This window comes from Molothrus ater, chromosome 25 (genome assembly GCF_012460135.2).
Source record: "Molothrus ater isolate BHLD 08-10-18 breed brown headed cowbird chromosome 25, BPBGC_Mater_1.1, whole genome shotgun sequence".
In the NCBI taxonomy this organism is placed as follows: Eukaryota; Metazoa; Chordata; class Aves; order Passeriformes; family Icteridae; genus Molothrus; species Molothrus ater.
Genome location: NC_050502.2, coordinates 1,154,401 through 1,208,164, shown reverse-complemented (window position 1 = coordinate 1,208,164; position 53,764 = coordinate 1,154,401). Strand labels below are relative to the sequence as shown.

The window sequence follows — 53,764 nt, the reverse complement described above, 5'->3', positions numbered from 1 at the left end:
GCTGATGGTGACAGGGAGGGTCTGTGGGTGGGATCAGAACTGTGCAGGAATTTGGTCCCACAGGGATTTGGTTAGGTTTTTTTTTTAAATTTATTTCCTTCTGAGATAAAAATTTTAAAATTTTTAATTTTTGACTGTTAAAAGAATCTTCAGCCTGGCTCAAGTGATCTGTCTGAATGTGCTGGGGTAAGGGAGAGCCTTGAGCCTCTGTATAGGAGTTGTGTCTATGCTTCCATGGTATAACTGGTCCTTTTTATTTAAATACCAAAAGGATGAGAAATTGGAGTTTTTTTCCTCTTTTTGCTTGGAAGAATCTTTGTGCAATGCTGGGGAAAAACACTGCTCTCTAATAACTTCCTTTCAGAGGGGACAGACAGACAAACTGGAGCTGGAAATGGAGCTGGCACAGAGTCTGATGCAGCTGAATCATTACAGATGTTTCTCTGTGTCCCCTTTATTTTTTTCCATTGAAGAAATGGCTGTTTATCAAAAAGTGCCAGAGGAAATGAGATGCAGTTAAGTTCAGCATGGTGATTCCATACTGGACCAGCCATTGTCAGTTTGGAGACTCAGGAGGTCAGAGGAGACTTCTGGAGTCCCAACAGCAGCATTTCTTATCAGGATTATTGACTGAGTAGAATTGGAGTGCAACTTTTTGGAAATGACCACGTTGTTGCTTGAATTTTTTCAAGGAATGGAGCCCCCAGTCTTTGGGTGGCTGTGCCTGCAGCCCAGGACTGCTGCAGGATTGGTGTCTCATTTCCTGCTGGAGCTGTGGCCCCTGGACAGGGGGGAGGCTGGAAGAGGTGACAGTGCCTGCCATGCCACAGACCCTGCCCTTGAGTTTCATCCCCATGTGGATGCTCAGGCTTGGTGAAACTGGGGTTTGAGTTCTGTTAAACAAAACAAGAGAGATTTGTTCACTTTGGGATGGGCTCTGCTGTGTGCCCTTTGCACATTCCACATCCTCAGGGAGGGTGATGAGGGCAGAACATGCTCAGAGTCTGGGAGGATGAGCTGCCCCTTTCACCCCTCCTTTTGTGCACCCCAGATTTCCAAGGGCAAAGCCAGAACAGGAAACAGGTCTCTCTCACCTCATTCTGCTATTTTTCTTTATTTTATTTATTTTTCTAATGTAGCAACCAAATACATCAAACCTCCCTGGATTGCTCAGATCCTAATTGTTTATTTAATAAGAATAGTTTATGGCTTCTACATTCGTTTAATCATAAAACAGGACAAAAATGAAATTTAGTAACCCTACCTGTGGATTTCAGGCTGAAAACTCAGGTTTAAATCCTGCCTGTACCGTGTGCCCAGACCCTGAGATTGTACCTGTTGTGCCACCTTTAGTCCATGGGATGTTCCTGTGTTGTGTTCCAGGAGCATCAGAACAGCCCAGGGTGCTCACACAGCACCTGTGACTCACCCAAGGAAGGCTCAGGGCTTTGATTCCACCTATTCAGGTGCTGCAGAGATGCTCCAAGGGGCCAGGCTGGGAGGGCTGGGGGTGTTCCCCTGGAGAAGAGAAGGCTCTGGGGAGATCTTGGAGCCCCTTCCAGTGCCCAAAGGGCTCCAGGAGAGCTGGAGAGGGACTCTGGACAAGGGCCTGGAGGGACAGGACAAGGGGGAATGTCCCACTGGCAGAGGGCAGGGTTAGATGGGATGTTGGGAAGGAATTGTTCCCTGTGAGGGTGGGCAGGCCCTGGCACAGGTGCCCAGAGCAGCTGTGGTTGCTCCTGGATCCCTGGAAGAGTCCAAGTCCAGGCTGGATGGGGCTTGGAACAACCTGGGCTAGTGGAAGGTGTCCCTGCCATGGCAGAGGGTGGAACAGGATGGGCTTTAAGGTCCTCTCTAACTCAAACCAGTCTGGGATTCTGTGATTCTATGAGCTTATCCTTACAGAACACAGAATTCACTCGAAGACTCTCCATCACCCAGGCTTTATGGAAGATAAAACCAACATTGGGGGGCATTTGCTGAGTGCTTGGGCTGCTCCAGGGTCAGTGCAGCTCAGGGAATCGGGGCTTCCACCAGGGGTTCAGCTGCCAGGACCCTGCCAGGGCACACAAAACATCAACAAACGGGAATGTTGGATGTTTTGGCTGCAGGAGATGGTCTGTAGGACACAACTGCACGTGTCACACAGGGTTCAGGAAGGGATCATCTCTAGAATGCACACACAGCAACATAAGGAGCTGAGACAGCTCTTCTGTGAATCCAGAAATGAGTGTGCTGCTCTGAGAGAGTGGCTGAAGTACAGCCCTGACAAATGGCAATACATTTCATTTAGAAGGGAACAAGTCTCATACTGAGAGCTCTCCTTGAAGATGTGAGCACCTCAGCCTGTGAGGAAACAGCTCCTCACCAAGAGCATCAATGGAGATAAAGTCTGTCTGCAGAAGGAGATAAAGCAGCCACAGGAGAAGAATGGAACTGCAGGTTCAACACTCAGCTGCTCGTAGAGCCAGACAAGACTGGGATCAGGGGGTTCCTGCAAAAAGGCCTTGGGTAGAAGGAACAAATATTTTCTACCCAAAGGCCTTGAGTAGAAGGAACAAATTTTTGTCTTTTATGACAAAAAGAAAAGCCTGTGTGATCATGTGATAGACTGCCAGGTCCAAAATTCCACTTGCTTAGAGGAAGGTTTGCTGCAAGGTGGTTGAAAAGAAATAGTGACATACCCTAAATTCAGAGGTGCAGCTTCACAAAGGCTCCTTGTGCACCTCAGTTTTTCTAGTTCTGAAAAACTGCTTACAGTGGTGTTTTAAAGGAATTTAGCTGTTTGTTTAGTCATAATACTGGGCCAGATTTATATATATATATATATATATATATATATATATATATATATATAATATATATATTAAATTATGTGTGTGTGCTTGTTTGTTGAAATCTGTGAGAGCTGAGCTTCTAAACATGTAAAGTAAAAGCAGCAGCCCCCTGTCTAAAGCACATGGAATTCACTTGAAGTGTCTCTCCATCATCCAGGCTTTATTGAAGATAAAACCAATATTGGAGAGTGTGGGTCAAGTGTTTGGGCTGCTTTGGTGTCTGTTGGGATTTTGGCTTTTCATGTTTTTGTTACTGTCTGGAGTTAGATTTTAACCAAGCAGGGGACAGGCTGGGCTGGCACCTTCTAACCCAGGCTGATCCTTTCCCTGCTCCATGTGCTGCCCTGATAATTTCTTGGGGTTTTTTTGCTGGTTCCAGTAGTCCCATGCCACCTTCCTGTGGGGCCTTCTGGGGATGGGTCTGTGGGGGGAGCTCAGAGCTGTGCTTTGAGCTGAAACAGCAAAGGCAGAAACAGAGAGTTCACCATAAAACACCTTTGCATACCAAGAATGTCTTTTTGTGGTGAGGGAATTGTCCTCCCAAAGAAGGGATGACAGCACTGGGATTAAACTTGGAGACAGAAGTATTTGATCAGCAAGCTCTGAGTGCTGGCTTTGATGAGGGATCCCTGCAGAAACCTGTGAAGAGCCTGTGCAGTGCCCAAACAGGTGGGAATTCAAACTGGAAAAGCCTGGAAGATTCAAATAAATGGAGTTTCTACAAGTACAGAAGGATGAGTTGGCACATTCAGGGTGGTTATGCATCACTTCAGCTAAAAGGAGCTGGGCTAGGCTGGCATTGCTCTGGGATACCCCTCCTCTCACTAAACCTCATCCTCTTTTTTTGCAATGTGTTTGTAAGGCATTGTAATCATTTTTGTGTCTTCCTAACAGATACTTGCAGAGATGTGTCAGATGTGGTGCTGGCACTGAGAGCCTGCTGTGATGGGATCAGAGAACCACAGACTCAACAGGGCTGGAAAATCCCTCCAAGAGCATCGAGTCCAACCATTCCCCCAGCTCTGCCATGTTCACCACTAAACCCTGTCCCCAGGTGCCACATCCACACATATTTTGAACACTCTCAGGGATGGTGACTCCACCCCTGCTCTGGGCAGCTGTGCCAGGGCCTGACCACCCTTTTGGGAAGAAATTTTCCCTCATATCCAACCTGAACCTCCTCTGGAGGAATTTGAGGCTGATGCTTCTTGTCCTATCCCTTATTTCCTGGGAGAAGAGATCTGGAGCTCCTGCCTCGCTGATTTTGGTGCAGCAGCAGCTCACTTATGTTTTCCATTAGGCTGAAATCCTGGGACAGTGCAGAGATGAGTGATGACCCTGAGCTTGCAGAAGTCACACATAAAAATATGTATTTATTCCTCCAGCAGAAGCAGCATTTTGGATTGGGAAGAACAAGAGAGAAAAATCAAACATTCCCCTTGCAGAGACCTCTCTGGGACCAGCAATGACAGAGGAATGGCAGGAGCTCCCTGGTTGCTCAGGGCAGGGCCCAGTCTGGGTGGAGCAGTGTGGCTGAAATGTGCCCTTCTCTTGCTACAGAAGTCCCAGCCTGTGTGGTTGTGGCTGTGCCTCTGGTTGGGAGTGGCCTCTCTGTGCAGTCTGTGTTGTGCCAGGGAGAGCAGGGCTTGGCTGGGGTATGGCCCCTGCTCCTGTTTATCTGGGGGCAAGATGGGGCCCAGCAGCCCAACTTCTGCGGAAGGAAATCTGCCTTCATTCTTGGGAAGTTGGTGTGAGGTGGGAATTGATTGCTCTCACCACAGCTGCCCAGGCTGTGTCTCAGGTGAACACAGAGGAGCTTCCAGAGGCACTTGGTGTCTCCTCTGCTCTCTTGGCTGATGTGAAGCTGCCCTTGCAGGAGCTGCCCAGGCCTGGAGACCGGGCAGGGAGGGTGAGGAGGGGACTCCAGGGGGGCTGGGGGCTGGTGTGGGCAGGTGGGTTCTGCCCTTGGGTTCTGGTGCTGGTGTGTGCTGGCAGGGGGCTGCAGGATGAGGGGCAGCAGGACACTGAGCCTGCAGGGAGCTGAACCCAGGCTTGGGGTTGTGTAGCATCTCAAGCTGCTCCTTCTGCTTTTACAGAAAATCTTCAATCCAGGTTGCAAAAGTTTGGAATTGCAGAATTGCAGAATCCCAGACTGGCTGGGGTCGGAAGGGACCTTAAAGCCCATCCTGTTCCACCCTGGGCTGTTGGAAGGGACACCTCCACTAGACCAGATTGTTCCAAGTCCCATCCTGGCCTTGAACATTTGTTATTTGCACAAGAACAAGAGTGAACCCCAAATTCTGCAGGTGGCAGCACATGAGTGACCAGGTGCTCACTTGATAAACCCCAGAGCTTTCAAACAGGAGGTGCTGTGGGCAAGGAGAGCATCCCTCACCATGGACTGGGATGCTGATGGGCTCTCAGTGGAAAGAGGTGTTCCCCCAGGATGGGGTGGTCTGAGTGCAAAGTGCATCTGCAGCAGGACAGGGCTTCTTGGACAGAGGCTGATGGAACATTGCAAGGGGCTTTGTTGGAGTCCCTGTGCCTGGAGGTGTCCAAGGGATGACTGAACACAGCACTCAGTGCTCTGGGCTGGTGACAAGGATGATCCTGGGGGGCTTTTCCAATCTGAGTGATTCTGTGATTCTCTGAATGTGGCTGCCAGGCTCATCCCTGGCACTGAACTGTGGCTGTAGACAAATTGCTGTCACACTCCTGGGGACTTAGTGACCAAACCATTACTGGATACAGAAAACCTCACAGTGTTTTTCCCAGTGTGTGGGAGCTGCTACCCCATCCCAAAACACAAATTCCATCACCATCCCCAGGTAAGAAACCCACTTTGTATGAGGCAATACTGCTTTTTAATACTTGCAATGCTTTGTGAAATTGCTTATACTTCCTAAATAAACAGCTGCAGAGAACACAGGTGGGCTCCTCAAGGCTCACACTGGCTGTTTACCACATCTATGTGTTGGGAAAGAGGTTGTGAGGTGTTTCCTCCCTGTGCCTGGTCCCTGCACCCCGGGGCAGTCCCTGCTCTGGGGGTCACTGGACTCCCTGGGGGCTCCACAGGACCCTGGGCACTGCCTCAGTCCCTGCTCCCCCTGTGGCATCCCACCCTTACAGGGGAGGGGGCACCCACGGGCCCTGGATGCTCCTGCTGGAAAAGGACAAAAATCAGTCGACAAAAAATCAAAGCTTTATTAGTAAATCACACACCTGTAATAGAAATTGCTCTGTTAATGCCTGATCTACTCTATAAACCCATGGCAGTGGGGATTGGATTGGGGGCTAGGAGGAAAGAGAAGAGAAAAAGGAGGAGATTAATTAAAGAGAGAGGGAGAAATCAATCAATCAATCAATCAATCAGTCAATCAATCAGCAGTCCTGGCTCCAGCACATTGATCCTGCTGTCCGCTCCATGGGTTGTGCAGGCTCCTTACATTTTCTGGGCAGGTTTCCGCAGGTCCCTCGTTCCGTGCAAGGAGAGCTCCTCTGCAATGAGAGCTCCTCTGCAATGAGAGCTCCTCTGCAATGAGAGTTCTCCTGCAATGAGAGTTCTCCTGCAATGAGAGTTCTCCTGCAATGAGAGTTCTCCTGCAATGAGAGTTCTCCTGCCAGCCCCTTCGTTCGGGCTCTCCTGAGCTGCCTCGGGGGCCGTGAGGGCTCTGACCGTGCACAGCCCCGCCCGGCCTCGGCCCAGCCGGGAGCTTTGTGCCAGGGGAGCGCTGCCCTGGCCCCGCACGGTCCCTTGTGGAGCCCGTCCTGCCCCTCCTGCCGGGTCAGCCATTCCCGGCCCCTCCTGCCCGGGCTGTCGACATCCCCAGCCCCTCCTGCCCGGGTCAGCCATTCCCGGCCCCTCCTGCCGGGTCAGCCATTCCCGGCCCCTCCTGCCCGAGCTCTCGGCATTCCCGGCCCCTCCTGCCGGGTCAGCCATTCCCGGCCCCTCCTGCCCGGGCTCTCGACATCCCCAGCCCCTCCTGCCCGGGTCAGCCATTCCCGGCCCCTCCTGCCCGGGCTCTCCCCATTCCCGGCCCCTCCTGCCCGGGTCAGCCATTCCCGGCCCCTCCTGCCCGAGCTCTCGGCATTCCCGGCCCCTCCTGCCCGGGTCAGCCATTCCCGGCCCCTCCTGCCCGAGCTCTCGACATTCCCGGTCCCTCCTGCCTGGGTCAGGCGTTCCCAGCACCTCCTGCCCGGGTCGGCCATTCCCGGCCCCTCCTGCCGGGCTCTCGGCATTCCCGGCCCCTCCTGCCCGGGTCGGCCATTCCCGGCCCCTCCTGCCGGGCTCTCGGCATTCCCGGCCCCTCCCGGGCTCGCCGCCGTTCCCTGCCCCGCCATGCCCCCGGTCCGCCGCTCCGCCAGGGGGCGCTGTGCGCGGGCCCGGCCCGGCCCCTCCCACCGGCGCGCGGTGCGTTTGGCGCGCGCGGCCCGCGGAGGGGGCGGCGATGGCGGGAGGCGGCGGCGGGCCCGGAGCCGGGCCGGTGGCGCAGGGGCTGAAGGAGGCGCTGGTGGAGACGCTGACGGGGATCCTGTGCCCGGTGCAGGCGGTGCGAGCCGCTGCTGAGGAGCAGGTGAAGGTGCTGGAGGTGACGGAGGGTGAGTGAGGGCCGCGCTGAGGGGATGGGGGGACCCCAGGCCGCCGCCACAGCCATTCCCGGTACCGGCGCCTCATGGCTGCGCCTCGGCCTCGGCCAACACTTCCAGCCCCGTCGCTGGAGCCGGCCGGAGCAGGCGGCTGCGGCTGGTTTCCTGCCGGCTGTCGGTGTGTGCCCGATGTCTCTGCCGGAATCACAGAACAGTTGGGGCTGAAAGGGACCTTTGGAGATGATTCAGGCCAAGCCCCTGCCCAGGCAGGGTCACCTGGAGCAGGTGACACAGGGACACGTCCCGGTGGGTTTGGAATGTCTGCACAGAGCGACCTCCCTGGGGAGCTGTTCCAGCGCTCTGCCTCCCTCAGTGTAAAGTTCTTCCTCATGTTGAGGTAGAACTTCTCGTGGTTTACTTTATAGCCATTGCTCCTTGTCCTGTCGGTGGGCACTGCTGAGAAGAGTCTGGCACCAACCTCTTGGCACCCGCCGTGGAGGTTCTTGTATGGATTGCCGAGATTTCCCTCTCAGTCTGCTCTACACTAAAGCCCAGCTCCAGAGGCTCTGCTCACCAGAGGGATGCTCCAGACCCCTCATCATCTCTGTGGCCTCACTGGACCCGCTCCCGCAGCTCCGCGTCTCTCTCCGGAGCAGCCCCTGCCCTGGGTGATCTGGGGTGCTGTGGGACATCTGGGCACCAAGGAGTGCTCTGAGCTCACCAGGGTGGGCCCTGCAGGGCCGGGGTGGTGAAGCAGCTGGGCTGTTCTGGGTACCTTGGTCCACCTCAGCTGGAGCCCCCAGGATTGGTCACATGAGGGTCATGGAGAGCCCTTCCATCTGTAGACCCTGCCCTGCTCCCACAGGGATGTCCTTCACCCCTGGATGTGTGTCCTGGTGTGTGCCCATGTCCTGCAGGCTGTCATCTCTCCATGGGGGGTTGAGGTTGAGAGTGGCCAGGATGTAGCTGTGCCCTCATCCAGTGTGAAACTCCAGTGACAGAGCTCTACTGTTTGTCTGGAAAGCTGAGGACAAGCAGGACAGTGGAGCTGGATAGCAACTGACCTATGGTTTTGGAAAGAGAGATTCTAAATGAGCAGACACCCAAAGTTCAAGCAGTCTCTTATAATTCCATTCGTCTTTTGGCCTTTTTATGGTGGCACTAGCTTAGTTTATGCACTGGCTGCTTTTTCTGTGTGGAAGATACATTTAAAAACCTATTAATGCTAACATTTTATTTTGCTTCAGCCCAAATCACTGGAGTTTGTAGAAACCACAGGAAGATTTGCAGATGATCTGCTGTGCCAGGAGCTGGAGAGTGCAGCACTGCTACCCCAGGCCTGAAGTTTTGCCTGTGGCCTGGCAGCTTGATGGGCTGGTTGTTTGTGGACCCTCTTGGAAATTTTGCCTTCCCTTTAGTCTGATTGCACTGTTCTGAAAGTGTTTTCTGAAGTGTTTTGTGAACCCTTTCTGCCCCTGAACTTCAGCTCAGAAGTGTTACCAGAGGCAGTTTGTGGTGCAAGGAGGGAAGGTGTAAGGGTGAGACAGGGTCAAGAGTGGTGTTGTGATTTTGCTGCTCTGGGAGTGAAGGCAGGCAGATTGTTTGATTAAATGTTTGTTGTTGTACATTCCCTTAAAGTGCTTCTACCACACTCAGCTTAGCTCTTCCTGGCATTACCAGGAATTCTGTGTGTTGCCCCCACAGCTCTGAGTTTCATGGAGTGGTTTGATGACATTGCAGCAGCACAAGTCTGGAAGTGCTGGGAGCTTCACTGACCATGGAACCTTGGCCTTCACAGCTACTACTTCAGTGGCAGCTTCTCCCCAAAGTGTGTGAACCTTTCCACAGTCTGTTTGGGTGACAGATTCCCAGAATGTTTTCTGAGGGTTCTAGGCAATGGATGTCCCTGAGGTGCCTTTGAGAGGTCAGGATTGCAGAATTGTATTTAGTGGATGTTATGGTAAGAGGAATGGAGTCATCTACCCTTCTATTTTGTCATGCTTTTACAAATCTCCTGAAGTCCCTGATAATTCTCTGTGGTTGTAGGGCCAGGACTCTGAGTCTGGTGCAGGATCTGTCCCTGTGACCTGGAGGAGGCTGCAGGACACCTGCACAAGCAGCTTGCAGGTGACACCAAACTGGAGGGGAGGCAGTTGAGGTCCTGAGGGCAGGGCTGCATCCAGAGAGCCCTGCAGGAGCAGAGCCAGAGGAGTTCAGCAAGGACAGACAGACAGCACGTTCTGCTCCTGGGACAGGAGAAGCCACTGCTGGGATGTGGGTCAGGCACTGCCTGGCCAGGGAGCAGCCAGGGACAAAGGGCCAGGAAGCAGCAGTGCCTGCTGAGCTGGACAGGGCCAGCAGTGTGCCCTGAGGCCACCTGCACCCGGGCTGTGTGAGCAGGGTCAGGGCAGGGATCAGCCCTCTGCAGTCAGTGCTCATTACACCACACCTGGGGTTCCTGGGCACTTTTGCTCCCAGCCCCAGGATGAGACACAGCAGCAGAGGGGACTGAGTTCAGCAAAGGGCCGTGGGTTGGGTGGGGGAATTGCAGCACTCACTGCATGAGGTGATGCTGGGGTTGAGGGGTTTTCCACTGGGGAAGCAAGAGGGTTTTGGGGATGGGTCTGACAGCAGCTTCTGGTAACTATGAGATTGTCAGGAACTGAGAGGTGGGAGAGGATGAGGGATAAATGAGCACAAACCCAAAACAAGAGGTTCCAACTGGATATAAGGAATTTTTAAGCAGGTTGTCTGTAAAAGCTGTGTTGTTTCCATCTTTGAGTATCTCCAAGACCTGCCTAGAAAATCTGAGCACCCTGATCTAATGCTGCAGACTCTGCTTGGATCATGGGGGTTTGTCTGGAAACCTCCCAAGGTGTCTTTCAGGGAATTATTTTGCACATCTTTGATTGCTCCTCTCTTGTACTAGTCCAGCAGCATGGGAAGAATAAGCTACATTCCCCTTTCTGTGCTGTCTTTGGTATGGAGAGGCTTGCAAAAACCAAGAGGAGGAGCTGCAGGAATCTGGTGTGTGCCAGCACCATGTTATTGAGGTAGAGAAATGTAGATCATGTGTGTCACAAGTACTTTAAAAGACCAAAAAATGTATCATTAGGCAGCATGAAAACGCTGAAGTAGAAGTGAAGGAATAGGAAAGAGTACAAGGGTTGGCACTTTTAATGCAAAACAAAGGAAAGTAGGGCAAAAAGAGATTGAGGAAGAACTAGTTAAAGTCAGAAAAACTTAAATGCTTTCAAATGTTGCAGAAGCAGAAAAGGTTTCAGAAGTGTTCAAAGCCAGCGACTGACTTGGGAAGGTGCATTCAGTACAAAAGGACTGCAGAGGAGCCAAATTCCTTGTGCTGATGTTGACTTGCACCATTGAGGAGCCTCTACAGGAGACAGGTCAGGGAATCCACGTCAGAGCCTGAGTAGGAGCAGTGCCACTTACCAGTGCTCAAGAATGGATCTCCCAGAGTTTAGAGGGACTCAAACATTCAATTACTGCTGGGCTGTAAAACTTGCCACTTAGGGACCAGCTTAATACTCAGCTGGTAAACATGGGACAGCCTTAAGTGAGGGCTCCAAGGTGAAGAGCAGCAGGGGCTGGTACAGGGGAGTGGTGTGGGTTTTGCACTGTCTGTTATGGTTAAAATTCAGCAGCTGGAATGAGAAGAGACAGGCACATTAAGTTGTTGTGGCAGAAGAATTGTTTGAAGGAGTCCTGGGACTCCCACAAAGCTCTTAGAAAGTTCACTTGCTGAGAAGTTTTTTTGCAGAAACTGAGCTCCTGACCAAAGCTCCTGAGTGGCAGGGTCAGGAGTCCCAGGTGAAGCTGAGCTGTTCAGCACATCTGGAAATGGTGTGGAACAGAGTGAGTAGTGGTGGGACAAAGTTGCTGATAGTGCTGCTCAATCTGGCCAGAGTGAGAATCGGTGGCACAAATTACAAGATGATTTCACAAGGTGTGGTGAGTGCAGACACATAAGCTGTAGCTGGTCAGTGTTGGGCAGCAGAGTAGTGTTGGGGGAAGGGGACCCAGTCCAGATAATGCCCTAAAAAGTTATGGGCGGTCCTAACTATTGTCCTTGGGAAAAGAAATCCCATTGTCTGTGTGGAGAGTTCCCTGAAAATACCCAATCACTGCTCTGTCATGCTCCAGTGAGCCAAATGGACCGTTAAGGAGGGAACAGAGAACAAAGCCATCATAAATTCCTCGTGCTTCCACAGCCAGTGCTGCATGCATTACTGCCTGCTGCTCCTGCAGGGATCAAGCAGGGCAGCAGAAAGGCAGCACAGACACTCACAGAGGTGTGGAAAAGCTTCTGTTTTCAAAGACATAATCCATCAGCTTTTCTGCCTGGAAAAGGGTTAGCAGAGATGGAGGCCCTGAAATCATAAGCTATAGAGAAGGTGAATGAGGAGGGATTGTTTGTGACTTTTCATAAAGCTGAGATCACAGAATCATGGGATATCCTGGGCTGTCAGGGAAAATGAATCTGAAACAGGCAGAATTAGGCTGTTGCCCCAGTGTGCAAACTGGAATTCATTGCTGCTGGATGTTAAAAGTAGAAGTGGTTTTAAAATGATTTGACATTTGTGGAGGCAAAAACTCCTCGGGTTGGATGTAACATCCACTGCAGGAGGGTCCTAATGCCAGCATTTCCTGCAGGGTGTTGGGGCAGCATTGCTCCACCCCCACCCCTTTTCCTAAGCTGCTCCTGGGTTGGGTTGGATGTTGTGGTTAGGCCAATGCAGCTGTTGGCTCTCCTGTGTGCTGTGTGCTGCTCTCTCTTCCAGCAGGTTTTAGCCAGGTGAGGATGGTTCAGGTGTCTGGAGGATGCAGTTGAGCTCCCTGCTGCAGGCTGGCAGTGGATCTGGCTGCTGCCTGTACAAGGACAGAGTAGCAGTGCACAGTCAAAGCCTCTGGAACAGGCTGAACTGTTCGAGGGGAGTGTCCTGTCTGACTCCATCCATCTGCTCTGGAGGAATATGGGATGTCTCTGGATTAAGGACATGGTAGCAGTTTCTTCCCACCATGTCAGTCACCCTTTGGCAACTGCCAGATGTCCTCAGCAACTCAGTCTCTCACCTGCTTCTGCATCTTCTGGCTGCTGAGGAACCAGGCCCCACATGGCAGCTTGGGGATGGGAGATGCATTACTGTTGGTCTCTGGAAAGAGGAGAGTTCACCTGGTGACCTTTGATGTCTCTAGATTTTAGTGGAACATAAATAAAAGCAGTGCTGAGGCTGCAGGGGGAAGGCAGAGAAATGAGAGCAGCAGCTGTGGAGTGGTGCTGCTGTGAGTGTGTCTGACTTGGCTCCACTGTGCAATCAGTGTGTTGCTGGTCAAGTGGGGCTTCTGTTCCCGTTATCTGGTCCATCCAGGTGCATCACACACCACCCTGGTGGTGTGCACTGCTGCCAGTGTCATATCACCTGAGGATGATTGCTTCGTGTGGAAAAATGGTCTCTTCTGCTGTAGTGAAGAACCCCAGGTCATCTCCAGGAATGCCAGAGCAGGGCAGTGGCACTCTGAGGAGTTCATGTCCAGCAGGAAGGCTCAGACTGCTGGGAATCACAGACTTCTGAGTTGGAATGGACCCACAAGGATCATCCAGTCCAACTTTGTTGAATGGCTTACACCCCCTCTAAATTATGTGGATGAGGAGGTTTAATGGCAGCTTCTCAGACAGCTGGAAAACACTGTTCCCTGCTTGCCAGGTTAGATTCCAAGTTTGATGCTTTATGGTGACAGTATTTAGTTTCTGAGCTGTCAGCTCCTATGCTCTGGAAACGTGGTGGTGAGAGATGAATGGCTCCAGGCTGGAGAATTGCCTTTCTTTTGCCTGTTTGATATGTTTCTGTGTGTCCTTTTTGCAGGTAGAAGGGCATCATAAGGCCATCTTCAGCATGGCTTATGTTGTGACACCCGTGTGTGTGTGAAAAGGTGCCTTCAGCTCAGTCCTTTACAAGGTTGTTTGTTGCCAGAAGCTGAGATGTGTAGGTGGCTGTGAAGATGGTGCTGACCTGGCAGATTGACTCCTGTGTCAGTCAGGGCATGCTGACCCTCTTGTCCATCTTGTTTGAGACTAGTCCTGTCTAGGAGACAACCAGTGCTTTGATTTGAATGTGATTTCAGAATGGAAGATTGGCTTTATGTGTCTTGTAAATGTTCTTTCACCATCTCCTCTTCCAGAGCAGGTGGCTCAGCACGTTCAGTTTGATGCTTTAAAACTCTTTGATTCTCTGATGGTGTTTTCCTGATACAGTTGGTGTCAGTTTGTACCAGAGCACCTACAGGTACCATAATGGCACAAAACACATGGCATCACTTGTGCTTCCCTGGTTCAGCTCCTTCCCAACAGAACTGCTTTAATATGGCTTCAGGAGGGAATTCAGTGTTGCTGCCTCAGGTACTCTCTGAGTCCATGATTTTGTGCCATAAACCCAAGCATTGTTTGGAAGGAGAGATTCTGGAGAATATAAAGACATTGACCACAACTTGTGGTTTTGTGGTGCTCCTGTGGCTGTAACTTGAATTAGAGTTGTAGAGTGAGTGATGGGCAGAAATGAGTTGTAGTCCTGTGGGTGGCTTGAGCTGAATTCTTAACAGGGGTAAACTTTACCATGGAACTGATTTGTAAAAGGGAAGTTGAAACAAGAAATGGCCACATTGCACATATGATACTGCCTGGCAGGGAGAAAGGTAATTCCCAGCAGCAAACGCTGCTGGTGTTTGCTCTGTGAAATGCTGCAGATATGTTGAGTGTACAGAGAAGTTGTGAAGAAGGGTTTCAAAGGAGATACTTAAAACCAGCATTTCTCCAGCTTCTGGAGAAGAGTGACCTCAATCTTTCTATCTTTTGCTGAGAGATGAGGAAAATATGAATGCAGTTTTAGAGGTGGCTAACAAAAGGAGTGCTTTTGGAGCAGTTCTTGAGCATCATGATGGAGGATGAAGAAGTTCCTCAAGGCAGCACATGTGTAGAGTGTCAGAACTCTGGCTAAGCATTAGATTCTTGCTTGGTTTTTCCTCCTAGTCTGTCTGTAGGTCCTCATTTCATTCTGTGCTGGTCTGATCTCGTGGCTGGCCCTGCTTTGAGCAGGAGATTGGACTGGGTGACCTCCCAAGGTCCCTTTCAACCCAAGCTGCTTTATGATGATGTTACTGAAAGTCAGTGCTGTGGAAAACGTCTGTGCCTGTGGGGCTGAGGACCACAATGCACAAAGGTGAGCAAGTATTGACTAAAGGGAACTCAGTTTCTGGTGCTGCTGTGGGGCTGGTGGTGAGATCCAGGCTCTGCAGACCAAGTGTTGCTTTAGTTTGGAGTGTCAGTGGCCATGGACCACCTGGGTTCACCAGACTGCCACAGTCCTTTCTCCAGCTCAGCCTGTCTCTGCCCTCAGCAGGAACAACCAAAGGGACCTTTAGCAGCTCCTGAGGCAGCTCTGCATGGATGTGCAGAGCTGGACTTGGTCAGTGCTGACCCCTTTCATCTAGGCAGGTAGGTGCAAAGATTCACTAGAAACTTCTGCTCATTTATTCCTTCCTGCTTGCTTACAAGTAATTTTTGGTTTCATGTGGCTTAGTTTTGCAAAAATGTTGGGGGGTGAAGAGGTAACATAAACTGGTTACATGGTAGATAAAGGAGGAGAGTTTGATTTTATTAATATTGAGGTTAATGAAGAGGAGAAGCAGAGCCAGTAGAAAATATGTTTGCCAAGTGCTGTCTATGCCAGAGCACTTAAAAAAAGCTTCATTAAAAGCTTGTAATCTCTGAGGTTTACAGACTTTATCTTGGGGAGAAGACTTGGTATTTCTGATATCTCAAATTTACAAAATACAAGTGGAGGAATTGCCTATCAGGGTCCATTTGAACTGCATTTACCCATGATATTTCCAGCCAACTGGGAAAGAACCCAATAATGAACCATCCTTTGAGAAAAGAGGAGCCAGTGACCTGAACAAGGATCAGTGGAACATCAGTCCCTGGAAGTATTCTTGGAGCAGCTCATTAAACAGCTTGTCACTGTCTATAACAATAGGACAAATAGCTGCTACACAACCAGTACTGTTCTATGTGATCTGTTCTTGATAAATCCATCTGATTTTGGTTTGACAGGAGAGCTGGCTTATTCCTTAAACAAGTGCTGGGTGTGAGTGATCTGAATTCAGCAGGATTCCTGATAGGAATTTGCCACAATGGTAATTTCTCAGTTAAGAAGATGCAGTTTTGTAATATTTTTAAGCAGGACATCAGGCTGAAAGCCTGTGTGTATGGAGGGGCTTGTCAGTGGTTATTGTTAGAGCCAAGGGGTTTGTAGGACAGAACTCTTGGGCACTGCAGCAGTGAGTAGGTCTGGTGTCCCAACAGTGGCACTGCAGTCTGCCTGGGGAGCAGAACCAAGGTGTTGGAAAATGGAGAAGCTAAATACTGGAAATCCCAGGCCCTGGTTAAAGCTCCTCCTGCTGCCTTCAACCTCCTTACCACATAATTTAGAGGACTGTGTGGCAGACACTGCTCCTCTCCATAGTGTGTAAGCCATTCAGCAGAGTTGGACTGGGTGATCCTTGTGGGTCCCTTCCAGCTTTCCAGTGTATGCAGAGAGAATACATCAAATGCATATATGTCAACAAATTAAGGATTGTGGTTTAGAATACTGAGTTGTAGCTGTGTGAAGCAGTTGCAGTTACTCTGGCTTCTTTTGTACCCTTTTTAGCTTCCCATTTATATTCCTTATACCCTTCCAACTTACTTCCCTTTAAGGATGGGGCTGAAATGCAATGCCACACTTGATCATGGAAATCACAGACAGCACACAGAATAATGATTGCTTCAGTTAAGAGAAGTATTATGTTAAGTACATCTTGGAATGAGGCTCCCTGCTTTCACAGCTGGGATAAGAGGGTTATTTTCCTCTTTCTTAAATGCATGATCTACGAAGAAAGGGTAAAGGAACTGGGTATGTTCAGTGTGTGCTGTGGAAAGTGAGAGGCAATTATCTCCCAACCCAGAAAAGCCTCTTAGCAGTGAGGTGGGTATTAGGAGACACTCAGCCATTTCCCTCAGATGTGCTGCTGAGGGAAGTCACAGAAGTCCTTTTGAGAAGCATTTTCAGCCTGTGTTTGTCAGGGATGCTGTCAGCACGTTTAGCCTGTCTGCAGGAGGCAGGGTGTGCTGACAGGACCCCAGGGCATAACTTCTGCTCCACAGCTTCTAAGAACTAAAACTTCACAAATGTGTTTCTTAAGCACACTAGTGAAATTAAATGAAGTATTTAGGACAGTTATCAGCTGCCTGGAACTTAAAATTGCAATTTTAAGCAAATTTATTGAGTTGTATGGATTTACCATACCAGAACAGCTGCTCCTCCAGGCTTTTATTTCCTGTGCTCAGCATCAACAACATTGTTACAAGTGTTTGAATTTTGCCTTTGTCATGGAGCTTCCCTGGCAAGAAGCCACAAGAAGCTCTTGCTTTTTTCTGGACAGATTCTTTGCAGGAAAAGGTCCCACAGCCCCGGGGGCTGTCCAGGCAGTGCTGGTGTCACTGTGCTGGGCAGGGTTTGCTCAGGAAGGTGTTTGGTGTGTCCTGGGCAGTGCTGGGGTGACGGCTGGGACAGCTGAAGTGATGATGGATGAAGCCAGGGTGTCCACAGAGGGGCTGCTGCCTGCCAGTCTGCTGCTGTCTTACTCCATCCTGGATCCTTTCCATGCATCTCTCCTGTAGAAACTTGAGTAATGATTTTACATTATAGATAAGACTTTTATATATGTATTTAAATAATTTGCTTGTTATTAGCCTGCATTGCAAAATTTTTTGCCCATGAGAGAAGAAAATAAGATGCCAAGATAATAAATGAAATTTTGTGGAGAGCACAGGGGAGAATTAATGCTTATGATTTATTTGAGTAGCTGTGCTTTGGAGTTGCCTTCTCCTTCCTGCATATGAGTCACTCAATTGGTATGATGTCCTTCTCCAAAAACCTTGATGACTTTTGCTGTGTGGCAATAAAAGTTACAATTCCTGTTAAAATAGTTAAAATATTTGGGTTTTTTTCCATGCAGAATTTGGTGTTCATTTAGCAGAACTGACTGTGGATCCTCAGGGAGCTCTGGCCATCCGGCAGGTGAGTTTTCCTGGAACTGCAGAAAGAATTTAGATGGAAATTTCCTTGGTTTTTAAAATATTCTTCCATGTTTTCAGATGAAAAATTGAAAGTAGCTTTTTGAGTCTTTCAACATTATTCTGGTGTTATACTTTAACATTTTTTGAAATTTTTTTTTTTTTTTTACTTAAACCTGGTGCAGAGACAATACTGTACTGGAAATGGACGCAGCTTAGGAGGTGGGTGGTAGGCATCAGCAAGCAGAAGTGTGGCTTCTCTTTGCAGAAACTTTTTCTGGAGGTGTTTTCCTCCTTGGAAAGGAAGTTTTGGTTCTGTATTTCTTTAGTTTGTGACCTGAATCTTGTGCCTTTGTAGAGCTGCTGCCTTGGGTCAGTGCTGTGCAGGCCATTGCTGCTCAGTGGATACCCAGCAGTTCTTTTTACCACAGTAACTTTATGGTCCATTTCATGGATTTTTAGCATTTTTGGCAAGTCATGCTGCCCCTCTAAAAGAAGCATGATGGGACAGGAGGCTGAGCAAATGGGTCAGGGGTGATTCTTGCAGTGCTTCCAGGATATGTCCCTGATTCCTGACCTCTCTCCTGACACAGCTGGCGTCCGTTATTCTCAAACAGTATGTGGAAACTCACTGGTGCTCTCAGTCTGAAAAGTTTAGACCTCCAGAGACCACAGAAAGGGTAAGACTTGGTTTCACATTATCTGGTTTGAAACACTTTATCCATCAAGAATATGAATTCTGTAGACAGTTAAAGAAGTACCAGCACCCATGTGTATTTTGAGGATTAATGGCTTCAGTTAAGGTTTTTTGACATTTTGCACTTCAAAAATCTGTTTTCAGTTGCCTAAAACAGCACTGGGCTTGAGAAGCTTGGGCTGCTTCCTGTAGGGAAAGTTCAGCCACAAAGTTCAGGCTCCTGTTACTCTCAGAACAAGACTAGAAGAAAAGCCTTTTCCAAAGTTTCACCAATACTGATTCTGGCAGTCTTTTTTTGGAGATTGGCTAAATCTTTTGTTATACATCTTGGGACTTATTTTCCCATGACAAATTTTAGTTTAAAGCTGCTGTGTTTCATTGAGAATCTCCTCAGCAGGGGTATTTAACAGCTAAGATGGCCAGACATTCCAGCCCTTTCCACTCTGACTGTTGACTGGAATATCTTTCCTATCTAGAATATGATTAATCCCATCCAGAGATAATTACTTGAATTATGTCCCAGAAGTGGCTTTTGTTTTTTCCTGTCCCTTCAGGGCTGGGTGACTGTTCTTGTTTACTGAAATCTTCCAAAGTAAGCAAACATAGTCCCTGACACTGGAGCTGGGATTTATCTCAGCTAACTCTGGATGTTTTCCATGTAGATCTGTACATCCTGTGTGGTTGCAGCTGTGTGCTGTTTACTCTGTGCTTGTGTGGTGCTATGTGTGAGATGATGCTGTGTTAAAACACACCATGCATAACTGATAGGACTCCACCACCACGCCCTAATGGTTACACTAGCAATCTGCAGCTTAGTCCTCTACCTATTAACCCACATACTTACAGGAAAACTGTCATCAAGCACAGTTGAAGCACAAGTAATCAAACTTGTCTGAACCATTCTCCCAGCCATAGTGCTGGTCATGCTCACCCTACCATCCTTCCAAATCCTCTACATAATAGACAAAATCAAGGAACCCGATCTAACCCTAAAAGCTGTCGGTCACCAATGCAGTTTTCCCTAAGAAATTACAGCCTGTAGTATGCGAGAGTATTTTTGTCTCTTGGATGTTCATTTTGTAAAACCAGCAGTGAATCAATATCAGGATGCAGCCATAGGTCTAGATATTTTAAAATTAGATTGTGCTGTGGGTCTGTTCTGAATGCTGTTTCCTACAGGCAAAGGTGGCGATCAGGGAGCTGCTGCCCAGCGGGCTGCGCGAGTCCATCAGCAAAGTGCGCTCCAGCGTGGCCTACGCCGTGTCAGCCATCGCCCACTGGGACTGGCCCGAGGCCTGGCCCGAGCTCTTCAACCTGCTCATGGAGATGCTGGTCAGCGGTGATGTCAACGCAGTGCACGGAGCCATGAGGGTGCTCACAGGTCTGTGGGAGCCATGGCTGGGCAAGGCTGCTCTAGGGAGCTGGTCAGGCTTTTCCTTGTGCCAGTATTGTGTCATGTTTCATCCAAATTGAAGAAGTTGGAATTTTCTCCCTCTCTTCCCCTGGTGCCTGTTGCTGGCTGTGGAATTGTGCTGAGCAGGTGTCTTGAGGGCTGGGGAAGGAGGTGCTGTGCTGCAGGTTAGAGCTCAGCAGGGACTTGGACTGTAACACCCTGTTTTCCAGATACCTGCAGTTTTTAGTGTGATATTTTCTGCTTGCCTTTGAGGATTGCCTCAAGTAGATCAGATGACCATAGTCGAGTGAAGTGCAGATCAGCATGTTTCAATTCACTTAATGTTTCCCAGTGGTTCTATTGTTGCTGTTCCCTAGAAACATTTCTTATAAGAAATGCAAGAAATTGGATTTCTTATAAGAACTTCTCTTCTTTTTTTCCATTTTTTAGAATTTACCCGAGAAGTGACAGACATACAGATGCCACTTGTAGCTCCAGTTATTCTTCCAGAGATGTACAAAATTTTCACAATGGCAGAGGTATGATCTTCACAGTGAGGTTGGTATTGGTGGGAAATGAATTCCCACTATTAAATTAGTGGGAATTATGTTTCTTGGAACAGAGAAACTTCAAATTTAATGGTTAAGTCATACTGCAGTATGAGTTAGACTTAAAGAATTTTCTTGATGACATGATAGTCGATGGCAGCTAATGTTTTAAAAGAAGAGTTGAAGCCAATAATAAAATAAGAGAATAAAGCTAAAGCAAAAATAAAATACAATTAAAATACAATTAAAGGAAGTATCTTGTGTAAGAAGAATGTTGTGTTCCTGATGTTTAACTTCTGTCTAGGTGTATGGGATTCGCACGAGGTCACGTGCGGTGGAGATATTTACCACGTGTGCCCACATGATCTGTAACATGGAGGAGCTGGAAAAGGCAAGAATTTAACTTGACATACAAGATGCTTTGAATTCAAACTGAGTGAGGTTCTAAATAATTGTTAATATGGAAATTAAACACTAGGAAATTACATATTGTGTCAGCTGGAATTTGGGGGAAGAGGCTGTAATTTAATACATGTAAAGTAGCTGACTCCCTGCTTTACATGCATGCCTTGATAGTGGGACTTGGTTTCCATAATTAAGGTTAATTTATGGTTTGTCAACAGACATGCTTGTAAGAGCTCAGGAAAGGGGGGAGTCAGCATGGGGAGGAGATGGAGTATCATCTCTTTATTTATAAACCTGTAACTTAGCTTCCAGCTGAGCCCTGTCCAGTCAGCATGGGGAGGAGATGGAGTATCATCTCCTTGTTTATAAACCTGTAACTTAGCTTCCAGCCTTCAGCTGAGCCATGTCCCAGTCACCTGCCAGGCCTTGGGTAATGGGGGACCCTGGGGCAGGGCTTTGGTTCCAAGCTCCTGGAGCTTCACCCCGTGCTTCAGGAGGTGCCTTGGCCTTGTGCTCCTGAAGGGGTGAGGGAAGCCAAACCCAGCCCAGTTTTGGAAGAATAGCTAAGAAACAAACACAGCAGTCAAGCAGCTTTAGACATGAGTCTGCTGTCTGGCTCTAACTGAGCACATCTGCATTGTAAAAGGCCTTTAACAAGTGGCTTTTCCAGCACTCCCAGACAATAAATGGTTGTTTTTAACTCTTTGGGGTGTGAGGATAGGGAAGGATGACTCTCAGTGTAGTGGCTATTCCCTCCCTGTTTGCGTAGGGAGCAACCCAGTGCAGACTTTTGGAAAGTTCTGATAATTACATTGTATCTGTACTGCCATGACAAGGTTATTCATGCACTGTATCACACAGCTGATACCAGTATCTAAGAGATGGTAGTAACTCCCCACTCATTCTGGAGAAGGGCTCAAAGTGTCTTTTACATTGAATAATAAACGTTTTCTATTGAAATTTTACTTAAAAAAATAAATAAAAATGGAATCTTTTTATAAATGGCATTTTCTAATTGATTTAAACATAGGACTTTGCTGTCCTGGCTATGTATTTATGAGGAATAATCTCAATAAAATTATTTTGGTCCTGTATTACTTGCTCTGCCAAGGACTGCTTATGGAGTGCTCTGACATCTGGAAAAATACTTGCTGCATTTTCCTAGGAAGAATCATCCTGTTAATCTTCAGGCCAGCTGTTGATACTCAGCTTGTTTGGTTTGGGGGATGGAGGCTCTGCAGGGAGATAAATGCCAGCTGCAGGGTTTGGGGTGATTGTGTGTGTGATGGAGCCACCCCAGGTTGGTTTTGAAGCCTGGGGGTGCTGGGGTGCAGGGCAGGATTCAGCTCATCAAATGAAATGGTGGGGTGAGCGCTGCTCCTGGGGCTCTCCAGACTGGATTGTCTGGATCTCTCTTGAGACTCCAAAGTGATAAGTTGGATGTGTGTGTTTTGTGGGAGCCTGTGCTGTGGGGTTCTGAAGAGTGGGATTCAGCTGAGCTTAGTTCCTTACCTAAAGAGAGAGCCCAAGTGATGTCTGAAACAGCTTTCATGTGACTTTGCAATATTCTGAAGTTGTCATGAGTTTCTCTTCTATTTTGTACCAGAAAAGTGCATTTGCTGTTGCTTCTAGTGCTTTACCTGTCAGATGTGGGGGTTCTGTATCTGATAATCAGCTGTGCTTGCATTGTCTGTAACCAGGGTGCTGCCAAGGTCCTGATTTTTCCTGTGGTGCAGCAGTTCACAGAAGCCTTTGTCCAGGCCCTGCAGATGCCTGATGGACCAACATCTGACAGCGGGTTTAAGATGGAAGTTTTAAAGGTGAGTCACTCAGGGCTGCTCAAGTGGAGAAAGAATTGAAAGAATTGGATACCAACACACACTCAGATGTGCTGGGAAACAAACTCAAGTGGCACATCTCCCAGTATGCTCATGGTATGAACAGTGAAGGCTTTTGGCTCCCAGCACCATCAACAGTGAAACAAGTTGTTTGCCTGTACTGAAGATACCTATGATGAGATCCATGAGGATCTGTCTGTAAAATGATCCACAGGAATCTGGTCCACAGGACCATCTGTCTCTGTCATTTGTCATATCCAAGATCTAATGTATCTTGGATATGCCTTGGACATCATAATCTGTAGTTAAACACCAATCTTTTCTAAAGGTGCTGTAGAATTCTGCTGCAGTGAAGTTGTATAAGCTTATTAAGTGCAGGTGCTTTTCTGGAACTTGCCTGCTCTTTAATGCTAAATGATCTCTGGGAAAGAGAGATGGAAGGTCTTTGTACTGTGCTGCTTTCCTGTAGAAAGGAGATTGGATTGGAGAGCTCTGTGTGCATGGGGACAGGGGCCAGTGCAGAGCCCTGTAAGAGCTCACAAAGCACTGGAGCTGTGGGGAGTGCTGCCTGCAGCATGGGAGAGCAAAGAGCCAAAAGCATCAGTTGCAGGATCAAATCCAAATCTTTCATTTCCCTGCCTGTGTGCTGGGGTGAGCAACACTCAGGTCAGTGTACAGGTTTCTGAGGCTGGGCACTGAGGCCCATTCAGTTCCATGAAGAAAGCAATAAGGAAGTTATTGAAGACAAGTGTCAAAAGTCAGGATGACCAGCTTTGTGCTGAAGTGTCGGCGATGGAGAGAGACGGGGAGACTGACTCGGTGGTCAGAATCCAATTTTATTGTGGGGTACAAATGCTTATATACCATTTCAGGGAGACTAGTAATGTGTACTACAATGATTAGGTTAAAATCACATACAAAAACTTATGCATGCAACAACATCTCTTGCTTGCAGAGTTTAATGGGATTTTCTTTTTCCAGTAAACCCATTTGATTTCATCTTCTTGCAATCCAGGTCCAATCTTCAAAGTTCCGTTTGCTTTTGCCAAGGCATCCTGTTATCAAATCTCTTATGTTAACCAGGTCCAAAGTCCATCATCTGTCTTGTGTCCCCCAACATTCCAACACTGAAGTAATGAAAATACATGCTGGGAGGTGCTATTGTGTTACACAAAGCAGCAGCTCCTGAGCTCTGTTTTGTGGAACTTGTCTCAGTCCTGTTCAAGGCAGCAGTCCCTGGTCTGGGCATCCTCAGGGAGGGGCTGCATGTCTCATACTCTAGGAACAGCTGAGCTGTTCTTGCTGTGCAGCACTGCTGCAAAGCAGTTTGGGGAAGGATGTTGGCAGTTTCTGTTGAGAGAGTGTCTCTTGTGGGTTTTTTTTCCTTTCTGTTGCCTGTGCACTGGGATTCCTGGGGCAGTGATTTATAGGAACAGCAACATGAAAGGAGCACTGCAGGGTATCATCTCAATTTGAACAGGCTGCAGCTCAAGAATATTTGGATCCCTTACTCCAGATACTCACATTTGGATTGTTAATGAGCAGTGGTATTTTTAAGCCTCCTCAGAAAGCAGTTGTAACTGATGGCTTCACTCTAAACCAGGCCAGGCCAGTTCTGTTCTCATTACATCCATGCATTCTGCAGCCTTTTCTGTTATTTAAGTAAGTGCTTGCTGGCATTGGGCTCTTTGCATGGGTATGTCAGCACTGGTCCCACCAGGAGGTTCTTGAACAATGTGACAGGCTGGGAAAGTCTCTGAGGAAATGTCTCCTTGTTGTTGCTCTGCTCCTCAGCTGTGTGAGGGGCTCTGCCTTTGGCCTCTGCCGGGGAGGTGCAGCACAAGAGGATTTGGATCTGAATACACTGCTGTGAGTCGGGTGGCATCGATGGCAGCAGAGAATCAGTGTGGAATTAAACAGGAAATTCAGGAGATCTGCTGCTGACAAGTGGTTTGTAGGAGGCTCTTTTTGAACAGATGAGTGTTCTGGCTGTTGACTTAAAGCAGTTCATGGTTTTGTAACTTAGGGTTTCTAAGCTAATGATAGCAATTTTCTGAGGAAAAAAGGATTCAGGTGAATTGCCTTCACTTCCAGAGAAGTGGATTTTATAGTCATTGTAATGTAGAAGTAAGAAACCTCAGGGGATTATTTAAACCAGCTCTACAGATGAGGTCATTACAGAAACCCCTTGAAAAGCTGATGCAATGGAAGAGGGAATTGAGACTTTTTTATAGCACATATTCAACCAGATGCAAACTCAATTCCATTTTCTTTTCCTTAATGAAGTGCTGTGTGGCAAATGATAGGAAGACTTTTTTTTTTCCTTCCCTGTCACTTGAGAGCTTTGTACTCCAAGGTTCATGGAGTTCTTGATGGAAGTCAGAGGCAGTCCTGACCTAAACTGCTGTGCTGTCCATGTCAGAATGTTCTGCAGGACAGTGGCAGAAGCTTTAAGGAAGGCTATTGCAGTGTGCACCTCTGCCTGATTCATGGGGACAGTTATCCTGTTAGGGGAGTGAAAGGTTTGGATCACATCATGGGGAACCACTGATGGTTAATGTGTCCCACGTCGTTCCCAGAATAGTTACAAGTTTTTAAGCAGTTATCAGCAGAAAATCAGGGCCTTTTATCCTTGGAGGAGATGGGAGGTTTGGCCACAACAAAAATACCAAGTGTAAAGACTAGAAGGAAATACCCATGGGGTAATTTAATGTTGTGTTTGATAATTCAGCATGCATTAAATTGGTGTCTGTAAGGATGAATGAGCTGCAAGTGTGCAATTCTTGAATCCTAATTCCAGTGTTGAACATGCTACTATTGATTGTTTTGAGAGAAACAGAGTGATTAAACATGACAGGTGACAGATTTAAGGTAAATTTCACAATAATGGAGTACAAATTGGAATACAATGGTGTACTTAGTGTGTGGTAATATATCAGGAACACCAAATAATCAACAATCAAAGCATCTTGCAGCCTCGCTGTTGTGCTTCTTCATTTGTGTTTAGAAGCTGTTCAACACCTGTGGGTCAGAGAAGTTATGCTTACATTTTTCCTGACACTGGAACAAATAACTAGGTAGAAAAAGTAATTAATCATTACCTCTTTGTTCTTGGATGGGAGATGAGGTGGGATCTGTGTTTTGGGATAAACTTCCCAGTTTTATGAAGAAGGTACTTCACCTGTTGCTTCTGAGCTTTGACTGACAGTCAGCTTTAGCATGCTCTCTAGTGTGTATTTTAAGCTTTTTATCCAGAAATTTAGGGATTTCTTCTCTGTTTAAAGATGCAGACAGGAAGAGAAGCAATAAAAGGCTTTGATAGTGTGACTTGAAGGAGCAGTGCTCTGAAGAGAGAAGGATAAGGGCTTTCTTGAAGGATTAATAGGTGGTGGAGCAATACATGGGGATTGGCAGAGGATCTGTGAAGCAGTTCTTTGAGTTCAGACAAGCAGTGGGAATTGGCAGAATGAGGGGCCAGGGGTTGAAATACAACATCTGACAGGAGAGTGCTCTGTTTTTTAATGACTTGCTGTGCAGGACTGTGGTGACCTTGCAAATGCAGCTTTCTATTGTTACAACTGCAGAGCCATGGAGAAGCTCCCTTAGCACTCCAAGCAGCTCTTCCTGTAGAGCTTGGAAACATTTACCTAGTGTTCATATGGAGTGGCATATGGAACAAGTCTGTTTGGATGCTCCTGTGGCCCTAGGCAGGGTGTTTGCAGCAGTCCTGAAGATCAGATTAACATCCTTTGCCAGAACCTGCTTAATTTTTGTCCCCAGAGATTTCAGCATTACTTTTTGTGGTGGTTTGACAGGAAATGTGTTTTTTGGGATGCTGTGTTTTGGGCCAATGGATATTCAGACTTTAATATTGGCATTTAACCTGACCATTGAGACATGGACACGCCTCTGAGAACACGGAGTTAAAAGCAGAGCTCTCCCCTGGGAGGGTCCTCTTGGGTTTCCGGCGGGAAAGAGTTCGGGTCTCTCCCCCGGCCCAGCTGCTGGCTGGGCAGGGGGAGGGGAAAGCCATGTGGCCAAGAGAGGTAGGCCTGAGCCCGGGGTGGAAGGGTGGAAGAGAGAGAGAGAGACACCGGGAGCCATCGGGCAGCCCCCCCCCGAGAGACACAGAGGGAGAGAAAGAAAGAGAGCCGCTGCCTGAGACTGTAACCTTGAAGCTTGATAAACATGGGCCTGCGCCGGCAGCACGGCTGGGACGGAGAAGAGGGGGGGGTTCAGCCGGCCGCTTGTAAGAGCTTTTAACCCCTTTTTGGAGAATGAGAACTTTACAGATCATTGACCTTTTCTAGAAGATAGAGTGGAAGATGAGGAAGGAAATGGGCCAGTGTGAGAGAAGTCTGGGCGAGTGAGAGATAGTAGAAGAATAGAGAAGAATCCTAGTGGGAAGAGATGATGGAGTGGCTTTTGCTGGACTCTTTTTGTATAGCCATGGACAGAACCATGTTCCTTGTGATACAGAGACTGCATTCTAGGGGGAGGCAATGGCCTCAGAACCAAGAGGGTTCAGTGTTGGTGCCCCTCGGCCCCAGGGGGTGAAAAAAAATATGGGGGGGACAGGTGTCCCAAAGGAGAGATTGTGGGGACAGGTGTCCCAAAGGAGAGACTGTGCCTTTTTTGAAACGAGACAGAGCATCCTTAAAAAAGACAACCCTAGAAGCAGTTCTGGTCCGTGTTCAGTGGTGAGAGCACTGGACATGGAAAGGAAGAAGTCACGACGGCAGATGTACTCCGGGCGGTGCCACAAGTGACACAGAAACACACGAGGCTTCGACTGTGTTTCCAGGGGAAGCCCATGGCACAAGAAGGACTCCTCTCCTCTTGATGAACTGAGGATTGATTGTCTGAAGAGTGGTGCTGGACTGAGAGTCGGTGATTTGAGGAACAAATGTATTGTGTTGGAAATTTGGTGGGGGAGGAGGAAATGCATTTGTGAGGTTTTCATTTTCCCTGTGTGTGTGTGTGTTCCTTTTTATCTGTAGTTGTAGAGTAGTTAATAAAGTTCTGGTTCTTTTTTCCCTAAGTAGGAGCCTGCTTTGCTTATTCCTGGTCACATCTCACAGCAGAAACCAGGGAGAAGGTATCTTCATGGGGGCACTGGCATTGTGCCAGTGTCAAACCATGACATTTTATGGTTCCCTGACCGGGAATCGAATTTTGGGGGAGTGATAAGATAAAGTTGTGAGTAAAGCTGTGAGATGGGACCAAAGAAGAATAAGAACAAAGCATGTATTGAGTTAAAATCTGGAGATGAAAGTTTTCTTGTTTTGTAGAAGTGTCGAAGTGTTTTGTAATTTTGTTAATAATTTTAGAAAGTGTGTTCTCAGAGGCGAAGGGTGGAATGTGGTGGTTTGACAGGAAATGTGTTTTTTGGGATGCTGTGTTTTGGGCCAATGGATATTCAGACTTTAATATTGGCATTTAACCTGACCATTGAGACATGGACACGCCTCTGAGAACACGGGGTTAAAAGCAGAGCTCTCCCCTGGGAGGGTCCTCTTGGGTTTCCGGCGGGAAAGAGTTCGGGTCTCTCCCCCGGCCCAGCTGCTGGCTGGGCAGGGGGAGGGGAAAGCCATGTGGCCGGGAGAGGTAGGCCTGAGCCCGGGGTGGAAGGGTGGAAGAGAGAGAGAGAGACACCGGGAGCCATCGGGCAGCCCCCCCCGAGAGACACAGAGGGAGAGAAAGAAAGAGAGCCGCTGCCTGAGACTGTAACCTTGAAGCTTGATAAACATGGGCCTGCGCCGGCAGCACGGCTGGGACGGAGAAGAGGGGGGGGTTCAGCCGGCCGCTTGTAAGAGCTTTTAACCCCTTTTTGGAGAATGAGAACTTTACAGATCATTGACCTTTTCTAGAAGATAGAGTGGAAGATGAAGAAAGAAATGGGCCAGTGTGAGAGAAGTCTGAGCGAGTGAGAGATAGTAGAAGAATAGAGAAGAATCCTAGTGAGAAGAGATGATGGAGTGGCTTTTGCTGGACTCTTTTTGTATAGCCATAGACAGAACCATGTTCCTTGTGATACAGAGACTACATTCTAGGGGGAGGCAATGGCCTCAGAACCAAGAGGGTTCAGTGTTGGTGCCCCTCGGCCCCAGGGGGTGAAAAAAAATATAGGGGGGACAGGTGTCCCAAAGGAGAGATTGTGGAGACAAGTGTCCCAAAGGAGAGACTGTGCCTTTTTTGAAACGAGACAGAGCATCCTTAAAAAAGACAACCCTAGAAGCAGTTCTGGTCCGTGTTCAGTGGTGAGAGCACTGGACATGAAAGGAAGAGGTCACGACGCAGATGTTCTCCGGGCGGTGCCACAAGTGACACAGAAACACACGAGGCTTCGACTGTGTTTCCAAGGGAAGCCCATGGCACAAGAAGGACTCCTCTCCTCTTGATGAACTGAAGATTGATTGTCTGAAGAGTGGTGCTGGACTGAGAGTCGGTGATTTGAGGAACAAATGTATTGTGTTAGAAATTTGGTGGGGGAGGAGGAAATGCATTTGTGAGGTTTTCATTTTCCCTGTGTGTGTGTGTGTTCCTTTTTAACTGTAGTTGTAGAGTAGTTAATAAAGTTCTAATTCTTTTTTCCCTAAGTAGGAGCCTGCTTTACTTATTCCTGGTCACATCTCACAGCAGAAACCAGAGAGAAGGTATCTTCATGAGGGCACTGGCATTGTGCCAGTGTCAAACCATGACACTTTTCTGTAATGCTTCCTTCCAGCACCTGCCAGACTCATTCCCAAACCCACATAACTGGGTTATTTCTGATACCTGCTCATCTCCAATACTGATATTAGATTGCTCTTGTTTTTCTGGAAGGTGAATTACTATTTTTTTGTTTCTATTAATGTACCCAATGCTGCAAACAAACAAACTGCACAGAGTGGTTTGTATTGGGTAAGCACAAACAAACTGATACCTGTGTGTCTGGGAGCAGCCACCTCTCAGGCAGTTTGTGAGGAGCTGTTCTGTAGCAAGTGTAACACAGCTGGAGCTGTACCCCTGGGGAGGAGAGGGGGGACTGAGAGCTCTCCTACTCCTGGAAGGTCCTAAAGGCTTTTGGCAAGCGTCAGTGGAAGGGCTGCCCTAAGTCAGGATGATCATCTTCATCAAAGTCCAGGCACAATCCCCTGTGGAGCTGCTAAGCTGCTCCCAGAGCAGCCCCTGTGCTGGGCTGGCACAGCCAGAATGGGAAGGGAATTGATCTGGGTGGGTGTTTGCTTCTCCAGCTACTCCCTGGATGTGCAATGGATGTGTTGCTTGCATGAGTAGAGGTGTGGAAAATGGGCAGTAGTCTGGTTTTACATTACATTAGAGTTCTTTCTCTGGGACAAGACACTTCCTGAATAATTGTATCCAGACAGTGCTGCACAGTGATGTGCTTTGGATTTGAGTCATTGTCTTACCACTGCATTATGGCATTGTCTTCACTCCAGAGTGCCACATCTTGTGTTATCCCTTTGCTTCCCTGCCAGAGAGGAAACACCAAGAGGAGTGTGTGGTGAGTGTTTGAGCCAGAGAAGGGATTGTGTGGTCAGGAGTGAGAGGTGAACTCAGTGACAGGAAGCCTTTGGATGATCTCAGTTGTTAATGAAACAGCAGCCTGTGATTGGAGTGTGTTGATGGCTTTCCCAGTTTCACTTTTGACTGATATTCTTTTTGGTTCCAGGCTGTGACAGCACTTGTGAAAAACTACCCAAAGCACATGATTTCATCAATGCAGCAGATCCTGCCCATCGTCTGGAACACCCTTACAGAAAGTGCTGCTTTATATCCTTGGTAGTGAATGTGTTTACCTGGAACCAAATGAGACAAACTCAGTAATGACCTGACTGCTGGAGAACCACAATTCATGGAGTGCTCTGCCCTGCCAGACAAAACAGGATCTTTCTGTTACTTCTGAAGGCTCCATTAAGTTTCCTTTTGCTTAAAATGTATGCTGGTTGATGCATGTGCCCTGTAGAACTGCCACGAGCTCTGCATTGTTTCTGGTACTTTTTGGTAAAAATTGTCTTCTTAAAAAGGTGCTGGTGACAGTGTAAAGGCTTTAGGAGAAGGAGAACCAGCTGTCCCCCTTGCTACAGCAGGACTAATGGCTGATTGCACTTGCTGCAGAAGCTGATTTGCCATTTGAATTTTCAGTCAGTGCTCACTGCACACCCAGCTGTGTCAGAGTGGTCTGTGGGTGCATTGCCCCAGTACTTGAAAACTGACAACTCAAATCTCTCCATATTGTTTTTTCATACCCCTGTTTAAATACAGTGGAAGGTGTCCCTGCCATAGGCAGGGGGATTGGAACTACATTGGCCTTTAGGATCCCTTCCAACCCAAACCGTTCTGTGAATGTCTGAAAATACAAGGAGCTGTTTGTAGGATTTTGGATGGCGTGTTTCTCCCTCTCCTGCCCTGACTCCTACTACAGTCCTGTTGGTATGGGCAAACAATTTTTTTCTTTTTTTTTTTGCAAAAGGGGAGAGTCTTGTTCTTCCTTTCCTTGTGTTTGCTCTGGTACTTGTTGGATCTTCAGTTCACCATCTGCAAAGAAAACTCCTTCCTTTTTACCCCCAGGTTAGTTTTCTGTCATTTTCCAGGGCTGGTGCTTGTGGAGAAGCTTGGTAGGGAGCAGACCCAACCTAAGGTAGGATATGGGAGCTTGGAGTGGTTCTTCACCCTTGGGCAGCAGTGAGGTGTTGAATTGGCTCACAGCTCCTGGAAAGAATGAGTCCAGGGGGTTCTGTTCTTGCAAAGTTAACATAAATTAAGTTTTAGGTTACCTTGGTGAGTTTGATCTAAATTATTCAAATAATATGAAAGATGTGCTGAAATGGTGTGTGAGTGGTCTGTGGAAAGTGGTCTTTGAACTTGGGCAAAGCACAAGTCCAAGAGCTGGGGTTGTTGTCTGTGTGTCCTGAAGCACAGGATTCTACACAAAATCAAAGGCTTTTTAAAGAACAAAACCTTCCCAAGTTATCAGCAATTTTAAGACAGGAACAGACTAATTCCAAAATAGATGTTGTTCTTTAGAAAAAAGCATTTCCTTAACTCCATCCACTTATGTGAGAACAGAAGTAAATTACACAGAAGAGGTGGAGGATCCTGTGGATTCTGATGGTAAGAACTAGAACTTGCACTTCACTTCTGCTATTTGAAGAGGAATGGAGTTACCTGAATATTGCTGTCAAAACAATGACTGACACACCATGGGAGATTGTGCTAAAGGTGCATTTACCATGTTAGAATAGTGTCCATCACTTCTTTGCAAATTACTTGTGATTGTGTTCGATGAAGGCACACAATTTAAGTTTTCTAATGGCTCAAGGAATGAGATTGGCAACAATTTTGAGGTAAAAGTAGTGGAACAAAAGAAAATCAAATAGGTTTTAGGTTGAGCTTGATAAATTTTAATGAGGAGTGTGTGGTGGGAAGAGAGCAGAAAGTGATGAGGTCCGAAATCCTCCTGGGGCTGCTGCTGCACTTGCTAGTCCAGGAGAATGAATAAATATCTGCTCAGAGAAGCTAACAGTTTGTTATTTTCACATCCATTTGTACCTTTTTGTATGTTGGCATATTCAGTCATGTTCTTTTTTGTTTTTTCCACTTTGTTCAGGTGAAGTCCTGGGCTTTGAAAATCTGGTGTTCAGCATATTTGAATTTGTTCACGCCTTGTTGGAAAACAACAAATTTAAGAGCACAGTGAAGAAGGCTCTGCCAGACCTGATCTATTACATCCTGCTTTACATGCAGATCACAGAGGAGCAGGTGAGCATGTTTGTGTTCTGTAGGAAACAAAGGAAATGAGAGATTTAAACCAGCAAGTGTCCTGGGAAGTGTTTCAGTGTGTGGAAGCTGCTGTAATCCAAGAGGCTGTTCCATCACTTTGCTGTGGCAGCACTTAGAGGTTCCAGAATGGTACAAGGTGGACAGTAAATCACAGATCACAGAAGGGTTTGGGTCAGAAGAGACTTTAAAGCCCATCCTGTTCCACCCCCTGCCCTGGGCAGGGATACCTGCCACTATCCCAGGTTGCTCCAAGCCCCATCCAGCCTGGTCTTGGACACTTTCAGTGATGGGACGTTCACAACTTCTCTGGGCAACCTACCCAGTGTCTCAGCACCCCCTTAGTAAGGAATTTCTTCTGTAATCTAAACCTGCCATCTTGCCCTTGTCCTGGGGCTCTGGTAAAAGGGCTTTATTTTTAAGGCAATTACAAGGTCCTCCAGGAATCTTCGCCAGGCTGAGCAACCTCAGCTCTTTCAGGCTTTCTTCCTTCATTCTTCCATGTGCTGTGGAAATGAGGATTTTCATGCTGAAAGGAATAAACAGCTTTCTGTGAGAGCCAAAATATTGTGCTAGTCAAGTGAAATAATTTGTACTGAAATTCTGCATAGCTCCTGGCCTCTCAAGTGTCACAACCATCATCTTTTAGTTTAGGTAGACATGCATAAAAACAAGCACTCTGTTAAAAGATTTATCTGCTTCTCCCATTCCTCATCTAAAAATAAAGCTGGTAGCATTGATTCCTGGTCAGTCATTGGTTCTGTCAAACTCTGATCTCAAATGAGGGGCAGAAGAGCAAGATGAGCTCAGAACAAAGAGAGTTTCTTCTTTTCAAAGGTTTCTCCAATGAGAAGAAAAATCAGTTGAGGATGAAGACTTCTTATGGCAGAGAAAAATTCTGAAAGTAGTTTTCCAAAACGGGTTGCAGGGAACAGAAAGGCTGCCTTTAATGGATGGTGTCCTGAATTCTCAGCTGTCTTGTCCTTTTTGTCTCCTCTAGATTAAGGTTTGGACTGCCAATCCACAGCAGTTTGTGGAGGATGAAGATGATGATACATTTTCCTACACAGTGAGAATTGCTGCTCAGGATCTCCTGCTGGTATGAAAGATATTCCACATTTAGATACTGCAGTAGTAATAACAAATATCAAACCTGCCCTCAGGAGGGGCATTTAGAGAAAAGGCCAACTTTTAATAGTCCATACAAATGAGTGTTACCATTTCCTTGTGCACAGGCTGTGGCTGCTGATTTCCAGAATGAGAGTGCAACTGCTCTGGCTGCAGCAGCTACCAGGCATTTGCAGGAAGCTGAGCAGGCTAAAAACAGCGGTGCTGAGCACTGGTGAGGCCCTGGGGCGGGGAGGGGACGGCCCTGGGGCGGGGAGGGGATGGCACCGGGGTGGGGAGGGGAAGGGACAGTGCTGGGGCAGGGAGGGGAAGGGACAGCACTGGGGCAGGGAGGGGAAGGGACAGCGCTGGGGCAGGGAGGGGAAGGGACAGCACTGGGCTAGGGAGGGGAAGGGACAGTGCTGGGGCAGGGAGGGGAAGGGACAGTGCTGGGGCAGGGAGGGGATGGCGCTGGGATGGGTTCCCAGCTCATCTGCAGCACCATGATTTAATCACATTTCAATTGTGAAAATGTGACTGAGGGGCAAGGATGGAGCTGGAAAGCTCTGATTAGAAGAAGAAAAATAAAGTATAGCAGTTCTTGAGCCAGATGGTGAAATCTTCATGGGGAGTACTTAGGGCAGTTCCTAGCACAAGTCATCTGTGCCAAGGCTCCCTCCCTTCAGAGCTTGATGTTCCTTAAAACATCTCATGGGAAATGATAATTACTTATAGAAAATCAGAAGAGAAATTTGCAATACTTCAAGCTCAGTTAATTGGGATAAAATTTTCAGAGATATATATAGATATGTAGATATATAATATATTTTTAACATATATATGTTAAAAATATATAAAATAATATGTAATATGTTAAAAATATATAAAATATATATTTATATATATGTGTAAATATATATATAATTTTCAGGAATATATATATTAAAATATATATATGGTAATTTTTTTTTAACTTAAAAATATATAAAATATATATTTTTATATATGTGTAAATATATATATAATTTTCAGGAATATATATATTAAAATATATATATGGTAATTTTTTTTTTTTACTTGATGTCGAGTAGTGCTGTATGCAGATGTATGTGTTCAATTTTAGAACTTCAGAGTTGCAGTTTTTAATGCTATTTGGGGATAGAAGAAAACTCCACTGCAGGAGTACCTGGCTGCTGTTCCACAGTGATTCTCTCCTGGTTTTACAGGGCATTGGTTCAGTGTTTGTGTTTATTTTGAATATTAGTGTCAGAGGAGCCCCTCTGATAATGAGCAGCAATGGAATGGCTGCAAAATCAGACATTAGGTTCCCATCTGCCTCAGTTGTGAGAAGTTGTAAAGTAGGTTCTTGGCTTCACAAATAAAACAAAGGAGAAGTGTATTTGCACAAAGTTCTATATCATCATAATTAACAAAATGTTAATGCAAACTTAGATGTTCTTAAACCTTTAATGTACTGGGTATCCCAGTGCTTCTGCACATAAATTATGAAGGCATGGCTGGAACACAAGCTTTCATGGAAGAGGTTCTTTTTTATTATGAGAACAAAATTGGTACAAGTAACAACTATTCCACCAATATTTTAGGAAGTGACTGAGAATGCTGCCCATCCTGAGGGAGTTTCCAAGCCCCCGTCTTCCAGTTTGTGAATGTTAATCTCTTTAAGGGCTTTTTTAAATTCTCTTTTGGGATCAAGGAAATAGTTGTCGTAGCTTAGACCAGAAAATTACTTGTGACTTCACTTCAGAATATGTATTTATTTCTTGAGTGATGACAGAGGAAAAGTCTTAAGGCATCTGAACTATTTTGCAGGTGGAAAATACATGAAGCCTGTATGCTGGCCCTGGGCTCAGTCAAGTCTATAATTACAGACAGTGTGAAGAATGGGAGAATACACTTTGATATGCATGGCTTCCTGACAAATGTGGTCCTGGCAGACCTCAACCTTTCAGGTATGTGGGACCCTGCCTCCCTGGGAGTAGCTGCTGGCTGCCTCTCACTGAGAGTCTCTGATGGATCAGTCAGGTTGATGTGTGCATGAGGGATTGGGAAATGCACTTGTGCACCTTGCTCACGTGAAAAAAAGAAATCTTGTGAGTTCCCACGTGCTCCCAGTTCTACTCTAAGCCCTTTATATGTGGGACTGTGCTTTCAGCTGGATCTCATTGTTGGCTGGATGCATGAGCCTGGAGGAGCTGGGTGGAAATAGCTGTTCTGATGTCTTGTGTCTGTTCCTGGGAAAGGCACCAGCACTGTTTAACCGCCTTCAGAATTCCTGCTGCACCATGTCATCCCATTTGTTTTATGCTGAGGCTGACACTAGTTGTAGCACATGAATTCAAATAATGCTCCTGGCTAAATGGCATTCTGTTATTGAGAACTCAGCAGGATTTTGCTCTCTGTGTTATCTTACATCAATGTGCAAGAAAATCAGAGGAATTGTTGAAAGTCAGACCTCAAAAGTCCTTGCAAATTAAAATTTTAGAAGTTTAAGGCATTAATGTGAGCAGCATTGATGAGTCCACATTGATTTGTCAGGGTAGAAAAAACTTATTCCTGGGTTCCTTTTTCATCAAAGAAACACTTATTTAGCCCCTTACAAAGAAGGAGCTTTTCTTTTCTTTGTGTTCATGTTGGGTGAAGAACTAGTGTGCAAAGTGTGCAATGCATGTAAGAAACCAACCTCAGCAATTTACATATATTTACATTCATTTACATGTGTGGCACTGGGTTGTAAATGAGCTGCTGTGCTCTAGAAGGGCTCCCACAGTCAGTGTGTTGATGGCTCTCCAAGGATATCCATTTAATGGTCAGTAATGGTACAGACAAAGAAATGTTGTGTTTTATGATACTGACTTAAAAAACAAAGCTCTTCTCTTGCTGTACATCTTGCACAGAGTGTTTTATGTCCTCATCTTAAAATTAGTACTTGCAGGAGCATAAATAATGGCAGTAAAGATGCTGAGGAACAGAGAGCATCATCACTTTGAGGCCAGCCTAGATAGGTAAGGAGATTATAGTCTGAAAAGGCAGCAGGAATAAGTGTGATAAAGATATATCATACCTTAGTGAGTGCAAGCAGGTGAGTGGATGATGAATGTCCACTGCTTCTGTGGTGCTGGAGAACCACAGAATTCCATTCTGTAACTGCAGGGTGATGGCTGCAGACTGGTAATGTAATCTGTGAAAGGTCCCTGGGTATGAGCTCTGTTTTTCCAATGCTTCTCCCCAAGATGCTGCTTTCTTCAGCTGGGGACAGAATATTGAGCTGAATAAATGGGAATTGGTGGCAAAGCCTCTGTTCTCTTCCTTTGCTTTTATTCAGTGATGAACAAATTCAAGTGTAAATAGTTGAAGGGAGGAGGTTTTTTAATAAATGAGGAATTACTCTTTGAAATAACTAAGAAAATAAACTGGATTCTGCCCGTGAACAAAAATTCTTTGCATGCCTGCACACTTGTCTTGTGTGTCACATTTCAGTGTTTTCCTATTGGGATGACAAGATTTTAAATAATGGATGGAAGCAGCTGTGATTTTAAACTCACAAAGTTTAATCTGAAACAACTGAGGTATTTTGTTTTGCTGCAGTGTCTCCTTTCCTCCTGGGCCGGGCCCTGTGGGCCGCCAGCCGTTTCACCGTGGCCATGTCACCAGAGCTCATCCAGCAGTTCCTGCAAGCCACTGTCAGTGGATTGCATGAAACCCAGCCCCCCTCTGTCAGGATCTCTGCAGTCAGAGCCATCTGGGGGTAAGCAAACCCTGGGACAGGGATGTAAATCACACTGATAAACTGGTTTCTTAAAGTGGCATTTCTGTCTGGGCTGTGGGAGGTTTTGCTTTGAATGAAATAGATGTCAGCTTAAAAAGTGTATGCAAACAGGTTCAAAATAGAATAACTCTAGTAAGGAATGTGGAATTGAGATTCAAGGTTGGCTACAGTAAAGTGTTGTGATGGATATGGTCACAGGGAGGAGCAGCACTAGGGAGTGTTGGAAAGCACGGGGATGAAACCCAGATTATTCCTGTTTGGCCATAAAGGTGACTGACATCATCCAGGCCTATGGAGCCAATCACAGCAATAAGGAGTGTTTGGGGTTTGATTTTCTTACCCATTTTTGTCAGAAGGAAGGTCTGCTCTACTTGATGAACACTAGTGTAAAATCAAAAAAATAGTCACAAAAAAATCTGCTAAAACCTAACTGTTCACCACTTCCAAACAGAGCACCTTGTCTTATTTGCACTGAAATGTTAATGAATAAATAAAGTCATAGATTTATGACTTAGTTATTCCTGAAATTGCTTTATCACACCCCAGCTCACTTGTAGAACATGGTAACAAAACACTTTGTAAGCAGTGTCTGTCCTGCCTTTTTTCCTTTTCTCCATCAATGGGCAGTTCTTAGGAGAGATCTGTCACTGAGGGGCAGTAGAAGCTTTTAACATCACTCAGCTCAGCTCTGCTTTGTGTGCAATGTGGAGGGAAGATTTCTGGTGAGAGCTTTCCTCCTTCCTGCTGAGCTGCTGGGAGGCCAAGCAGTAGTCAACTGAAGGAGAGAAGTCCTAGAGGAGTGAACTTAAGGAATAAGAATGGACAGGATGGAAGAACCCCTTATGTATTATCCAGAATGGAATATATTTAAGTTACTTCAATAAATTAGGAATGTATTTTTGTATCACACATTTCTTGTCTAGCTACTGTGACCAGCTGAAGATCTCTGAGAGCACCCACGTGTTGCAGCCTTTCCTTCCCAGCATTCTGGATGGCCTGATCCACTTGGCAACTCAGTTCAGCTCCGAGGTGCTGAACCTGGTGATGGAGACACTGTGCATCGTGTGCACGGTGGATGCAGCTTTTACAGCCAGCATGGAGAACAAGATCTGCCCCTTCACCATTGCAATATTCCTCAAGTACAGTAACGGTATGCATTCCACCTACATCCCAAAGCACACTTGGTTTTGCTGTTGAATCCTGCAGCTGAAAACTTAATCAGTGGTCATTGAATGAACACTGATTCCTGTGGTAGAGGGGAAACTTGCTGCCTTGCCCAGCCAAAATCGTGGTGGCAAAGATTGAGATGTGTGTGTGTGTGTTTTAGTAAATGATGCTTTCTCTCTCCAGATCCTGTTGTTGCTTCTCTTGCCCAGGATATTTTTAAGGAGCTAGCTCAAATAGAAGCCTGCCAGGGTCCAATGCAGATGAGGCTGATCCCAACCCTTGTCAGCATCATGCAGGCCCCAGCTGACAAGATCCCAGCAGGGCTGTGTGCAGTAAGTGCTTCTTACATGCTGGGGCATGGCCTGGGCTGGAGATGTTCCTGTTCTGTAACACCTGGGGTGGCTGCTCTGCAAAGGGCAGAAAGGCTGCTGTGGGCATGCTTTGGAGCAGTGGCCTCAGTCACTGGGGAAGGTTTCTCTGTGGAGGAAGCAAACTGCAGGTGCAGGAAGATGCTTCCAAAAGTTTGCTTTAAACTGCTCCTCTGGCCTTCTTCCAGTCTCCACACTATCAATCATCCCCAGTCATTTTGCTGTGACATTGCCATCTTTCAGCAGGAACAGCCTCTTCTCCCAGCAGACTACACAACTTTTTCCTTGCATTTCTTCCTAAGGCTTTTTCTGATTTATGCATCACATATGTGTGAATTTGAGATAAATTATACAGGTGCCTTAATAAAAGATGGAGCATTGACTGTGTAGAATGGTTGTATGGAATTAAATCCATAAACATCCGTATCAATATGCATATAATGTCTTAATTGGTGTGACTGTAATAATTGCTTATGGGTAATTAAGATAAATTTAAATCAATATAATCAAAATGGAACAAGTCAGCTAGAGCAGTTCTGATTAGCATGCATCTGTTTGCCCTGTTTGAGTGGTGACACTGCTCTTGATGTGGGCACTGTCTTGGGAACTTCTGCAGCTCACAGCAGTGATGCTTGGGTGTGTGACTCCAGGGTCCTTGCATTTAAAAATGATTCTAGACTGTGAGTTCAGGGTGTGATTGCAGCAGTGGCCACATCCCTGCAGTTCACACCTTTGATGTTTGCAGCAGGGGTGGGTAGTGCTGACTTCAAGTTCTGTGGCTGCTGCTGTGACAGTTTGTGCTTTCCTTTCAGACCTCTATTGATATACTGACCACAGTTGTGAGGAATACAAAGCCCCCTCTGTCCCAGCTCCTCATCTGCCAGGCATTCCCTGCAGTGGCACAGTGCAGCCTGAACACAGATGACAATGCTACTATGCAGGTACTGCTGTGGGGAGGGGGAGGCTGGTGACACTTGGGGAGGGGGAGGATTGCAGGGCTGTATCAGCAGCCCCTCAGAGCCTCTGTCACCTCCAGTTTACCATGAAAGTCCTGTTGTTCAGGGCCTGCAGTGACTTCTCCTGATTATTCCTGAATGTGGAGAATTACAGTGAGAAAGGCAGCAGCCTGGATGTTTTTTTCTATTTTAGTGCACTGGACCATGTTAAAAAAACCTACCAACCAAAGCCCAACAACACAAAAAAAAAGCCAAAACCAAACAACCAAGCAAATTGTAATGCTTTTCTGCCCCCATAACATTTATCACACCTGGTAATGGCAGGGGCTCTCTTCAGGAACAATCACAGGCACAGGACAGCAAAAACCCTCCTAGCCCTCCTACTCTAGAAGCTTTCTGTACTCATTTATGAGGGAAGGGGAAGGCAAACTTCTTTTTGATTGAGCCAGGTATGGGATGGAGGGAAAGCAGGGAATCATCTCCAGCATCAGCACTGCCTGAGCTGTGCTTGCAGGCTTGGCTATGGCCTGATGTCTTTGGAGTATTTGGCAAGAAGGAAAAAGCATCAGAGGCTAGAAGTGCAGGAAGCCTTTCCATTCCAGCTCCTAACTGGCATATGAATAACAAGGATGGTTTCATTCCTTATGTAAGGAGTTCCATAGTGGCAGCTACTCTTTGCCATGTGAATACAGACCATGGCAACGTGGTCTTTGCCTAAACAACAAACCAGTAAGAATAGGTGAGAGACCAGCAGGAAGAAATTGTAGACCTGCACATTGGTTGCTTTGCTGGATCTTTGTGCTTAGAAGAATTCAAAAGGACTGCAGCTTAGCTGCTGAGCTGTGTTTTGTTCATGTCAGACTTCTCTGTCTTCACCTCTCACTTGTTAAAAACTCTTTGAATTTCTTCAGATACCAAGATGGTCACAAAACTGCAGCTACTTGAGGTTGTTGTATTTATTAGTTATCTTGATTGCTGCTGATTGGGCAGTGAGGAGTAGTGTATGTGTTAATAAGCTGGAGTCTGTAGAACTAACCTGTAAATCTTTCACAGGTGCCACCAGTTTTCCCCTTGTTTTCATCATGGTTCAGGGAGGTTCTGGGATGGTGAAGGGCATGTCTCCCCTGCCTGCCCATATTGAATGCAGGGTAACCCCAATGTCTGGGAATGACTCCATGATTCAAAAGGCTGAACAATTGCTTTATTAAAATGATACTGTATTATATTAATACTATATTATAATTATACCAAAGAGATACTAAAAAGATACTACACAAAAGACACTAAAGAATACTAAAGAAAAACCTGTGACTGTCTGAGACAGCCAGGACACAGCTTTGACCCAACTGGCCAAGGAAACAAAACAATCCTCAGCAGAATCCAATTGACAAATCCCTTCAGGTAAACAATCTTCCTAACACAGTCCACAGGTACAAAAACAACAGGAGCAGCAAGTAGAAATAAGAATTGCTTTCTCTTCTTCTCTCTTTACTTCTCCAGGAAAAATCCTGGGAGAGAGAGAGTTATGTTCAAAGAGTGTGTGAATGCCACATGCCCACTCCCTTATGTAGGAGCATCAGGGGTAGGACGGTCAGGACGGATGGAGATGAGAGATCTCTGAGGCCAGGGCTTGGAACTTGTGGGTTATTGCAAAGGGCCTGGGTGCAGGGCCCTGCTGGGAGCTGCCAGCCACAGCTGGAGCAGGACTGAGAGAAGAGAGGGGGAGAGAGGATGAGAGGGTGAGAGAGTAAGGGAGTAAAAAGGTAAGAGAGTAAAAGGGTAAGAGAGTGAGGTTCCCATTACAATACAATAAATCTTCTGTGTTGAATATTCTGATTCTCACTAACCAATTTAGTACAAGATACAAATCCTATAGCATTTCCATACAGCCTGTAAGAATCATTACATTACCATACTGTGTTACATTTTAAACCCTACAAACTCCTCTTTGGGCCCCTTCTGCCAAGCTGGCAGGGTCTGCTCTGACCCTTGGGCCTGTCTGCAGGCAGAGGGTGTTGTTCCATCAAAAGGGGATCACCTTCAGCTGGCCACACCATTGTTTTCCAGTTGTTCAGTAACTGAGGGATCTCAAAGCTTGCTTTCATTTCAATCTCATTTGTAGTTTCCATATTCTCAAAATCTTTTGCCAGACAATCATATTTATAAGGCTTTCCTGTTTCACCTTCCCCGACACCCTGCCCATTCTTGTCCCTAGAACGGCGGCGAGTGCCTGCGCGCGTACGTGTCGGTGGCGCTGGAGCAGATCGCGCAGTGGCACGACGAGCAGGGCCACAACGGGCTCTGGTACGTCATGCAGGTGGTGAGCCAGCTCCTGGACCCACGGACCTCGGAGTTCACCGCTGCCTTTGTGGGCAGACTGGTCTCCACTTTAATTTCAAAAGCCGGGAGTGAGCTGGGAGAGAATCTGGACCAGATCCTGAGAGCCATCCTGAGTAAAATGCAGCAAGCAGAGACGCTTAGTGTGATGCAGGTGAGCAGGTTTGGCACCCAGGAGAGTGGGGAGAAGCACCAGGAGAAGAAACTCATCATTTTCTTTCATTTCATGCCTGTTTATTTACGGCTCATGCAATTGGTGGGTCTGTGTATCCTGTTGAAATAGTCAGGAAAATGCCTACTCTGATCAGAGAATAATGGAACTTCCTGATTTAGAAGGGATCCAAAAGAATCATTAAGTCCAGCTCCTGCCCCTGCATAGGACACCTCAACAATCTCACTCTGTCCTAACACTCCTTGAGCTCTGGCAGCCTTGGGGGTGTGATCATTCCCTGGGGGCCTGTTCAGTGCCTGACCACTCTGGGACAAGAAACTTCCTGATACCCAACCTGACCCTCCTGTGACACAGCTCCACGCTCTTCCTCAGGTCCAAAATTTTTTGGTCAGGTTATGTGGTAAGCAAGATTCTCCTGGATAAGCTGTAATGTACCTTCAGTAGTCCCTCATGCCCTTGTACTTGCAAGCCCTCTTTGGAGGGGTAGGAGTTGCCTCAGTAGGGACGTTATGGCAAAGGCTGTATGTGGTTTTGAGTGGATTTGTTCTGTATACCATGGATAGATGCCTGGGACTTGAGACAAGATGAGCTTTTGGTGGATGGGAGACATAGTTGGCCTGAGTGAGCCCACTAAAGAGCATCACCATCTCTTCTAGCCTTGACCTACTTGTAGTGACACAGTTTTCTGGAGTGATTTTTTTCCCAGTGGTCTTCATTCTCTCTCCTGTCTTTTTTTGTCTGTGCCCTCAATGTAAAACAGCTCATGCTGACTGCCCTGGTTCCTTGGTAGCAGCTGGGGGAAGACATTTTGCTGGCACTGCTGAGCAAGATCCCATCTCTGCCCCCAGTGCAGCACTCAGCTGAGCTTCACTCTGCTCTAACAATTTTATCTTATTTATCTGATTTTTGAATATACATTTCTCAAGCCAGCCTGTGATACCACAATTGCCATTTCAATGTCAGCAGATCTCACCTGCTTTAGGATTTTTTACCCCTGGATATACTGATGATAATTGTTTGGAATGGCTCTCACTTCGTTTGGTTTTGGATTTAAAAGATCCAGAAGTTTAAATCTGAAGCAGTCCCCTGCAGCCCTTGTAGCCAAGCATTTTGCAGTGCTGGATCTCTTCCCTGTGTTAGCCTGGAAGATGGTCCTCTGGAGATGGCAGCTTTTTCCTGAGGAGGGCTACAGAGATGCCTCAGGCTGGGAGGCTGACATTTAGACATACACAGCAAGTGAGTTCTGCCCTGGTCTTTAGGAGTCAAAAACTGCATGTTGTAATGAAACCTTTTCAAAAGTTGTAGTTCTTTCCCTAAAATCATGTTCAAAATGCATTCAGAATTGGGAAGGTGCTGCTGAGTGATGATGTGCTGGTGTTTATTTCCTGCATTTGGAGCACAGTGTTTTGCAGCTGGTTGTACTTTCTCTTTCTCCTGGGTTTGGTAAGCACAGCCTTCACTCCTGCAGGGAGCTTCAGCTTCACTCCAGCTCCTCAATATTTGATAAAACATTTCCAGCTATTAAATTATGTACAACTAACATTGCCTTTCTCCTCCTGCAGTCCCTGATCATGGTGTTTGCTCACTTGGTTCACTCACAACTGGAGCCCCTCCTGGAATTCCTGTGCAGCCTGCCTGGCCCCACTGGCAAGCCTGCCTTGGAGTTTGTGATGGCCGAGTGGATGAGCAGGCAGCACCTCTTCTATGGGCAGTATGAAGGCAAAGTCAGGTGGGAGCCACAGATCTTCCTGTTAGCTGCCCTTATCCTCTGCCTCTGAGTGCTGGGTCAGGGAAGGGGAGCTGGCTCACGTGGGAGCAGTGGGTGCCAGCATTGGGCAGAACTCCCTGCACTGTCAGCTGTGCTCAGGAGAGCTGTGCTAACTGGAGCAAGCTCTGATCTTCCCAGCAGTGCTCCTGGTGCTCCTGTGATGGAACAGACACGAGGGGGAAGGGGATGGCTCCTGCAAATACGGGGCTGCTTTTGGGATTGAATTTCTGTGAATGAGATGAGAAGAACTTCCACACATGGAATTGCCTTTGTAGAGTACTGCAGATTTCTGGAGTGTTGTAGAGGGTTTCCTAAGAGAATTTGGTGATTTCTTGTGGATTTATTGATCTTTTAAAAGTTGATCGAGAAATCAATTGCAACAGTGTTCTCTCCCTTTTGCTGTGGGGGCATGTTTGTGTTCTGTTGGAGACTGAGTGCTGTATTCCAAAGCATGGGATGCTCTGTATTCATTTAAATTTTGTCACAGCTGCTGTATTAGATTTTTCTGGAATCATGAAGCCTCACAGACCACTCTTAGGGTGTGTTAAGTCACTTATTAGTGCGTGTTGTTATGTCATTGTTATGGGCTGTCAAATAGCCTGTGAAATAAATAATGAGAAAAAGCAGGTTCAAAATGGAAATTAGTGAATAATCCTGAAGGACAAGGAGCAGATTTGGGGATCCAGTGCTCTTTTTGGTCACATTTTGGTGGTTTCATACCTAAGCCTGGTGGTTTATCCACATTTTGACAGTGCAGGCCTGTCAGCAGCATCTCTTGAGGCTTATGGCACAGGGAAAAGCCAAGGCTGACCAGGAGAACAAGGTTAAAGGTGATTGCTTAGAGCTGTGTTGTCCAAAATGAGAAATGTTTGTGTACAGGTGATGTAACAGGGCTCCACACTGTATTGAACACTTGGACTTGGTTGGTTGTGGTGACATTTACCTCATTAGTAAATGCTTGGAGTTTCTGTGTCCTGAGGAAAAGCAGGGCCTGCTCTGAGGAGCAGGGTTAATAGAAGGGCCCTGAAGGCAGCTGACACCTCCTGTGTGCACAGTCCCAGCCACTGGGGGCAGGTTGAAGAAGTGGCTGTGGGGTTTTGATGAAATGATGGGAAAACTTTGGGCAGCTTGAGGCAGCAGGTAAGACCTGGGTCCAAACCAGCAGAAGTGAGAGCCATAGTGTGGGAGAGAGAGAGGGTGAGAAGTGAAAGCACAAAAAGAGTTCCACAGAACTCCAAAACTTCAGTTTGAGATTTGTGGAGCCAGGAGGGAGAGAGATTTGGGGGTGCCAAGCATAGATTGTCAACCTTGACCTGTAGTCAGCATCATCCTCAGTGTGCTTGAAAACAGTGTGGAGCTGGAGAAGGTTTGAAGTGTGGAGTGGAAATGTGAGATCAGAGATGGGAAGAACATGTAAAGGGGAGGAGCAAGCTGGAAGGTCTGAGTGTGGCAGAGCTGTGAAGGACCAGAAGTGAAAATGAGCACTGAGACTGGAGAAAGGGGGCAGATCATTGCTACAGATCAGCCAAATTACTGCTTTGCTGCCACTGCTTTTCTCTTAATTCCACCCTCATGTGCACATGGTGCTGCAGGGGCTCGTTTAACCTGGTGGCCCTTCTGACCTGGAAGAACCTTTAATGTGTGTGTGGATGGATGTCTGGACTGCTGCTGGTGCTAAATCCAAAGCTTGAGCAGTGCCCAGCTTGCTGTGCAGGTCAGGAGCCGAGTCCAGTTTCAGATGCTGACATAAAACAGAAGACATGGGGAAATTCTGTCATGCTTGTTCTTGGCAAAGATGCAGAAGAGAGGGCATTGGGGTGTCTGCTCTGGGCTGTGTTCCCTGTTAGAGAGGGGCTGTGAAAATCAGACAGTTCAGGGAAATTCTGATCTCTAATTTTCCTATTCTCTGCTCCCAGCTCTGTAGCACTGTGCAAACTCCTGCAGTATGGCATCAACACAGATGACAAGAGACTCCAGGACATCAGGGTGAAGGGAGAAGAAATATTCAATATGGATGAGGGAATTCGGACACGATCCAAGTCGGCCAAAAGTGAGTAATCATTCTGCTGTGTTTAACAGGGCTTTTTTCTGTAAGTAGATGCTGTGAAAGGCCTTAAATAGGTCTGGCAGGTCACACAGAGCTGTGGGAGATAGCTCCTGCAGAAGGCATGTGTTGGTTTTTAGAGCTAATTCATACATCAGGTACTTAATATACCTGTATCTATTTACCTTAATTCTGCCAGAGACTGGTTTGGAGGACTCCTGATGTCTGATTTAATATAACTGGATGAGGTAATTATGGGATGGGGAGTTCTTCACTGTTGTTTTGCATCATGAGACAGAATTGATATTTCTGGATGCCTGGTAGCTTCTCTGAAAGTGTCTTTAGTGCATGCAGAGGTTTAAAACAAAGGGGTGTCTTTTTCAATGGGACTCATTCACAAAAAGCAATGATTCAACAAGTTAGAGATTTCTTTTAAGGAAACTTGACCAGTCTCCTGCATAAGACTTGTCTTATTTTTAATAGGTTGAACCCAAGGTCTTTGACTGGAGGTTGCTGTTGAGATTAATCTTTTAAATTAGTGCAGAGCCCTGGGCAGTTTTTCCTGAGGACTGAGCTCCAGGGGGAGGACACTCAGGGGCTGCTCAGCCATCAGTCAGACCTTGGTTGTGCCACTTGCTGTGCTAGAGCTCCTGTGTGCCCAGTGGTGGCATGGGATGTGGAGGCTGTAAAATCCAAACTGGGAGCCTCTCCAGACAGTCAGTGCTCCTTGAGCTGCCATGGACCTGGGATCTGCAGTGATGCAGTGAAGGACTAAGGTGACAGCTAAGGAGATGAATAGGGGCAAGCACTAGGGATTTTATGAGGTGAGTGGTAGTCACAAATCACTTGCTGCCTGATTAATCTTGGCTTAAAAAAACCAAACCAATGAAGGTCAGAGAGAAAAATGGCAATTGCCAGCATTTGAGTTAAACAAAGATTAATACTAGCATTAGTGAGAGTTAAAACTAATGCTCCCAGATTTTATTTGATAGGATCTTTAGTTTTGTAGTTAAGGGCAAATATACTGTCTGGCTGTCCCTGTGGAATAGTTGAGCCCTGCAGGAACACTAGTAAGGAAAAGTTGGAGCTTACAGGGCCTCAGAAGGGGCAGAGCCATGCCTGGGAGCATGCACTGCTCATTGACATGAAAGCATTGGTGGATGTGCAAATGGACTTCAGGAAGGAAAGGTTGGCTCCAGCTGACTCTCTTAAGCAGCCTGCAGGAGCAGAGTCACACGTTCATTGAGCTGTGAAGATTTTCCCCCTGCCCCTCCTCCTCACTCAGAACATGCAAGGTTGATACTGCATTGAGATCTTTGGGAATGTAGCTCTGAGGGTATATGGAAAGAAGCTTGGGGGTTTTTTTGTCATTTGGTTTTCTCTCCCAGCCTCCCTAATAAAAAACCCCACCTCAACAAAAAAGGGCCTGTTTTATAACTTTTAATTAAAAGCAACATAAATATGTGGGTTTTTTTCTCTTACAGATCCTGAGCGCTGGACAAACATTCCTTTGTTAGTAAAAATCTTAAAATTAATAATAAATGAACTCTCTAATGCCATGGAAGCAAATGCATCTAGACAGACAACTGCAGATTGGAGCCAAGGTAAAATACTGGGTTTGCTTTTACACTTTGCATGGCTTAAAGCTACTTGATCTTCTCTTGAGAAGAATTTCTGGTATAGGAACTTTGTGACAGTAAATCATGTATCCTGCAAAGGCTTGAATAGTGGTCCAGAGGGGTAAGTTCATAGAATCACAGAATCCCAGGCTGGTTTGGGTTGGAAAGGACCTTAAAGCTCATCCTGTTCCACCCCCTGCCATGGCAGGGACACCTTCCACTATCCCAGGCTGCTCCAAGCCCTGTCCAGCCTGGCTGTGGATACTCCCAGGGATCCAGGGACAGCCACAGCTGCTCTGGGCACCCTGTGCCAGGGCCTCTCCACCCTCACAGGGAACAATTCCTCCCCAATATCCCATCTAACCCTGCCCTCTGGCAGTGGGAAGCCATTCCTCTTTGTCAAAGTCCCTCTCCAGATCTCTTGTTTTGTTGTGCAGTTCATCATTAGGACAACATCTCTTCCTTCCCTGTGCTGTATTTAAGTGCTACCAATCTCTTCCAGGTAAAAATAAATAAAATGGGAGAATAAGATCAGTCAGTGTTGTGTATCCTTAGACCTAAAAATTCTTTTGGGATCTGACCATGTGCAAATAAAATTACCCTTTCATGGTGTATCTGGTTTGCCTTTCTTCCTACTTCTAGTATCTGTTCTTGGTGTTGCCTTTTGCTTGGCTCCAGCTCTGGAACCATTCCAGAAGGATAAGGAGGATTGTAGGTGTTTCTCTTCATCCACCCACACAGGCAGAGTTGTGTTTGCCTACAAACTCCAGTCCCCTATAGAGTGATCACAAACCTCTTGGACCTCTTGGATTTGGATCATTTCTAGAACTTTCTTTTTCTAAACAGATGATTCAAATGATATGTGGGAGGATCAGGAAGAAGATGAGGATGAAGATGAAGGCTTAGCAGGACAGTTCTTGTCAGATATTCTTTCCACAAACAAGTATGGTGAGTAACAGCTTGAAAGTCCTTCTTCAAAGCAGTAATCAAGTAGGTGACATCCTAGTCAAAGTTTCCTTCCCTTGCCAGCAGCAGAACAAAGGCTGCAGGCATGGGGAAGGAATTCTGCTCTGGGATTGTGAATAAGGACTTTCTGGAGAAGCCATGGCTTTGAGCAACATGGGGATTAAATTGCTGCCTTATAAATAACATCACCTGGGAGTTCACATACTGCACAGGCTTCACACCTGGGAGGTTCCTGCAGGTATTTCTTCTAAAGAGAAAATTGCTGCTCAAGGTGTAGGTGTGACCTCAGCGTGGTGGTGTCCTAGGGATGGGTGAGCTCGTTTGTGGAGAGACCTTGAGGAGCAAGTGCTGCATGAAGAGATGAGTGGGGGCATCATCCCTCAGGTTCATGTAGCCTCAGAAGGGAGAACTTTACAGGGAAACAGTGAGGGATGCTGCTCACATTAGCTCAGAACTGGCAAAGTGTCACCCTCACATGGGATTAAGGCAGAAGATCCTGGTGCCTGGAATTGCCAAACCTGCCTGGGAGTGTCCCTTGTGTGCTTGGCTCACCTGTGTGTCACTCGAGCCTCCACTGGCCCTGCTTCTGGGCTTCAGTGGTTTCTATCACATCACCTAAAGGAGAATATTCTGGATACAATTTTCTCTTTCCCAGCAGTGCTGAAACTATTTACTTTTGGATCCTTGGGTTTCAGTAGCTTAATAGAAAATTTCCTGAGATACTCTGCTCTTTTTGATGTTAAAACCTGCTGATTTGCCTCTGACAGATGAAGATTACTATGAAGATGATGAAGAGGATGATCCAGATGCATTAAAGGACCCTCTTTACCAAATAGATCTCCAGGTGATGCTTTAGAATGAGGGGTTTTATCAGATTCCAATCATTCTCTATAAACTTTAATTTTTTTGATGTTGTACTTTAACAAATAGGTAAGCACTGGAAACACCAGTTATTGTCATCCAGAAGGCACTCTGTTAATTGAAATTACTTTGAAAGGGCCAGGTGTCCCAAGAACTTCTGGAGCTACTTTTCCTTATCATTAATATCTATAATATGGAAATGTGAATGAACAAAACTCTTTGAACAGAGGGAGATGAGACTTTTCTACCTGTGAGCTGCACAGTCAGGAGTAGGTTGGAGAGTGAACATACAAAATTTCATACTCCATTTGGAGATGCTCCCACCCAGTCAGCCCCTGTGTTACCATTTGCTCCTGCTTTTCCCACCACCTGCAGCTGTTGATGGGCCCTTCCCTCTGCTCCCACCCTTTTCCTCTGCTCCAACCCTTCTCTCTGATTCCACTCCTCCTCCTGCACGCTCCTTTCTGTTCCCAAGGGTGTTACTTGGCTGGGCTATGTGTCCTGCCAGGTGGAAGCAGCAGGATTTCCCAGGAGGGTGGTGCTCACAGGGTGTTTCTGTCCCTCCCAGGCCTATCTGACCGACTTCCTGTGCCAGTTTGCACAGCAGCCCTGCTATGCCATGTTCTCTGACCACCTCAACGACAACGAGAAGCGAGTGCTGCAGGCCATCGGGATATAGAGCCACTTCAGAGACCACACCTGCCAGATCTGAACAATAGGTTATTTTTGGCTAATTCCACGTTTTATGATAGGACATAAAACATCTTCCAGTGTCTGCCTGCCTTGTTTCAGGTCGACAATGGCCTCCTTGTTTTGAGCCTCATCTTAACGCACATCTAAGGATGCTAAGGAGAGGAATCCTGAGAAAGCAGCAAGGACATTGCACATTGGTCTCACCACAGGAGCACTTTCATTTTCCACAGTAACTTTCCAGGAAGTTCTTAAAGATAAAAAATAATGTGTCCTTAATATTTTTAAAAGGAAACTGTCTCTACCTGTGAAGAGGCACTTTTAGTTTCCCACAGCACAGTTGGACAGAGAAAGGACCCGGGTCACTTACGGATTGCCTGAGAAGTGGGAAGGTTGTTCCTCTTGGCTGTTGTTCCTCCTCACCTGACACAGGGTAAATATCTTGATCCTACAACGTGACTTGACTTCTTTTTTAGAACCACAGACTCTTTTCAGAGCTGCCTGGGTGGGATGGAGCCAGTTCACAGGAGTTTGGAGGGGAAGCTGAGACAATGAACCTGAGTGCGTTTCTTCTTTCCTGGTGTGGATGGGGCTCTGTTGCTCACATCTCCCATGGGAGCAGTTCTTCACTAACACTTGTGTGTGCACATGCTCAGAGGAAGCCATCACTTACATTTCTGTTCCTGTGGCATGTGGCTATGAAAGACTGGTTTTCTGGAACACAAGGAGCCACAGTTTTTAGGGGAAAAAAAAGAACTGATTGTATTTAACAGATTTGCTCCATGACAGCCACTCTGAACTACTTTGCTTTTTTCACACTCCTGTGTGTATTTTTATAGAGTGGTAAAGTAACATTTGCAAATTGATTTCCCCATGAGAACAGTGTGATGTATCTCACAACACCTCTCTGCCTTTGGTTCCCTTTCAGGGAAAATGAAATAAAACTATTAAAATGTACATTGGTATCCTTCTTATAAAACAGATTTAAAAGGAACTTGTGCTTGTTTCCTGAAGTCACTTTTTATAAAGACATATTTCTCTTTAGCACACGTTCTGTATGTGCTGCCAGAGGATGTTTGGGTGTTTCATGGGAGCCACCTGGACAGAAAGGGAGTCCTGTGCTGTGTGTATCTGCTGCTTAAAATGGGCTGAGCCATTACAGTTTCCTTTTAAGAAAGGCACTTGCTGTTCCTTTGTGGAATCATTTGCTTAGACACTGTATCAAAACCCCCATAACCTGGAGTGCTTCTGTCTCTCACTGGTCTCACCTTGTGCCAGGGGGGAACCCCCCCATCCCCTGCAGACTCCTCTGAGCCATTCTCAATTCTTTGAGTGCCTAACTAACTCTATAAGATGCAGAGTCTGAAGCCTGATTTTTATGTGTCTAATAAGGTACAAGCTCTTCCCACACCATTGAGTCTCAGTGTCTTTCTTCCCTGGGGATTCTCTGGTCTAGAAGAACATGTAACAAAAGGGGTGCCCTGACCCTCCTGTCATACAGTCCATGAAATAAATAGGGCAGGAGATCTTTTTCCTTTTAATGCCTTTATTAAAAATCAGCTCGGGTGGGAAGAACCGATGGGTCGCGCTCATGCTGCTGCTGTTCCAGGAGTGGCACAGAGGAGGAGGAAAAGTGCAGCTTTATCCACTGGTCTGTGGGCAGAGCTGGGGCTTCCATCCTCACGAGAGCATCAGGAGATTCCCAGTTTTTCAGTCTGACATTCAGGGTCCTCTGTCTAGCTGACATCGTTTTAGGTTAGGGTGAGAGGTAAAAAGGGTCTCAGCAGATACTGGATTCTGTTCTTGATGTCTAGACATCACTTTGATCTCTTAATTCCATGGTGGCTCGTTGTTTTTAGTGGTTTTTCCAGCTAGATTTGCTGAGGGGTTTCCTCATTTGCTTGCCAACTCCAATGTCACCTCCTCACAGTCCTGAGTGCCATCTTCCAGGGAGCAGCAGGGTGATACTCGACAAAGGGGGATTTCTAACTATCAAGAACAGGTAATTGAAGGAAAACTTAACAACAGGGGATTACAACATGAAATTATTAACAACAAATAGAAGTCCAACTTGGCAGCAATTGGTTTAACTTGTGAGCTCTGCAACCTTTAAAAAAATGGACAACTTTTCTACTCATAACAGTCCAGTAGGAGTTTTGTTCTGAGGCCTTTGCCTCTCAGCTTCCACTGAAAGGGCCAACAAGTTAAACCAAACAGTGCAGTTTTGAAAACCCACCAAGAAGCTGATGGCCACAGTGGTGTGTGCACATGGCTGTTCCAGAAGGATCAGGAGTGTCCTTACAGGAATTGGTCCCAGCTCTGGGAAGAGGCAGGACCAGCTTTCTTTGCTGTGTGTCAGCAACAAAGGCACAAACCCAGCCATCCATACTTGGACAAAAGTGGATGCCAAATGTGTGGAAGCATCGAGGTGTGTTCAGGGTGTCAGGAGCAATCAGCACACTGAGCTGAAGGCTGCTTAGCCTGGGCTCACAGAGGTGCTGCTGGGGTTCATGTGTGCTCCAGTGGGAGCTGGAATCCTGTACCTCAGGGGGGCTTTAGCCAGGTCAGAGGGTGGATTGAAACAAGTCCATGAAAAATGAGGCTGACATTAGTACTGACACTGAACTGAAACATCTAAAGGTGTCTGTGTCATTGTAAGTGCCAAAAGATGGATGGGTCAGTGCCATGTTCCTGCTGGAGCTCATCTGTGTTTTGGGCAAAACCAGCTTTGATTTGCAGTTATCAGTGCTTTTTCAAGGAGTGTGAGAAGGGAAGGATGGGGGGATAAGTGGCATTGTCTCTTTGTGTAAAGATTCACTTACCTGAGTTTCCCACAGCACAGATGGACAAAAAAAAAGGCTCTGTGTCCCTTACAGATTGCTTCAGAAGTGGGAAGGTTGTTCTTCTTGGCTGAACTGGTGCTCTGCACTCTCCCTCTTTCATCCTCAGCTCGGATACAGCCTGAGCTGGCTGGGCAGGGTGCTGCTGCATGGCAGCTGGAGCCTGGGACCAGCCTGAGGGACAGGATTGGCACAGGGATGGTGTGGTTGTGCAGCAGCTATTGCCAGCACCCTCACCCTGTGCAGGGTGGTCTGGGCAAGAAATACTCTGACTCAAGCAATCCCTAGGAAGAGGCTGGAGAGGATCTGAGAGTGCACGAGGGAGATGGTTTGAAGGACCTCAGCAAAGTCCTGCTGATGGTCATGACTGCGCTGCTTTTCTGCTTAACCACTGTCATCTTTCCTAATAAAATTCTGAAGGTTCGCTCTGTGGTGTGTCTTTATACAAGGATTGTGTTTGCTGCAGGAATTGTGCCAAAAAACCCTCAGACCAGTCACACAGCAATTGCTCAGGATGGAAACTGCTGGATTCTGTGAAGCAGCATCTGAGCTCTGGTTTTGAGGTGCAGCACCGCTTGTTTTGTCTGCTGTTGCGAAGAAACTAAACTAACAGTCATAGAGGTGACTGGCACCATGTTAGGAAACAGAAACTAAGGAAAAGCCAAGGATGGGCTGTGGGGGACTGCACAGCCGAGGGCACATCCACTGCTGCCTTGGTGCCTGGCACACATATCCGCTCAGGACTCTGTGGGGATGAACGGGCCGTGTTCGCTCCCTGAGGCGAGCAGCGCAGCTCCGACCCCACGGACCGCGTTTGACCAGCGATCCGCCCAGCTCGGACCCTGGAATGAGACTTTATGCATAT

General features: G+C 46.8%; 1 protein-coding gene across 1 annotated transcript; it reads left to right on the top strand.

Annotated features, from left to right (window-relative positions):
- Positions 1 to 7,275: 7,275 nt before the first annotated feature.
- On the top strand, positions 7,276 to 51,469 carry IPO9 (importin 9). Its single transcript, XM_036398413.2, has 24 exons — positions 7,276 to 7,436; positions 17,496 to 17,557; positions 18,147 to 18,233; positions 19,430 to 19,631; positions 20,094 to 20,182; positions 20,496 to 20,582; positions 22,297 to 22,416; positions 30,110 to 30,210; positions 31,493 to 31,551; positions 32,048 to 32,199; positions 33,218 to 33,316; positions 33,453 to 33,559; positions 35,155 to 35,294; positions 36,931 to 37,090; positions 38,035 to 38,261; positions 38,462 to 38,610; positions 39,459 to 39,587; positions 41,818 to 42,093; positions 43,674 to 43,840; positions 45,796 to 45,929; positions 47,408 to 47,527; positions 48,389 to 48,490; positions 49,276 to 49,352; positions 49,938 to 51,469. Exons 1-24 carry the CDS (start codon positions 7,286 to 7,288, stop codon positions 50,046 to 50,048), a joined length of 3,108 nt encoding a protein of 1,035 aa, XP_036254306.1. The 5' UTR covers positions 7,276 to 7,285; the 3' UTR covers positions 50,049 to 51,469.
- Positions 51,470 to 53,764: the final 2,295 nt, after the last annotated feature.

Bases quoted from the DNA above. Each gene is read 5' to 3' on its own strand.
- IPO9 (XM_036398413.2), top strand. From the start codon at position 7,286: ATGGCGGGAGGCGGCGGCGGGCCCGGAGCCGGGCCGGTGGCGCAGGGG. The intron at 18,234-19,429 runs GTAAGACTTGGT...TGTTTCCTACAG, and splicing joins CTCCAGAGACCACAGAAAGG to GCAAAGGTGGCGATCAGGGA. The intron at 33,317-33,452 runs GTATGAAAGATA...CCTTGTGCACAG, and splicing joins CTGCTCAGGATCTCCTGCTG to GCTGTGGCTGCTGATTTCCA.